General features: G+C 34.2%; 1 pseudogene; it reads left to right on the top strand.

Annotated features, from left to right (window-relative positions):
- The first annotated feature begins 27,079 nt into the window (after positions 1 to 27,079).
- Positions 27,080 to 67,321, top strand: LOC124082285 (UDP-glucuronosyltransferase 2B31-like; annotated as a pseudogene).
- The last annotated feature ends 4,768 nt before the right edge of the window (positions 67,322 to 72,089 follow it).

Here is a 72,089-nt window from a genome sequence, read left to right as displayed (position 1 = left end):
TCCATATGCCTTTCATGAAATGAATGAATTTGCTTTAAATTACAATAAAGCCTAACATCTCTAGACATAGTCTCCCATAACAAAGGAGAGATCCAAAAGATATACAAAACCAAAACAAATTTATAGGAGAAAACAGAAACACAGCAGTTAAACAGAGTTGGAAAGTAAAATGAGCACAATGAAAAAACAGGGGAAAAGGGATTGCAAACAATGCAGAACAGCTTAAATTTACAGGAGAACTTAGAGGCATCAGAAAAATGGTCAGATAAAGAACTCAAGGCATATCTGACTCAGATGGAATGGAATCTTAAAGAAGTCAATAGACAGCAAATCCAAACAATGAAAGAATATTTTGAAAATGAATTACATAAACAGATTCAAGAAGCAAAAAATCAACTCTACCAGTAAATAGAGATTTAAAAAAAAATCAAACAGTAATCCTAGAAATGCAGAAAACCATAAACCAAATCAAAAACTCAAATGAGAGTATTACAAGTAGACTAGATCAAGTAGAAGTCAGAACATCAGATAATAAAGACAAAGTATATCAACACAAAAAGAGTGTAGTCAATGCCGAAAGGCTGGTAAGAAACCACTAGCAAAACATCCAAGAGATATGGGATATCATAATATAAACCAAACTTAAGAGTCATTGGGATAGAGGAAGGCATTGAGGTCCAAATCAAAGGAATGAGCAATCTGTTGAATGAAATAATTTTAGAAAACTTTCAAGACATGAAAAATGGAATGGATTGCCAAATCCTGGAAGCCTACAGGACCCCAAACATACAAAACCATAATAGACCAACTCCAAGATACATTATTATGAAGTTATCCAACATACAGAAAAATGAGAGACTATTAAAAACTACAATAGAAAGGAGGCAGATGACATTCAGGGGTAAACCAATTAGGTTAATGGCTGATTTTTCATCACAAACATTGAAAGCGAGAAGATCCTGGAACAACCTATTTCAAACGCTGAAAAATAATGGATTCCAACCAAGAATATTGTATCCAGCAAAATTAAGCTTCAGGTTTGACAATGAAATTACAATCATTCATGATAAACAAAAGTTAAAAGAATTCGCAGCCAGAAAACCAGCACTGAAAGCATTTTGGGCAAAACACTACAAGAAGAGGAAATGAAAAACAATATCCAAAACCAACAGTGTGAAGTAACTCAGTAAAGGGGGGAAAATAATCAAAGAGGAAAAACAAGCCAAATTAAAATAAACAAACAAACATGTCTGGAAGTACAAAGCATATATCAATAGTAACCCTAAACGTTAATGGCTTAAACTCACCAATTAAGTGATATAGGCTAACAACCTGGATTAAGAAAACAGATCCAACAATATGCTGCCTTCAGGAGACTCATCCGATAGGAAAAGACATACATAGGCTGAAGGTGAAAGGTTGGGAAAAATCATACCACTCACATGGTCCTCAGAAGCAAGCTGGAGTGGCAATACTCATATCGAACATAATTAACTTCAAACCTAAGTTAATCAAAATGGATAAAGAAGGACACTATATACTATTAAAGGGAACAATTCACCAACAAGAAATAACAATTATCAACATTTATGCAGCAAACAATGGTGCAGCTATGTTCATAAAACAAACTCTCCTCAAGTTCAAGAGACAACACAATAATTCAACTCAAGTTCAACACAATAATTATGTTTGACTTCAACACACTTCACTCACCATTGGACAGATCTTCCAAACAAAATTTGAATAAAGAAACCATAGAACTCAATAACACAATCAATAACCTAGACTTAACTGATATATATATAGAGAGAATATATCAACCATCATCAAGTGAATATACTTTTTTCTCAGCAGCACGTGGATCCTTCTCAAAAATAAACCATATATTATGCCATTGGGCAACTCTCAGAAATTATAAAGGAGTGGAGATAATGCCATGCAGACTATCTGATCATAATGGAATGAAACAGGAAATCAATGATAAAAGAAGGAAGGAAAAATCCTGCATCACTTGGAGAATTAACAATATGTTACTGAATGATCAATGGGTTACAGAAGACATAAAGGAGGAAATAAAAAAAATTCTTAGAGATAAATGAAAACACAGACACAACATATTGGAATCTATGGGACACAATGAAAGCAGTTTTAAGAGGAAAATTTATTGCTTGGAGTTCATTCCACAAAAAAAGAAAAAAACAACAACAAATAGATGATCTCACACTTCATCTCAAAACCCTAGAAAAAGAAGAGCAAAACAACAGCAAATGTAGTAGAAGACAAGAAGTAATTAAAATCAGAGCTGAAATCAATGAAATTGAAACAAAAGAAATAATTGAAAAAATTGACAAAACTAAAAGTTGGTTCTTTGAAAAAATAAATAAGATAAACAGACCCTTAGCCAGGCTAAGGAAGAGAAGAAGAGAGAGAACTCAAATTACCAGCATACGGGATGAAAAAGGCAATATCACAACAGACACCACAGAAATACAGAAGATAATCAGAAATTATTTTGAAACCTTATATTCCAATAAAATAGAGGATAGTGAAGACATCGATAAATTTCTTAAGTCATATGATTTACCCAGATTGAGTCAAGAGAATACACACAACTTAAACAGACCAATGTCAAAGGAGGAAATAGAAGAAACCATCAAAAGACTACCAACCAAGAAAAGCCCAGGACCAGATGGGTATACAGCAGAGGTTTACAAAACCTTTAAAGAAGAACTAATATCAATACTTTTCAAGCTATTTCAGGAAATAGAAAAAGAGGGAGCTCTTCTGATTTCATTCTATGAGGCCAACATCATCCTGATTCCGAAACCAGACAAAGACACTTCAAAGAAAGAAAACTACAGACCAATATCTCTAATGAACATAGATGCAAATATCCTCAATAAAATTCTGGCAAATCGGATACAAAAGCATATCAAAAAGATTGTGCACCATGATCAAGTAGGATTCATACCTGGGATGCAAGGCTGGATCAACATATGGAAAATGAATAAATGTTATTCACCACATCAATAGACTTAAAGATAAGAACCATAAGATCATCTCCATAGACGCAGAGAAAGCATTTGACAAAGTATAGCATCCCTTTATGTTCAAAACACTAGAAAAATTAGGGATAACAGGAACCTATCTCAACATTGTAAAAGCTATCTATGCTAAGCCTCAGGCAAATATCATTCTAAACAGAGAAAAATTCAAGGCATTCCCTCTAAAATCTGGAACAAGACAGGGATGCCCTCTGTCACCATTTCTATTCAACATGGTTCTCAAAATACTGGCCAGAGCAATTAGACAGATGAAAGAAATTAAAGACATAGAGATAGGAAAAGAGGAACTTATATAAGCACTGTTGGAAAATGACATGATCCTATAACTAGCAGACCAAAATGTTCTACCCAGAAACTTCTAGAGCTAGTAAATGAATTCTGCAAAGTGGTAGGATATAAATTCATCATGCATAAATCAAAGGCATTCCTGTATATCAGTGCCAAATCCTCTGAAATCGAAATGAGGACAACCACCCCATTCACAATACCCTCCCCAAAAAATGAAATACTTGGGAATCAACCTAACAAAAGAGGTGAAGGACCTATACAATGAAAACTACAGAACCCTAAAGAGAGAAATAGAAGAAGACCTTAGAAGATGGAAAGATATATCTTGTTCATGGATAGGCAGAACTAACATCATTAAAATGGCGATATTACCAAAAGTACTCTACAGGTTTAATGCAATGCCAATCAAAATCCCAATGGTATTTCTCGCAGAAATAGAAAAAGCAATCATGAAATTCATCTGGAAAAATAGGATACCCAGAACAGCAAAAGCAATCCAAAGCAGGTACAGAATAGAGGTCACAGAAACCAATCCACAAAATTACAACTACCTTATATTAGACAAAGGTGATAAAAGCATGCAATGGAGAAAGGATAGCATCTTCAACAAATGGTGCTGAGAGAACAGGAAATCCATATTCAACAAAATGAAATTGAATCCGAGTCTCTCACCATGCACAAAAGTTAACTCAAAATGGATTAAGTAGGTAGGAATCAAACCAGAAACTCTACATCTAATAGAAGAAAAAGTTGGCTGTAATCTCCACCTCATGGGGTCGGGCTCCAAATTCCTTAATAGAGCAACTGTAGCTCAAGAGTTAAAATCAAGAATCAATAAATGGGACTTACTCAAACTAAAAAGTTTTTTTCTCAGCAAGAGAAACAATTAGAGAGGTAAATAGGGAGCCTACATCCTGGGAACAAATTTTTACCCCTCACACTTCAGATAGAGTCCTATCTCCAGAGTATACAAAGAACTCAAAAAAATAAACAATAAGAAAACAATTAATCCAATCAACAAATGGGCCGAGGATCTTAACAGACACTTCTCAGAGAAGGATATACAATCAATCAACAAATACATGAAAAAATGCTCACCATCTCTAGCAATCAGAGAAATGCAAATTACAACCACTTTAAGGTACCATCTCACCTCAGTAAGAAAGGCAGCAATTATGAAGTCAAACAACAACAAGTGCTGGCGAGGATGTGGGGAAAAGCCTACACTTGTGCATTGCTGGTGGGACTGAAAACTGGTGCGACCATTTTGGAAATCAGTATGGAGATTCCTTAGAAAGCTGGGAATGGAGCCACCATTCGACCCAGCAATTCCCCTTCTCGGAGTATTCCCAAAAGACCTAAAAAGAGCATACTACAGGGATACAGCGTCATCAATGTTCATAGAAGCACAATTCACAATAGCTAGACTGTGGAACCAAACTACATGCATTCAATAGATGAATGGATTAAAAAATGTGGCATATATACACAATGGAATATTACTCAGCACTAAAAACCCACAAAATCATGGCATTTGCAGGGAAATGGATGGCATTAGAGCAGATTATGTTAAGTGAAGACAGCAATACCTTAAAAAAATGCCAAATGTCTTCTTTGATATAAATAGAGTGACTCAAAAAAGAGCAGGGAGGAAGAGCATGAGAAGAAGATTATCATCAAATAGGGAAGAGAGGTGGGAGGGAATGGGAGAGAGAGGGGGAACTGCACAGAAGAGGGAAGGAGACCTTCATTGTTATACAAAAATACATATAAGAGAATGTGAGGCGAAGGGGAGGGAAAAAAATAAGAGAGAGTGCGAGAAATGAGTTATGGTAGATGGGGTAGAGTGAGGGGAGGGGAGGGGAAGGGAAGGGAGGGGGTTCAGAAGGGGATAGGAAGGGCAGCAGAATACAACAGACACTTGTTTGGCAGTATGTATAAACGTGGCTGTATAATCAACATGATCCTGCAATCTGTACATGGGGGAATAATAAGAATACATACCCCATTTGAAACAAAAGTATGATATATGATATTTCAAGACTAATGTAATGTTTTGAGAAACCAATAAATTTCTGATGTTTAAAATAAAAAAAAAAAGAATTATTAGGATAGAGGAAAGCATAGAGTTACAAACCAAAGGAGTGAGCAATCTATACAATGAAATAATATCAGAAAATTTTCCAAACATGAAAAATGAATTGAAAATCAAATACAAGAGACTTACAGGACACCAAATGTACAAAATCACAACAGATCCACATCAAGGCACTTTATAATGAAAATGCCTAGCATATAGAATAAGGAGAGAATTTTGAAAACCACAAGAGAAAGGAATCAGATTACATACAGGGGAAAAATCTCCAGATTTTTCAACCCAGACTCTGACAGCTAGACAATCCTGGAAGAGGATAAACCAAGCTCTGAAAGAAAATGGATGCCAACCATGATTCTTTTATCCAGCAAAAGTAAGCTTTAGATTTGATGATAAACAAAAGTTGAAAGAACTTACAACTAAAAATATGACACTACAGAACTTCTTCAAGAAAATATTCCATGAGGAGGAAATAAGAAACAACAATAAAATTCAGCAAAGGGAGAAACTATGTAAAAGGAAAAAACAATCAAAGGAGAAAACAAGTCAAGTTAAATACCAAAAATAAATAAAAATGGCTGGAAATACAAATCATGTCTCAATAATAACCCTGAATGTTAATGGCCTAAACTCAACAATCAAAAGACATAGATTTGTAGATTAGATTTGATTTTTAAAAAAGACCATATAATATGCTGCCTTAAAGAGTCTCATCTCATAGGAAAAGACATACACAGAATGAAGGTGAAGGTTAGGAAAAAACATACCACTCACATGGGCTCTGGAAGCAAAAAGATGTTTCCATTCTCATATCAAATAAAATAGACTTCAAGTCAAAGTTAATCAAAAGGAATAAAGAGTACACTTTATACTGCTTTAGGGAGACATACATCACCAAGACATAACAATTATAAATATATATGCCCCAAACAATGAGACATCTACATTCATCAAATTCTTCTCAAGTTCCAGAGTCAAGTAGACCATAACACAATAATTCTCTGTGACTCTAACACGTCTCTTTCACCAATTGATAAATCTTCCAAATAAAAGTTAAATAAGATATAGAATTCAATAATATGATCAATAACTTAGGCTTTATATATATTATACATATAAATATATAATATATAGTATTTTATATACAATATACATAATATATAGAGATATAATATTTTATTCATCAATGAGTGAAGACACTTTCTTCTCAGCAGCACATGGATCTTTCTCTAAAAAAAGATGATATATTATGCCACAAAGCAACTCTTAGCAAATACAAAAAAGTATGAATACTACCCTGCATTCTATAAGATCATAATGGAATGAAATAAGAAATCAATAAAAAATAAAAATAGAAGCTACTCCAACACCTGGAGAATAAATAATACGTTATTGAGTGAACAATGGGTTGCAAAAGATATCTACAAGGAGATTAAAAAATTCTTGAAAGTAAATGAGAACACTGATGCAACATATCAAAATCTCTGGGACACTATGAAGGCAGTTCTAAGAGGACTTCATTGCATAGAGTTCATTCCTTCAGGGAAAAAAAAGCCAATAAATAAATGACCTAACATTACATCTCAAAGCACTCGAAAAAGAAGAACAAATCAAAACCAAAAGCAGCAGAAGTGAGAAAATAATTAAAATCGGAGCTGAAATCAATGAAATTGAAACAAAAGAAACAAAATTGAAAAAAATTGACAAAACAAAAAGTTTGTTCTTTGAAAAAATAAACAAAATTGAACAAAATTCTTAGTTATGCTAATGAAGAGAAGGACAGAGAAAACTCAAACTAGTAACATCTATGATGAAAAATTAAATATCATGACAGACACTACAGAAATACAGAAGATAATTAGAATTTTTTTGAAAATTTATACTCCAATAAAATCGAGAATATCAAAAGCATTGACAAATTTCTAGAGACATATTTGCTCAAACTGAATCAGGATGATATTCAGAAGTTAAACAGATCAACTTCAAGCAATGAAATAGAAGACACTATTAGAAGCATACCAATCAAGAAAAGCCCAGGACCAGACAGATACACAGCTGAGTTCTATGAGACCTTCAAAAAACAACTAATACCAAATACTCCTCAAATTATTTCATAAAATACTAAAAGAGGGAGCCCTTCAAAACTCAATCTATGAGGCCAAAACCAGACAAAGGCACATCAAAGGAAGAAAACTTCAGAGCAGTATCTCTAATGGGCATGAATGCAAAAGCTCTCAATAAAATTTTGGCAAATTGAATACAAAAACATATTTAAGATAGTATACCTCAATCAAGTGAGTTTCATCCCAGGAATGCAAGGCTTGTTTAACATATGGAAATCAAAAATAGAATTAATCACATCAATTGACTTAAAGATAAGAATAATATGATCATCTTAACAGATGCAGAGAAAGCATTTGACAAAATATAGCACTCCTTCATGTTCAAAACACTAGAAAAACTAGAGATAACAAGACTATATCTCAAAATTGTAAAAGCTATCTATGCAAAGCCCCAGGCGAACATCATGCTAAATGGAGAAAAATTGAAAGCATTCTCTCTAAAAACTGGAACAAAATAGAGATACCATATTTCTCTATGTTTATTTAGCATAGTTCTTGAAACAGTAGGCAGAGCAATTGGACAGACAAACGAAATTAAAAGGATTACAGATACAAAATAAGAGTTCAAACTATCATCATTTACTAATGACATGACTCTATACCTAGAGGATCCAAAAAATGCCACCAGAAAACTTCTAGAATAATAAAATGAATTTAGCAAACTAGAAGGATATAAAATCAACACCTATAAATCAAAGACATTTCTGTACATTAGTGACAAGTCCTCTGAAGGGGAAACTAGGTAAACTATCCCATTTACAATAACCTAAAACAACAATAACAATAACTTGTGAATCAATTTAACAAAAGAGGTAAAAGACCCCTACAAAGAAAATTACAGATCATTAAAGAAAGAAACTAAATAAGACCTTAGAAAATGGAAAGCTCTCCATTATTCTTGGGTAGGCAGAATTAACATTGTCAAAATGACCACACAACAAAAGCACTATATATATTTAATGCAGTTACAATCAAAATCCCAAATGACATTTCTCATAGAAATAGAAAAAGCAGTAATTAAATTCTTGTGGAAAAATAAGAGACCCAGAATAGCTAAAGCAATCCTTAGCAAAACAAAAGTGAAGCAGGTGGCATCACAATACCAGATTTTAAACTATAGTACAGAGCAATAGTGAGAAAAAGAACATGGTTTGGGCACCAAAATATACTTGTAGACCAATAGTACACAATAGAGGACACAGTGACAAACCCATATAAATACCATTATCTCATATTAGACAAAGATGCCAAAAACATAAATTGGAGAAAGGATAGCCTCTGCAACGAATAGTGCTGAGAAAACTGTAAATCCATATGCAACAAAATGAAATTAAGCTCCTATCTCCCACCATGCACAAAACTCAAGTCAAAATGAATGAAGGACCTAGGAATCAAATCAGAGACCCTACACTTGATAGAAGAAAAAGTAGGTGTAAATCTTCATTATGACAGATTCAGTCCCCAATTCCTTAATCAAACCCTTATAACACAATTAATGGGATGAATTCAAACTTAAAAGCTTTTTCTCAGCAAAAGAAACAATCAGTGAGGTGAAGAGAGATCCTACATATTGGGAGCAAATTTTTACCATACAAACATCTAATGGAGCACTAATCTCTAGTATATATAAAGAACTCAAAAATCTTAACACTAAAAAAACCAAATAACCCAATCAGTAAATGGGTCAAGAAACTGAACAAACACTTCTCATAAGAGGATATACAATCAATCAACAAATATATATAAAAATGTTTAACATCTTTGCAATTAGAGAAGTGCAAATCAAAACTACTGTAAGATTTTATGTCACTCTAGTCAGAATGGTAGCTATTATGAATACAAACAATAAGTTCTGGTAGGAATGTGAGAAAAAAGGTACACTCATACATTGTTAGTGGAACTGCAAATTGATACAGCCAATATTGAAAGCAATATGTAGATTCCTTGGAAAATTGGGAATGGGACCATCATTTGAGTCAGCTATCCTCACTTCAGTCTATACTCAAAGGACTTAAAAACAGCATACTACAGGGACACAGCCACATCAATGTTTAGTAGCACAATTCACAATAGCTAAATTGTGGAACCAAACTAGATGCCCTTCTGTCAATAATTGGATAAAGAAAATATCGCATATATACACAATTTTTTTATTACTTAGCAATAAAAGAGAATAAAATCATGGCATTCATAGGTAAATGGATGAAGTTGGAAGATATTATGCTAAGTGAAGTGAACCAATACCCAAAGAAAACCAAATGCTGAATGTTTTCTCTGATGTGTGTATGCTGATCCATAACGGGGATGGGGGGGTGTATGGAAGGAATGGAGAAACTTTAGATATGGAAAAGGGGAGGGAGGAAAAGAAAGGGATTGTGGAGGGTAGAAAAGATGGTGGAATGAGATAGACATCATTACCCTATGTATATGTTTGAAGAAACGAATGGCATGACTCTACTTTGTGTACAACCAGAGACACGAAAAAATTATACTCTATATGTATACTATGAGTTGAAATGCATTTCACTGTCATGTATGATAAATTAGAATAAATATATAAATTTAAAACATAGAAATACTTTGTATATCTGTGCAAGCAGGATGGAATCCTCTGATTCTTGTCTACTTTCTCATACAACAATTTCTTGTGTTTATTAACAAAACTTTACACATTAAATTAAAGTCCAATGCCAAAATTACATAAATGCCTGGTTCCATTCTTTAATTAGTATTTCAGTGGTTAATTTTAGTTTGAAATGAGCTAGATATCTAATTAATATATATTACATAACAGTATATACTAAGTTATCAAGTTAAGACAAAGATTTTAAAACACGCTTTTTGGGAAGATGTACTGTGTCATCAGCAAAACTAGATATCATCTCAAGGTATTTCCTTATTAACCCTTTGTGTCTGTGTAATACATACAGAATGAAAATATAAGCTCATAATATGCTTAATGCTGATTGTTCAGAAACACACCTTTTTTTTATTGTGAAACCAGTCTCAAACTAATTTTTTTTTTTTCCCAAGGATTTATTCAAGTCATGTGAACAAGAAGCCTGTTGGGCTTTCTTTCTTTTTTTTTTTTCTCTATATTCCAGGTATTTGGTTAGGTCTAGTTTCTACATGTACTGGTTTAACTCTATGTCAATGTGAAAAGAAATCTGCACATGAATTATTATGAGTGGAATAAGATACCTTTCCTGATGACTATCATTCTGACTGGTATGAGATGAAATTTCAGTCTAGTTTTGAGTTGCATTTTCATGAAGATTAACAAAGTCAAAAATTTTTTAAAAATATTTATTTATTTATTTTTAATTGTAGTTGAACACAATCCTTTATTTATCTATCTATCTATCTATCTATCTATCTATCTATCTATCTATCTATCTATTTATTTATTTATAGGTGGTGCTGAGGATCAGACCCAGAGCTAGGCAAATGCTCTACCGCTGAGCCACAACCCCAGCCCCAACAAAGTCAAATATTTATTTTCATATTGCTGTTGGCCATTTGTATTTCTTTTTAAAAAATTTCTTTTAGTTGTCAATGGACTTTTAATTTATTTATTTTTATGTGGTGCTGAGGATTGAACAACTCAGTGCCCTACACATGCTAGGCAAGTCCTCTACTACTGAGCCACAACCCCAGCTCCTGTGTCTTCTTTTGAGAAGTATCTATTTAATTCATGGCCGATTTAATAATCTGGTGGTTTGAATGGTGAAAAGTTTTTGTTTTTAAAACCTCTATGTATTCTAGATATTAATCTTCTTTCAGAAGGTAAGTAGAAAAGATTTTCTCCCAAAGTGTAGATTCTTTATTAACAATTTTAACTGTTAACTTTCTGTGCAGAGGGTATTTAATTTGATGCCTTCCCATTGATTAACTATTGGAATTATTTCCTGACCTTTAGGAGTTCGACTGAGAAAGTTGTTGTTTGTGTCTGTAATTCTGGAGTGTTGACTCTTCATTTTATTATAGGAGTTGTATAATTCTGGCCTAATTCCTAGGTCTTTGATCCATTTTTGGGTTGATTTTTGTGCAGGGTGAGAGATACAGGTATATTTCTTTTTCTACACTTGGATAACCATTGTTCCCATAATCATTTGTGAAAAAAACAATCTTTTCTCCAATGTATGCTTTTGGCACCTTTGTCAAGGATCAGATGACTGTAGATGTGTGGGGTTTTCTCTGTGTCTTCTATTCTGTACCAATGGTGTATGTGTCTGTTTTATTCTGATACCATACAGTTTTTGTTACTATAGCCCTGTAGTATAATTAGAAGTTAATATTAGTACGCCTCCAACATTGCTTTCTTGGTTTAGAATTGATTTGGCTATTCTGCCCTTTTATTCTTCCAAATAAATTTTAGCAATTATTTTTTCTAGTTCTTTGAAAAATGTCATTGGTATTTTCATGGGGATTTCACTGAATCTATATATTGGTTTTGGTTATATGGCCATTTTAACACTATTTATTCTGCCTATCCATGTACAGGGGAGGTTTTCCATCTTTTGAGATTCACTTCAATTTCATTCTTCAATGTTCTCTGGTTTTCATTGTACAGGTCTTTCACCTCATTGGAAAACTTATGTTTAGTAGTCAGTGGAATTAAAAAAAAAAGGCTTTGAAAGAATTCTTGGTACACCTAGTCTAATAATTTATGCATATTAAAGACAAATAGAGCTAATACTGTCAGTTATTAAAAATATTGTTAAACCATGAAAACTTAATTAGTTCTCATGAAGCTATCATGCAACTCATGTATGAACAAAACATAAGTATTCATCCAATAGTGAGAAATATTACAAATCATCAAACAAAAATATAAATGGCCATGTATACAAATAGATGAAGGAGATGGATAAGCAATTCACACAAATGAAAATGCCTAATAACAAGTAAAAGTAGACAAGTCACAAATGGAAATTAAACTTATTAAATAAAATTGAATAAATTTCAATAAATCCTGTCAGCAAGTTACAAATAGAAGGAACACACCTCAACACAATTAAAGTCACAAATATCAGACACACAAATAATATGATATTGAATAGAAAATGTTGAATTTTTTTTTAAGTTTGGGAGCCGGGGAAGAATGTTAACTTTCATCATTTTTATTCAATATAATATTGGAAGTCCCACTCAGAACAATTAACCAAAGAAAGAAGGAAAGTTCATCAGACACAGGAAGGAAGAAGTCAAACTATCACTGTTTTAATTCCACATGATCTTATATAGTGAAACGATATTCACTCTACCAGAAACCTTTTGGATAAAAAATAACAGATGAAAAATTCTTGATAAGTTACTGCATAAAAGATCAACATGCACAAGTGACAAGTCTGTTTATAAACACCAACGAGGAACTACCTGAAAAATTAAGTAGTCAATCCCCTTTATAATAGTTATGAAAAAATAATTAGCTAAGAATAAATTTAACATGAAAAGCAATAGGATTCTAAAGTATAAATTCTGAAACACTAATGACAGATATTGAATAAGACATACACAAAAAATGGAGAGATAGCTCATTTTTATGAGAAGAATTCGATTTGGTAGTATGTCCACAAATTATAATGCAATCTACAGTCACAAAGCAAAACTTAACAAAACAAGGAGGACCTTCTTTACAGAAATAATTTAATATATTTAATTCAATAATTTTTGTAATATTTTAAAATATGACAAAACCTACAAGGAACGTGACTTTTTAAATAAATACTTAAAACTGAATAAAATCCTAAGTATATGTGTGTGTGTATATATATATATATATATATATATATATATATATATAAAATATATGTATATATAATATATATATAAAATTGTATCTCTATATAACATATATATAATTATATAGATACAATTATATATATAATTGTATCTATAAATAGCATATATATATATACATGTATAGCTATATATAACTATAATAATATAACTATATAACTCTCTCTTTCTCTCTCTCTCTCTCTCTCTCTCTCTCTCTCTCTCTATATATATATATATATATATATATATATATATATATATATAACCATTGTTTCCATAATCATTTGTGAAAAAAGCAATCTTTTCTCCAACGTATGCTTTTGGCACCTTTGTTTGATATATATCATTATTATTATTATCATTATATTATCATTATTCCTTCATCTGTTAATGGGAACCTATGCTGATTCTATAGTTTGGCTGTTGTGCACTCTAATATAATAAAGATAGGCATTCCAGAATCTCTTTTGTATAATGACTGAATCCTTTGGATATATGCCTAGGTGTGGTATCCCTGTAACATATGATAGTTACATTTTTAGTTTTTTGAAGGAACTCCATACTGTTTTCCATAGGGGCTTTTGAAGGTTGCATTTCACCAAGAGCACATAAGAGTTCTTTCTCCTTTGGACCCTTGCCATCATTTGTTATTTTGTAGTTCTTGTCTTGATAGCAGCCATTCTTATAGAGTTACCTCAATGTACTATTTGCATATCTTTTATGACTAAAGATGTTCAGCACTTTTATTCATATATTTGTTGGTGATTTGAACTACTTTATAGAAGTGTCTATTCAGTTTTGTTACCCATTTGTTGTTTCTATGACTTGTTATTTTGTTGAACATTTTTTTTTACTTCTTTATATATTCTGGACATTAATTCTCTATTAGATAAATATGCAGTAAAGATTTTTGTCTTATTTAAAAGTTCTCATTTTTCTGTCAATTTCTTTGTCATGCAGAAGCTTTTAAATTTAATGTAATCCAATTTGCCATTTCTTAATTTACTCCCCAAGCTTTATAGTACTATGTCACAAAGTGTTTTTCCAGTGTTTTCCTCTAATCACCGAACATTGATATCCAACTTTAAATTATTTTATCCACTTTGAGATCATTTTGTACAGGGTGAGAGAAGGGAATACTTATTAAATCATCTCCAAGTATCTATCCAGGTTTCCTGGTTTCCAATTTATTGAGTCTATCTTTGCTCCAATGTATATTTTGGGACCTTTCTCAAGCATCAGTTACTGTAGACCTGCAGGTTTATGTCTGAATTTTCTAGTTTACTCCATTGTTACATTATGTTTTTATACCAATATCATGTTATTTTTGCTAATATGGCTCTGTAGTATATTTTGTGATACCTTCAGCATTGTTCTTTTGTCTTGGGATTTTTTTGTCCAGAGTATTTTATATTCCTTTTCTAGTTCTTTGAAGAATATCATTAGTGTGTTGATTGAATCATTGTGTGTCTTTTGGTTATATGGCCATTTTAGCAATATTAATTCTCCCAGTTCATTAACATGGGAAGTCTTTCCAACTTCCCACATCTTCAATTTCTCTCTTCAGTGTTTTACAATTTTCATTTCAGAGACTTTTCACCTTGTTTATTAGATAGTTCCTGAATTCAGCTTATTTTGAAGCTCTTATGAATATGACTGCTCTGATTTCTTTCTCAGTGAGTTCAACATGGATATATTCAAAAATTATTATTATTATTATTATATGTTCATTTTGTATCCACATACTCTGCTAAGTTTATTATTTGAGAGTCTTATTGAAGTCAGAAGTTTCTTCCAAGTATACAGTTATATCCTGTGCAAAAAGAAATAACTGATATCATACCATTCCTATTTATATAACCTCTCCTTTTCCTACTAGCCTGATTGATATGGCAAAATATTTAAGTACTACACTGAATGCGATGGTGACAGAGGAGAGCTTGATGTGTTCCTGATTTATAGAAAATACTTTTAGTTTTTCCTGGTTCTGTATCTTGTTGGCTATGGGTTTGCCATATATGGCTTTTTATTTGTTGAGATATAATTTATTTGTTGAGGTATAATCATTCTATGCCAAGCTTCTACTGGATTGTTTTCATGAACGAATATCTAATTATAAGAATTTTTTTCTGTTTCTGTTAAGATAATCAAATGATTTTCATCCTTGGTTGTACTTATGGGCTGTATTACTTTTATTGATTTGCATTTGTTGAATCATTCTTTCATTACTTGACATGAAGTCAACTTGATCATGGTATGTTGGTGTTTAAGTGTGCAGAGTTTAGCTCCCTCAGGCCTGACAGTTTGCAAGAGCTGTGGCTGTGATTTAGGTCAGCTGAGGCAAACCTCAGCTAGGAGGAGGAAAAGTTCTCTTCCCCTTATCGCAAGTCACAAGTTCTGCATGGTTTGGCCAAGAGGAAGAAGCTTCCTGCATACTTATCCTGGGAACAGTACATTCTAAAAGAAACAAATGCATCCTCAGGGGACTAGATAATGTCTACAAAGAACTTTAAGAGGGTACTTATCAAACAAACAGGAACAATTTGAATCTAGCTCTGTGTATCCACTGAGGCATGATATTTGGACAATGTGGGTAAAGTGTTATTGAAGAATTGCTTGCTTTGTTAGAAGAAGTGTATAAAAGGAACTTGCAAATAAACTTCAGCATGCAGAGTTGCATTTGCTGCCTTGGCTCTGCATCCCCTGTGTTCTGGTTATTTCGTGACCCTTACCCAGGGACCCGAACGCTCTAGACGTTCACAGTGGTATATGATCATTACTGTGTTATTATGGAATTTGATATTTGACCATTTTATTGAAAATCTTATAACTATGTTAAGGGAAGAATTTGCTTGGTAGTTTTATCATTTTCTTTGTATCCTTTTCAACTTGTGGAGGAAAGAAATACTGAATTTGCAGAATGAGTTTGGAAGTATTCCTTCCCTTTCTATTATATGGAATGTCTTTTAAAATCTGGAAAAAAAATATCAACAAATCTATTCATTTCTGGGAATTTCTTTGCTGGGAGATTTTGTAGCTATTTCAGTCTCATTACTTATTATTGACTGCACAGACTTTTATGCCTTTGGCTCAAGTCTCATAGTTCAGATGTGTCTCAATATGTCCACTTATTCTCCCATCTCAAATTTATTGGGATATAAGTTTTCAAAATATTTCCTAAAGCTCATCTGATTTTCAATTCTTTTTATGGTGTAATATTGACTTTTTGCATCTTATTATATTCATGGGGCTCTTTAATTTGATTTCTTATTCACTTACCTCAGCTCTTATCTTTTTTATTTATTTCCTTCTACTGGAATAAGGTTTGGATTGTTCTTACATTTCTAAATTTTTAAAATGTAACTAATTAGTTTTTTTTTTAAGAACTAATGTTTTAAACATTCTGTCATAGCAATGATAGAATAGCTTTTGCTTTTTTTTTCACAGAATGTGTAACAGTGTTCTTGCTTGCATTTAAATTGAAAATTTTAAAATATTCCCTTGATTTCTTAACCCTCAATTGTGCAAAACTATGTTATACAATCTCCATACATTTTTCACTCTTTTCATTTCTCTTGCTATTGATTTTTAGTTTCATTTAATTATGGTCTGATGAGAAGAAAGCTTTAAATTTTATTAGACTAGCAAAGAAATTCTTTATGACCTAAATGAAGTCAGTTTGGGGAAAAGTTTTATAAACTGGTACAAAGACTGTGTATTCTATAGCTAATGGATGGAATGCTCTATAGCTGTCTATAAAGTCTATTTGATCAATAGTATGAATTCATTCTAAATATTTTTGACTTTTTTATTGAAATGATTGGTCTATTGATGAAAGTGGGGATGTGCAGCAACCCACTAATATTGAATTGGGGAGTATTTCTCCCTTTTTACCCTGATGTGTTTGTTTAATAAAGTTCAGTACTACCACATCAATGTGTTCTCATGTGTGTGATTTTGTGTGTGTGTGTGTGTGTGTGTATGTGTGAATGCAATTGTTAAATGTTCTTGATAAATTGTTCTCTTTATCAATATGTAGTTACTTCTGCCTTTTCTGAGTGATTTGACTTGAAGAGTCCTTGGGCTTCAATTAGTAGACTCACTGTTGTTTACTTTTGGATTCCATTGGATTGGGATAAAACTCCAGATGATGTCACTTTGTGGGTGCCTTTGCCAGTGAGGTGAGTTTCTTCCAGGTACCTAATTGTTGGTTCCTATCTTTTAATCCAGTAGACCAGGGTGTGTCTTTTAATTTGAAAAAGAAAACCATTTATGTTAATGGTTTTTACTGAAATGTTTATACAATTGCCTGAATTTTTTTTCTTTTTCTTCTTATTCTTTCAGATAATATTTCTGTTTATTATTTTCTCTTATTCATTTTAGAGGAATAATGTTTACTGAATTAGTAGAGATTTTTATTTAATTTTATTTTTTTCCAATAATTTTTTCATTCATTTTTCCAGATTCACTCCTTAGTAAAATGCTGTTATATATACATTTTATTCTTTATTTCAGTAGTTAACTTGAAGAGAGTTTGAATTCATTCACATTTTCAATTTGACTGCTATAAATTTTTGTCCAAAAATTCATTTATTTCACCATTTCTGGAAAAGTAAATAGAAATTCATGATCTTTTGGAGGAGTTGTGTTGCCTTCTTTACATATTTTTTCTTTGTTTGTTTTTCTAGGTTGATATCTCTGCATCTCTTTGGATGTATGTCTTTTCCAGTTTTACATGAGCACATATTTGGCAATCACATTCTCTTTATTATATGTCCTTGGTCATTGATTTGTTGAATAATAATGACCTTTTATATCAAGTAGACTTAGTAGTAAAGTTTTCCTGTGGCATGTCTACAGTGATTGGCAGTCCTAACACAATGCATTCTGTTTGAAACTGAAGGACCAGCATTCCTTCAGTTCATCAATAGTATTGTCCTTTGGATGTTCAGGCATGGGTGGTTGAGAGAAGAATATGTAGAGTGCAAGTTCTATGTTTACCCATGTGGTCTTTTCAACAATATGCATTCTGAAAAAGATAAAAGTGACCCATACAGAGGTTCTTTGTAGATGAGGTATCCACAAAAAGTGTGTTATTTCCCTCTAAATTGCTATAGTGGTGACTGTCTTGGATTGCAACTTTGATCCCTCCCTACATTCTTCTGCTTGGGGATATGTCTAGAACTAGAGGCTTTTTATCTTCCTTCTTCCATAAGTGGAATTACCTGTCAGTGTTCCAGCTTGACTAGGATATGACTGGAATGGTGTAAATTTTTATCAACATGGCTATGTGTGCAGGTCCCAATGTCTAAATCCAATGAGCTCACTCTGCTTAAATTGAGCCTACACTCCACCAAAAAGGAAGAAAACTAACAACATTAACAATCACAAAATTAAAAAAAAACAGATATAGAAATACATTAGTAATACATTAATAAGGCAGTGAGAGTGAAAACAAGTCATGATGCCAAAAAAGGAGGGGACAGAAATATTATAGAAAAAGTTAAATGTTAAAAATTAAGAAAACCAAGTACATGAAAAAATGCTCACCATCTCTAGCAGTCAGAGAAATGCAAATCAAAACCACCCTAAGATACCATCTCACTCCAGTAAGATTGGCAGCCATTATGAAGTCAAACAACAACAAGTGCTGGCAAGGATATGGGGAAAAGGGTACTCTTGTACATTGCTGGTGGGACTGCAAATTGGTGACGCCAATTTGGAAAGCAGTATGGAGATTCTGGGAAAGCTGGGAATGGAACCACCATTTGACCCAGCTATTGCCCTTCTCGGACTATTCCCTGAAGACCTTAAAAGAGCGTACTACAGGGATACTGCCACATTGATGTTCATAGCAGCACAATTCACAATAGATAGACTGTGGAACCAACCCAGATGCCCTTCAATAGATGAATGGATAAAAAAATGTGGCATTTATACACCATGGAGTATTACACAACACTAAAAAATGACAAAATCATGGAATTTGCAGGGAAATGGATGGCGCTAGAGCAGATTATGCTAAGTGAAGATAGCCAATCCCTAAAAAACAAATGCCAAATGTCTTCTTTGATATAATGAGAGCAAATAAGAACAGAGCAGGGAGGAAGAGCAGGAGGAAATGATTAACATTAAACAGAGACATGGGGTGGGAGGGAAAGGGAGATAAAAGGGAAATTGCATGGAAATGGAAGGAGACCCTCATTGTTATACAAAATTACATATAAAAGGTTGTGAGGGGAATGGGAAAATGAACAAGGAGAGAAATGAATTACAGTAGATGGGGTAGAGAGAGAAGATGGGAGGGGAGGGGAGGGGGGATAGTAGAGGATAGGAAAGGTAGCAGAATACAACAGTTACTAATATGGCATTATGTAAAAATGTGGATGTGTAACCAATGTGATTCTGCAATCTATATTTGGGGTAAAAATGGGAGTTCATAACCCACTTGAATCTAATGTATGAAATATGATATGTCAAGAGCTTTGTAATGTTTTGAACAACCAATAAAAAAATGAAAAAAAAAAGAAAACCAAAACTAATAAAGAAAAAGATGGGCAAATAAAATATTAAAAGAGAATAGAGAATGAGTGAAAAGATCCTATAAATGTTTAATGAAAAACTGATAAAACTATGAAAAATTCATATAGTAAACACAAAAATTGGTGTAGGAAAAGAAAAGGGGAAAAAGGCGGTCAAGGAAAATATTCCTCCTGAGGTGCTTGAATTCAAGGACCTCTTTCTAAGCTCTCTGATATTGAAATTAACTAGTATAGTTAATGATAGTTTGAATCTTCTTTTTGTATTTGTATCCCTTTAATTTCATTCATCTTTTTAATTGTTCTGGCTAGAGTTTTTAGGACTACATTAAATGGAAATATTGAAAGAGGGAACCCATTTCTTGTTCTAGATTTTAGATGAAATGCTTTTAATATTTTTTCCATTAAGAATGATATTGTCCTTGGGTTTAGTATAGATAGTTTTTAAAATGTTTATGTATGTTCCTGCTATCATTAGTTATATTAGTGTTTTGAGCATGAACAGGTACTGTGTTGTGCCAAATGTTTTTTATGCATCTATTGAGATAATCATATGATTCTTCTCTGTAAGCCTATTGATGTGATGAATTGTGTTTATTGATTTCTGTATGTAGAACCAACCTTGATCCCTTGGATGAACCCCATTTGATTGTGATGCACTATCTTTTCAATATGTTTCGTATGTGACCTTCCAGACATTTTTGAGACATTTTGCAACTAAGTTCATTAAGGCTATTCATCTAAAGTTTTCTTTCCTTGATGTGTCTTTGTCTGGTTTTTATATCTGAGTGGTAGTAGACTCATATAATGAGTTTGGAAGGGTTCTCTCCTTATCTATTTTATGGAATAATTCGAAGAGCAAATATGTTCAATAGTGTGGGTAGTTTTGCACCTCAGATACAGCATTAATCTCCAGGATACATAAAGAACTCAAAAACCTTAACACCAAAAACAAAACAAAACAAAAACAATTAACCTAATAAATATATGGGATAAAAAAACTAAGATGATAAAAAAAACTAAGATGATTCTTGAAGAAGAAACACAATCAACCAGGAAATATGAAAAAATGCTCATCATCTCTGGCAATCAAAGAAATATGAATAAAAACTACTCTAATATTTAATCTTCCTCTAGTCAACATGGAACTTATTGAGAATATAAGCAACAATAAATGTTGGTGAGGATGTGGGGGAAAATGTACTTTCATATATTGCTGGTGGGACTGTCAGTTGGTGCAATCCCTCTGGAGAGCAATATGGAGATTCCTTAGAAAACTTGGAATGGAACTACCATTTCACCCATCTATCCCACTCCTCAGTCTATACTCAAAGGTCTTAAAAGCAGCATACTACAGTGATACCATCACATCAATATTTGTAGCAGCTCAATTCACAATAGCTAAACTGTGGAACCAACCTAGATGCTCATCTACAGATGAATGGATATAGAAAAGGTGGTACATATACACAAATGGACTATTACTCAGCATTGAAGAAGAATGAAATTAGAGCATTTACAGGTAAGTGGATAGATTATAGAATATCATGCTAAGCAATATAAGCCAATCACATACACACACACACACACACACAAACAGACAAACAAACAAAACAACCAAATGGGCAAATATTTTCTCTGATATATGAATGCTGTTCCATAATGGGAAATGAGACTAGGGAAGAATTGAAGAAACTTTAGAATGAGCTGAGTGGAGTGAGGGGAGGGGATATAGGTATACAAAAAATGGTAGAAAGAGACAGATGTTATTACCCTTTGTACATGCATGATTGCACAAATGGTGTGACTCTGAATCATGTACAACTAGAGAAATTAAAAGTTGTGCTCAATTTATATACAATTAGTCAAAAATTATTCTGGTGTCATATATAAATAATTAGAACAAATAAAAAATGAAAAAAAATAAAAAGTGAGGCTGTATAAAATATTTACAGTAATAATTTGTGAAAGAAACATTGAAACTTATTTAGATATACAACATGGAAGAATGATGTAAAACTTATACTTTGTTCATGTTATACTATTACAATCATTTTATCAAAGAATGCTCAACTATATTGTCAGCCATTATGCAAATATCTTTAGCAAAGTCAGGGGAAAATAATAAATAAAATCATTATTTTCTTGGCAGATGGAAAAGCATTTATAATAGAGTTGTTAGAGTTTTCTAAATATGTGCCATATGTATGCACTTAGTTATAGAAATAGAAAACAAATCAGAATGAAAACATAATATTTACATGTATTTGTTTTCTAGGGATGTAACCCAAGTCCTCATACATACTAAGTAAATGCTGGTACACTGAACTGTATCTGCATCTGTTACAAAACCAAAATAAATAAATAAATAAATAAATAACCTTAAAATTTAAACAACAAGGATATTTTAGTAAGATAATTTTTTCTCATACTATTCCAATTTTTATAATAAACTTTTAAATTTTAATTTAAAGGATGTTAAAGAATGAGAAGGACAAGTCTTCTCAGTGGCTAATCTGTAATATAAGCATATGTCAGTTAATCATATACATATGCACAAAATATAAAATGAATGAATGTATGTATGCATAGAAGAAAAGGGTAATATTTTCTACAACATGGATAAAGAAAATAACATTAGTGAGATTAAATAGCAAATAAAATTGCCTCCAGTACTAAAATTCATCTTAACATGTAAAATATCTAGAAACACATTGTGAGTCACAGCAATAATGCTTTCATCATGAAGCTTATGTCATCAAGTTAAAATTATGATTATGAACAATGCTGTAAACAATATGGGATCTGTAAGTCATGTATGAAGTTATTTCATTTTGTTTTTAAAATGTTTTTTCAAACAAAGCTTAATCAATGACTAGCAAATGAAATATACTACACAGTTTGGGAGAGTGTAGATATTATTTCACAGATGAAAACCGAAAACACTGAATTGAAAATGGAAATAGTAAGAAAAATATGGAAATTGAGTTTGACAAAATTTATTTAAAAACTTTAGATATCCATTTTATTTTTGAGTGAGTGAATTTATTGAACAAGGTATAATTATTCTTTTATATAATGTATAAGGAAAAGAATGAGAAATCACCTGTTGGGATCACTCTAAGAAAATTCCAAGAAGCATTTTTTAAAAAAATTTTAGGAACTTTCTAAAGATTGAAGTGAGTTATTCAATGACCAAATCTCTACCAGAGAAAGGCCTGGTGGAACTCTCCCACTGGTGTGAAAGTTTTTCCTGCCAGACACAGTGAGATGATAACAAGAAATCATTCACAGCAAGTTATACAGAGAAAATTCTACAGGGACCTCAATTCAATGTGATTTCATGTCATATATAGAAATATGTTCATCAAACATAGAGGTAAACATGTATATTATAAGAATAAATATGACTCTTAACAACTATTTCAGAGAAATTCTAAAGTAATATCTGACTCCTGAATTCTAGTAATTCTTAAACTCTTAACAATGAAGAATGATTTAAAGGTATAATTTGCAATATTCTGATTAAGTTATCTTATAAGTAATTTTAAAGCAAAGACAAAGATAAGTAATAATTTGCCTCAATTATATCTAAATTTTTCTTCATACTTACAGAGAAATAAAAAAAAACAATAAACATGCTATACTTTACCCTACCATGACACTGTTGTTTATTGCAAGTATTCTGTTCATCAGAATCTTTCATGAGTTTAGTAATAAATGATTTTAAGTTATATCAGAACAATTTTATAAAATGCATCACATGATGATAACACTCCACTTTTTACAAAATGTATTTGGCATATGATCTACAGTGATAATGCAGGGAAATTTGGCATATGTAATTTTGAGTCTTTAGTGATGGCATAGACATCAACATCACAAACAGAGTTTTACCTCAGAGAGAAGAAGAGAAGTATTCAGCTTTAGCTTGGGGGATTCATTAGAGAGTCATATAAGTATCTGGGAAGTCAGGATATTGTTCTCTATGGACAAAGTCAGGAGGACAGGAGCAAATATGGATATTTTTTTCTTGGTGATATGTAGCCACATATTGAGGAAAATAGAATTATGAATTGATGATGATGGACACATAAGCCACTCCAATTTACAAGTTAAAGTAACACACAGTGATGTGCTATGCAATTTATTAACCTCATTTTTTTTCTGAACATTGATAAATTAAATAATGTTATTCTTGACAAAATGTGCTTTGCTTCATTGGATTCATAGGATTATTTACATCAGTGCAGAAATAATGGAAATTGACCACATAGTACTTTGTGACTTTGCCTTGCTGTATTATTTTTCTAGGAGTATTAAATAGGAATTCTTATTACCATTCAAGTATGGGAAATCAAGTCAGGAGTCAGACTTCACCTTTAATAATCTTAAATTTGGGTAAATTCCTCTCTCATTGCAGCCTGAACATATTTTAAGGTTCCTGGACCTAACAATAAATACCTAGTTTATCAATGCAGACAGGATGGAATCCTGTAATCCATAGCTATTTTGTCAAAAAGCTATTTATTATCTTTACTAACAAAACCAAATACATTATGTTAAAGCCCCATGTTAAAATTGCATAAATGCATAATTCAATTTATTAATTAGTGTTTCAGTGGTTAACATCAGTTTTAAATGGGCTAGATATCTAATTAATATATGTTGACTAACAGTATATATCAAGTTATCAAGTTAAGACAAAGATTTGGAAACACTCTTTTTGGGAAGATATAATATGACATCAGCAGAACTAGATATAATATCAAGATATTTTTTTAATCCTATGTGACCATTTAACACATACAGAATGAAAATATAAGTTCAAAAAATACTTAATGCTGATTGTTCAGAAACAGCTTTTTCATTAAACCAATATCAAAGTAATTTTTTTTTTTTAACCAAAGACTTATTCAACTCATGTGCACATGAAGCCTGTTTGGTTTTCTTTTGTTTTTCTCTATATTGTAGATGTTTGGATACATCTAGGTTCTACATGTGCTGATTTAACTGAAAGTCAATATGAATGGAAATCTGCACACAAATTTTATAAATTTAATAAGTAATATCATCTTGAACTTAGGAAATATCATGTAAACATAACACATACTTGCATAGATAAATATACTCCATAAATATAAACACACCTAAAAAAACCCTATGAACTGAATTCTAAAATTTTAGCCACAAATATGGCAACAGAACAGTACAAAACTCAATGATTAAACTGTGGTTTTGATAAAATGCAAGAATTTTAAATGACTTGCACAATAGTCAGTAAAATGTTTTTTGACCTAATGCTTTTTTCAATTTTTAATTTTAATTTTTTTTTGCCAATAGATTTTCACTTTATTTATTTATGTGGTGCTGAGGATCAAACCCAGGGCCTCACACATGCCAGACAAGTGCTCTACCACTGAGCCATAACCCCAGTCCCTGAAATAATGTTTTTAAAGAAGCTCTTAACATTTTCTTTTCTCCTCACATGGCAGTGTTATCTTATGGAGGCTGAATAAGCTGAGGATACATATCATGTGGTGCTCTGAATGTCTTCTAAGTACATGTGAGTGGACAATAGATTTATTTTATTTCTTTTCTCTCTGTTTTAATTTGTTCCCATTCATTACACATGACATTAGAATGCATTTTGACATATCATATATAAATGAAGTATAACTTCTCATTCACACCTGTCATGTAATCACATACCACAAACATTATTAGGGTAATAATGCTTGAATCATTCTACTATTCTTCCTATCCACAGATGCTGTCCTTTGCTTTCACTCCGCTTTGCCTAATCCCAAGTAACTCTTATATTTCCCTAACACACAACTTCTACTGTGAATTGGTGACTGCATATAAAAGTAAGCATTCAGCCTATGGTTTTCTTTGTATTGATTTATTTCGCTTAGCATGATATGTTCCAGCTCCATCAAATTTACCCGAAAATACCATAATTTCATTCTTCCTTAAGACTGAGTAATATTCCATTGTGCGTATTTACTACATTTTCTTTATCAATTCTTCTATTAAAGAATATGTATGTTGGCTTCATAATTTAGCTATTATGAATTGAGCTGCTGTAAGTAATGACATGGCTGTGTCACTGTATTTTTCTGATTTTGAGTCCTTTGGGAATATGTCTAGGAGTGGGATAGCCGGGCAAAATTCCGGTTCTATTCCAAGTTTTCTGTGGAATCTCCTACTGATTTTCATAATGGTTGCATCAATTTGCATTCCCACCACCAATATATGAGTGTACTTTTCTTCCCATATCCTTGCCAACATTTATTGTTTCTAGTATTCTTGATAATTGCCATTCTGACTTGAATGAGATTAAATAATTGGATTTTCAAAAGATTTATTTCCCATCCAACCTCCAGTAATTGGCTCTAGGGGTTCCTGAGTCTCTTGAGAGCTCTCAGTTCTGGCAAAAGAACAAGTGACTGGAGGAACCTTTAGGTTAGAGGCAGAATTAAAAACTGTGACTGTGGGAGCACAGAGGGAGAGAAGTAGTAGGACTTTGAAGTGCAGCATATCAAAGGTTGTGAAGGAGATGAAGGGAACAATGAAGGTTTTAAAAACAGCAAGAGGAGGGAGTAGTGAGGGAAAGAATAGGTCTTAGGGAAACCAGTTTGGGTGATCATAAGTTTTGAAGAGAAATTTGCGAGTGCAGGACACAGCATAAAGAGTGCGTCTTGGAAGTGAAGTCTTCTAAGAAAGACAAAAGAAACCCCAAAGTGAAGTATTGGAAGCAAAGTAAATGTCCAAGAAAGATGAATGGATACGGTGTTTGTCATACATGATATCTTGAACTATGATACATAAAAAATGTTAATTTAACTATATGTGTACTTTAGCTCCAGCCAAAGAATCTATAGACACAAGTTACTTCACTTGACATTGTTCCTCACACTGTTCTAAAACTCTACACATGCAGGATCATAAATTCTTAAACTTAGGAGAACATTTATAGTCATGAAAGAGTCATTACACATACACAAACATGAAGACATGTAACCTTTAATTTCTCTACTAGGCATCCAGATATTCCAAATGTTCACCTGTGTATTTACTTTGATGTGTACAAGTTATATTTTAACCAACTAATTATTTTTTCTTGATGTCGGCAAGAACAGAGGAAATTCAATGTGAAAGGAAGCCTTGCATTTCACCAGGATGTCTGTGAAAATTACTGCAGTTCTGTTGCTGCTACATCTGAGTAGTCACTTTGGTTCTGGAAGATGTGGAAATGTGCTGCTGTGGGCAATGGAATATTGCCATTGGATCAACTTAAAGACAATACTGGAGGAGTTCACACAGAGGGGGCATGAGGTGACTGTTTTGAGACCTTCAGGTTCTGTTTTTGTGGATGGTGACAAATCATCTGCCATTAAATTTGAGAGCTATCCAGCATCATTATCAAGAGAAGATGTAGAGAATCTTTATAATCAGTGGATCAATGTACTGCTTTATGAGTTGCCAAAAAACATTTTGGAAATATTATTCATTATTACAAGAATCTTCAAGTCAATTTTTTTTTATTATGTAGAGAATATATGTAGAGATGCAGTTTTGAACAAGAAATTTATGGCAAAACTACAAGAATCAAGTTTTTATATATTATTCTTTCAGACACCATTTGTCCCTGTGGGGAGCTTCTGGCTGAAATTCTTAAAAAAAACATTTGTATATACAGTCTGCTTCTCTTTTGGTTACACATTCGAAAAGTATAGTGGGGAAATTCTCTTTCCTCCTTCCTAAGTTCTTTTTATATGGACAAAACTAAGCGATCAAATGACATTCATTGAGCGGGTAAAAAATATGCTATACATGCTATATTTTGACTTTTGGTTTGAATCATTTAATGAGAAAAGATGGAATCAGTTTTACAGTGAGATACTAGGTGAATCACTTATACTACAAAATCCTAACTTTCCTGGGCCTTTCTTCTAACTTTATATTTACAAGAATATAAAGTTAGAGAAAAAAATATTAATACTATCATGTAATAAAAGAAAATCATCCATCAAAATCAAGAATACTACAGAAAAATGGACATTGATGTGTCAGAAACCTTTGGCCATCACTTGTATAAGACACACCAGAAATGCATGCACCCACCACATAGAGCCCAGAGGACTTCTCTAGGCAACTGCATACAATTTACCATTGTACTACTCATTTTATTTATCTTTGAAATTAATTTTAAACTTTATATAAATATCTTGATAAACATAGACACAGAGATTCAGGGGTTACATGTGTATCTAAAGTACAACAATCTATGTAGCACTCAGAATTTTTTTTTCTCTTTACTTCATTAGATTCTTCATTTAGAAACTACTTTGTCATTTAACCTTAGAAATTCCTTCTCACTTGGGTGACTGTGTTTTCATCCCAGACCAGGAGGCCTTTCGTTATGGTTTCTAGCATTTGTAAATTTTTTTTTACTAAAGCTTTGCAATTCATTCTCTTTAAGGTCTATAATTTTGAAGCATACAAATGTAATTTATTAGTCTTTTGTTTTAAACTATCTGTCATTTAAAGAAAACAAAAATTGTATAAAAAGAATTCTATTTATATTCTTAACTATTTACAACTATTTTTCCTAAATATTTCTATATAATAAATATTTGCAAGCTCCTAACATGAACTCCAACCATTAGTAGATATCACAAACAGAAACATACTCAATTTCCTTTCAGTTCACCTGCAGAAACAACAATCATATTTCTTCCTCCAAACTGTATAAATAGATAAAAGAATGCTGTAAATTTCCTTTCCTTAATGAGGTACAGTTAATGGATTATGTAATTCAAATATTTGTTTACATTTGTGTTTGTTACCTTTATAACTTTAGATAAAAAAATACATATTTACCTCTATAAAATCATTACCTTACTTTGATGATATTTAAGTTTGTAAATGAATAGTTTACACTATTGTCTGCTCCAAAATTCCATATATGTACATATATATATATATACATATACATATATGTATATACATATATATATATATAAATATATGTATGAGAATCCTATATACATAATAAATACAGACAAATGTATATATATTTTCGATGTACTCATAGTATCTTTATCAAATTACACACACTTAAACATATTTGTCTTTGTAATGAAAGTTCTTTCAGACACTAGGCATATGCATATTTATATGACAATTTCACAATTCCTTATAACTTTTATCTTCTTTTTCCTGTTCAGGACAACCCACTACATTGTCAGAGACAATGGCAAAAGCAGATATCTGGCTCATTCACACCTACAGGGACTTGGAATTTCCTCGCCGGACCCTACCAAATGTCGTTTTTGTTGGAGGACTCCACTGCAGACCAGCCAAACCTCTGCCTAAGGTAAACCTTCTTCCATTTATTCGTTTCTGTCATCTTTGCAATTTTTACCAGGAATTATTCTCTTTTTCACTCAGAATAGCTCACTCACAGTGACATAATTATAGGAAATTGAGCAAAAATCCCTATAAATTGAAATTAGTGCGTGTTTTACCACAAGAAGTATGTGAATCTCATTTGTATTACAGAAGAAAAGGGACTTTTGAGGATAGAGTGAGTTAAATGAAAATCTTCATTATTCAACACATAAGAAAATGCCTGTCATTCTCTGAAAAAGTATTGACAAATAACAATCATGTACCACAGAAAATCACTGAATATGTGGAGAAACACAGTAGCACAAACATCTTTAATTCGGCTTACAAGGTAGACTGTGAGCATGAAAGATATTGTATGGGAAATGTTATAATAAGGAAAACACAGGTGTTTCTTGGCTATCCCAAGGTTATAGGAGACTTCATGAAAACTCCCTGGGGGATAAAGGTCTTCATACCAAGCTGCCTGACAGAAAGGTAATAGAAAAAATTGTATGTAACATATAACATGGAGTACAAATTGTTTAGTTTCAATGAGGATCTATTGATTCATATCACTTGTATGTGTAGGTTTTCCTGAGTTTATAATTATGAAACAATCAATAAGCACATAGAATTATATTTCTTAAAGTTAACCTGTTTTAGGAACAGACAAGACATATCACTGAAATGGAAAACTGTAGGCAGGTTTATTTACTTATTAGTTGAGGGAAAAGCTTTTGCTGTAATCAATCAGTCCCCCTGAACCTGAGTTCGGGAAGTTTAGAACTTTATACCCAGTTCATAGGGGGAGGGACTCAGAGGTACACAATCTACAGAAGTTCCCATGACAACAGGTTTTTGTTTTATTGTTCTGGGTAATTTAACCTCTCAATTATAACCCCTAAAAGACAGTTTTTGTAAGAATCAGTGTCTGAGAAAGGGAGAGCTTCTCTCACCACCCCCACCCAGCTGTTTTCATGGAACCCAAATAGTGACCTCTCCTCTTATCATTGAAAAGTAAATATCCCAGGGAACCTTGCTGTCCCAAGGCCAGAGACTTTGTTAAAAGAAACTTTCTTACCACACTTTACATTTGTAAACACATTTCCAATTTGTAAACCTTTAAAAACTCTTATATATCATTTTTTTTTTATTTTGCAGAGATTCTTTTGCTGATAGCCTAGGATTTTTGCAGAAGTTTAATAATAATTTTTGGTGTGAGTGAGGTACCACTACAAACAAAAGAACTAATGTATTTTTAGTGAATATTACACATTTATGACACAATTGGGAAGCAAGCATTTTTTACTACATCATTACTTGATCTTTTAATAGATCCTCTTTGGCTACATCTTTAGTATCAACATAAAATCTGATCTTATTCAAAGTTTAAAATACAATACGGTAACTTTCCATCCAGAAGCAGTGAAATGAACATTCTGGGCAGTCCAGAAATATTGTACCTTTATGTAAAATATTTCTCCATTCATAATAAGGGATAAAGACTTTGTCAATAGAAATGTTAAGAGAAGAGGAAAAAGAGGAAAAGAAAAAGGATGATTAGCAGACTGATCATACAAATTCAAGAAAGTTGTAGTGGTAATGAAGTTTAATAAACAAGATTCGTATCCATATTTGTGATTGTCAGATCTATATGAATTTGTGTGGCTCCAAAGTGCTTCCTTGCCATTCACCATAAGAGTCTCAGAAATTTCTATATATTTGGAGGTATCAAATATTTGGAAAATACAGAAAAAATCTGAAAAAAAATGCACATTTTTAAATTTATTGAATATTTTTAAAATGCTAGTGGAAAGTGTTTGTAATGTGCCCAGCATCAGAATTGATAAATGCTAAGGAGACTGAAGTGCTAATTGCCATGATGTGATCAGAAAACATTATATGCATGTGTTGAAGTATCACACAAATTTCCAAAAGGTACAGAAATAAGGGTAAAATAAAAATTTCCTCAAAGGATAATTAAAAAAGAACATAAAATGCTGAGTTTTACATGCTTCACCATTGGAAATTATACAGATCAAAAATGTTAGGCTGTATATAATATTTATAGTACTTTTTCATAAAAGAACCATTTGAAATTATTTCTATGTACAGCATGGAGGAATGATGTAAAACTTATGCTTTGTTCTTGTTGTACTATTGTAATGATTTTATTAAAAAAATACTCAACTCTATTGTCAGCCATTATGAAAATATATTTGGAAAATGAAGTGTATTTGATATGTAAGATTTTTATTTTCTTGGCATATGTAAAAGCACATATAATAGGATTAGAGTTATCTAAATAGGTGACATATATATGCACTTAGTTGTATGAATAGAAAAGAACACAGAATAAAAACATACATATTTATATGTATTTGCCATCTAGAGATAGCATCCATGCCCTCATACATACTGAGCATATGCTGGGACACTGAACTCTATCTCCAGCTCTTAACACACAAAACTTAAATCAATTTAAATTTTAAACAAGTAGGAGATTATTAATAATACAGTGAAGTTAGCCAATCCCCCCAAAACAAATTCGGAATGTTTTCTCTGATATAAGGAGGCTGATTCTTAGTGGTTCGGGGAGTGGAGAGCATGGGAGGAATAGATGAACTGTAGATAAGGTTGAGGGGTGGGAGGAGAAAGGAGGGGTGAGGGAGTTAGCAAGGATGGTGGAATGAGATAGATATCATTATCCAAAGTACATGTATGAAGACACGAATTGGTGGGAACATACTTTATGTATAAACAGAGATATAAAAAATTGTGCTATATATGTGGAATAAGAATTGTAATGCATTCTGCTGTGATTTATTTTTTAAATAAATTAAAATTTAAAAAAATAATAATAATAAGGAAAAAATAAAGAAAAAAAGAAATGTTTCCCACAACATAGATGAAGAAGGATATAACCTGAGAAACAGTGAGATTAAATAGCAAATAAAATTGCCTACAGCAGTATAAGTCATGTGAATACATAAAATATCTAGATGTATCATGTGAGTCACAGGAAAAATGTATTCATTAAGAAGCAGAGGTCATCAAGATAAAACAATAATTTTGAACAATGCTGTAGGCAACCTATAAGTCAAGTATGGAGTTATTTCATCTTGTTCTTTAAAATTTCTTCTTCTTCTTCTTCTTCTTCTTCTTCTTCTTCTTCTTCTTCTTCTTCTTCTTCTTCTTCTTCTTCTCCTCCTCCTTCTCCTTCTCCTTCTCCTTCTCCTTCTCCTTCTCCTTCTCCTTCTCCTTCTTCTTATTTTTCAAACAAACCTTAACCAATGGCTAGCAAGTGAAATATAGTAGTTGTTTGGGGAGACTATGGACTTTATGTCAGAAATCAAAAGTGAAAACAGAAACAATAAGAAAAGTGAGGAAATAATTTTGAAAAGATTTCAAATAAATTTTTTATTTCCATTTTATTTTTGGGTGAGGAACTTTATTGAACAAAGTAGAATTATTCTTGTATGGAATACATAATGCAAATGATCAGAAACCAACTCTTAGGATAATGCTAATACAATTTAGTAATATTTTTTTTCCTTCAGAAACAGTCTAAAGACAGAAGTGACTTACTCAATAGCTTGACAAAATCTGTAGTGGAAAAAAGTCTGGTGAAACTCTCCCAATGCTATGAAAATTTTTCTGGGTCAGACACAGTGAGATGATAACAAAAATCTGTTACAGCCAGTTATACACAGCACATTCTACTAGGAAGTCAATTTTACAATGTAATTTTATGTAATATTTAATATGTACAGAATATGTCCATCAAACATGGAACTAAACATATATACTATTATAAGTTAATATGAATATTAACAATTATTTCACAGAAATTCTAACCCAATATCAGACACCTGAATTCCAGTGATTCTTAAAAATCTTAATAATTAAGAATGATGTAGAAGAAGAATTTGCAATATTCTATTAAATTTAAGTTATAAGGAATTTTAGAGCAAAGATAAAGGTAAGTAAGGATTTTCCTCAATTATATCTAAATTTGTCTTCATAGTTACAGTGAAATAAAAGAGCAATGAACACACAATGTTTAACCAAATATTCACCAGTGCATTGCTGTGTATTGAAAGTATTCTGTGCATCAGAATCTCATACCAGAAAGTATAGTAATAAATAATTTTTAAGTTATATAAGGACAGTTTCTTAAAAAAAGCCTCACATAAGGGCCACACTCCACTTTCTAAAAAAAATTTATTTGATAGATGATCTGCAATGATTATGCAGGTAAATTTGGCTTTCACAATTGTGAGTCTTTAGTGATGGCATAGATATCAACATCACAATCATAGTTGTTTCTCACAGAGAATAGTTTTGGTATGTGGGGATTTTTTAGAGAGTCACTGAAGTATCTGAGAGGGCATGATATTGTTCTCTATGGAATAAGTCAGGAGGATAAGAGCAAGTATGGGTAGTTTTGTTTGGTGAGATGTAGCCACATATTGAAGGAAACTAGAATTAAAAATTCATTGAGGATAGACACAAGAACCAATGAAATTTACATATTAAAACATCACAAAGGGAGGGATCCAACATGGCGGCGGGAGTGGAGAGATCAAGTCTCTGACCTCTCCAGTTGCGCGGGCATAGGGAGTCGTAAATTGTCTAAATGCTGTTTGCTCAGGATCACTAGGCAATGCTGAGCTGACGTGGATCTGGGGCGAACAGTCTGGGCCCCTCAGAACACACACACCAAGCCCTGATCGGCTGCATTCAAACTCCGGTTTGCCTGCTTCTCGTGACTCAGCACTAATGATCCCCCTGAAATAGCTGGTCAGCCCATCTGAACCTACAGAGGTAAAAGCCAACTGAGCCTTCATAGGCAGTGGCCACAGGATTGAAACGGGGCTTGGGAGAGACAGTCAGGACCCACCCGTTGTATTGGTCACCTGGCAAAGGGAACGAACGGTCACCATTTGCACGGGATACCACCATGGCAGAGAACTGACGTCACCGGCAGAGGAAATAATTTCATTTAAACCAGCGCAACAGGTGTGTAATCCCCTAGCCATCTCTCTCCACACAGCGGGGAAACCTTAAGGGCCCCTCCCAGCTCTCCCATAAGGGCCCCTCCCAGCTCTCCTTTGAGCGCGATAGCCAGACTGAGGGAATCAGGAGTGGCGCGGGACTTGCGGTGCGGAACTCCCGGCTACTGCTCCCACCAGTTCTGACAACTGAGGTCTCTTGCACCAGCTACCGGGGGCATGGCTACCGGGGGGCAAGCAAATTCGCTGGGGGTTCTCAGCACCAAGCTCTACAAACTTAGGGTCTGAGGGAGGCAAACAGGGAGAGTGTGCCCAGGCGTTCATGAAAACAGGGCTCCCAGGAGCAGCAGACCTGGCATGTAGCCAGTATTGTGGTGAGCTTCACAGGTGAGCGGGGCCTGGATTGAGGAAACAGAAGAGTAGGCCCCAGGCACTCAGGATTAGAGACCCGCCCAGTCTTGGACGAAGAGCTGCTGCAAAGTGAATGGTTCCCACCTATTGAGAGGAGAAGCTTGGCCCAGTGGGCACAGCTCCACCTACTGGAAGAGAAGTTAATAAAACTCTATGACTGCATTTATTTTATTTTTGTTTCTTTTTCTTTCATTTTCTTTTTTTGTTGGTGTTGTTGTTCTTTAACTTTTTTTAATGTTTTTAATTTTTTTATTTTATTATTATTATTTTGTTAAATTTTAATTTTCATTTTTTTATTATCATTATACTTTAAATTTTTTTTTCTTTCTTTCTTTATTTTCTATTTTTTTCTTTTGTCTTTTCATTTCTTTTCAATTTTCTTATTCCCCCTTCCTTGAATTCTACCTGCCTACTCTCATTCTCTTTAGTGACTTCTTCCCTTCCCTTCTAATATCTTTCCTCCCAAGCATCAAATAAATTTATAAGAGTAAACAGTAACTCAGCAGTCAAAAAGAACAAGAAGTAACATGAGCAGCATAAAAAAGCAAGGAAGAAAAGGAGTACAAAAAATGAAGGACAGCCTAAATATTCAGGAGGATCTAGAGTCATCAGAAAAATGTTCATATAAAGAACTCAAGAAATACCTTAGACAGATGGAATGGAACCTTAAAGAGGATATGAGACAGCAAATCCAAATAGTGAAAGAACACATTGAAAATGAATTACATAAACAGATAAAAGAAGAAGTTAAGCATCTTTATCAGGAGATAGAGATTATTAAAAAAATCAAACAATAATTCTAGAAATGAAGGAAATGATAAACCAAATTAAAAACTCAATTGTGAGTATCACTAACAGAGTGGAGCAAGTAGAAGCCAGAACATCAGATAATGAAGACAAAATATATCATCTTGAAAAGAGTCTAGCCAACTCAGAAAGGCTGGTAAAAAATCACAAGAAAAACATCCAAGAGATATGGGATAACATAAAAAAACCAAACTTATGAGTCATCGGGATAGAGGAAGGTACAGAGATTCAAACCACGGGAATGAGTAACCTGCTGAATGAAATAATTACAGAAAACTTTCCAGAAATAAAAAAGGAAATGGATATACAAATTGTAGATGCATACAGGACACCAAGCACACAAAATCACAGTAGACCAACGCCAAGACACATTGTTATGAAGATATCCAATATACAGAACAAAGAGAAAATATTAAAAGCTACAAGAGAAAGGAGGCAGATCACATTCAGGGGTAAACCGATAAGGTTAACAACGGATTTTTCATCACAGACGCAGAAAGCAAGAAGATGCTGGAACAACGTGTTTCAAACACTGAAAGACAATGGATGCCAACCAAGAATTCTGTATCCAGCAAAATTAAGCTTCAGGTATGACAATGAAATAAAAATCTTTCATGATAAACAAAAGCTAAAAGAATTTTCAGCCAGAAAACCAGCATTGCAAAGCATCTTGAGCAAAACACTACATGAGGAAGAAAAGAAAAACAATAACCAAAACCATCAGTGGGAAGTGCCTCTGTAAAGACAGAGGGCAGGGGGAAAGCTAATCATGGAGAAACAAACTAAATTTAAAAAAATTAAAAAAGAAGATAAATAATCAAACATGGCTGGAAGTACAAACCATACACCAATAGTAACTCTAAACGTTAAAGGCTTAAACTCTCCCATAAAGTGGCATAGGCTGGTAACATGGATTAAAAAAACAAATCCAACAATATGCTGCCTCCAGGAGACACATCTGATTGGAAAAGACATACACAGGCTGAAGGTGAAAGGTTGGGAAAAAAATATACCACACACACAGTCCTCGTAAGCAAGCAGGGGTGGCCATCCTCATATCGAATAAAACCAACTTCAAGACTAAGTTAATCAAAAGGGATAAGGAAGGACATTATATACTATTAAAAGGAACCATTCACCAAAAAGACATAACAATTTTCAATATTTATGCACCAAATAATGGTGCTGCGACGTTCAGTTCATAAAACAAATTCTCCTCAAGTTCAAGAATCAAATAGACCACAACACAATAATTATGGGTGACTTCAACACACCTCTCTAACCATTGGACAGACCCTCCAAACAAAAGTTGAATAAAGAAACTATAGAACTCAATATCAAAATCAATAAACTAGACTTAACTGTCATATATAGAATATATCAACCATCATCAAGTGGATATACTTTTTTCTTAGCAGCACATGGATCCTTCTCAAAAATAGACCATATATTATGCCATAGGGCAACCCTCAGTAAATATAAAGGGGTGGAGATAATACCATGCATTTTATCTGATCATAATGGAATGAAACTGGAAATCAGTGATAAAAGAAGGAAGGTAAAATCCTACATCATATGGAAAATGAACAATATGTTACTGAATGATCAATGGGTTACAGAAGACATAAAGGAGGAAATCAAAAAATTCTTAGAGATAAATGAAAATACAGACACAGCATATAGGAATGTATGGGACACAATGAAAGCAGTTTTAAGAGGGAAATTCATCGCCTGGATGTCATTCCTCAAAAAAAGGAAAAACCAACAAATAAATGAGCTCACACTTCATCTCAAAGCCCTAGAAAAGGAAGAGCAAAACAACAGAAAATGTAGCAGAAGGCAAGAAATAATTAAAATCAGAGCAGAAATCAACAAAATTGAAACAAAAGAAACTATTGAAAAAATGAACAAAACTTAAAGTTGGTTTTTCGAAAAAATAAATAAGATCGACAGACCCTTAGCCATGCTAACAAAGAGAAGAAGAGAAAGAATTCAAATTACTAACATACGGGATGAAAAAGGCAATATCACAACAGATGCTACAGAAATACAAAAGACAATCAGAAATTATTGTGAAAACCTATATTCCAATAAAATAGAAGATAGTGAAGACATCAATAAATTTCTTAAGTCATATGAGTTGCCGAGACTGAGACAGGAGGATACTCACAACTTAAACAGACCTATATCAATGGATGAAATAGAAGAAACAATCAAAAGACTTCCAACCAAGAAAAGCCCAGGACCGGATGGGTATACAGTGGAGTTTTACAAAACCTTTAAAGAAGAATTAATACCAATACTTTTCAAGTTATTTCAGGAAATAGAAAAAGAGGGAGCTCTGCCAAATCCATTCTATGAGGCCAACATCACCCTGATTCCAAAACCAGACAAAGACACCTCAAAGAAAGAAAACTACAGACCAATATCTCTGATGAACCTAGATGCAAAAATCCTCAATAAAATTCTGGTGAATCGGATACAAAGGCACATCAAAAAATTGTGCACCATGATCAAGTAGGATTCATACCTGGGATGCAAGGATGGTTCAATATACGGAAATCAATAAATGTTATTCACCACATCAATAGACTTAAAGATAAGAACCATATGATCATCTCGATAGACACAGAAAAAGCATTCGACAAAGTACAGCATCCCTTTATGTTCAAAACATTAGAAAAACTAGGGATAACAGGAACTTACCTCGACATATTAAAAGCTATCTATGCTAAGCCTCAGGCTAGCATCATTCTGAATGGAGAAAAATTGAAGGCATTCCCTCTAAAATCTGGAACAAGACAGGGATGCCCTCTATCACCACTTCTATTCAATATAGTTCTCGAAACACTGGCCAGAGCAATTAGACAGATGAAAGAAATTAAAGGCTAAAAAATAGGAAAAGAAGAACTTAAATTATCACTATTTGCGGGTGACATGATTCTATACCTAGAAGACCCAAAAGGGTCTACAAAAAAACTACTAGAACTAATAAATGAATTCAGCAAGGTGGCAGGATATAAAATCAACACGCATAAATCAAAGGCATTTCTGTATATCAGTGACAAAACTTCTGAAACGGAAATGAGGAAAAACACTCCATTCACAATATCCTCAAAAAAAATAAAATACTTGGGAATCAACCTAACAAAAGAGGTGAAAGATTTATACAATGAAAACTACAGAACCCTAAAAAGAGAAGTAGAAGAAGATCTTAGAAGATGGAAAAATATACCCTGTTCATGGATAGGCAGAACTAACATCATCAAAATGGCGATATTACCAAAAGTTCTTTATAGGTTTAATGCAATGCCAATCAAAATCCCAACGGCATTTCTTGTAGAAATAGATAAAGCAATCATGAAATTCATATGGAAAAATAAAAGACCCAGAATAGCAAAAGCAATTCTAAGCAGGAAGTGTGAATCAGGCGGTATAGCGATACCAGATTTCAAACCATATTACAGAGCAATAGTAACAAAAACAGCATGGTACTGGTACCAAAACAGGCGGGTGGACCAATGGTACAGAATAGAGGACACAGAGACTAATCCACAAAGCTACAACTATCTTATATTTGATAAAGGGGCTAAAAGCATGCAATGGAGGAAGGATAGCATCTTCAACAAATGGTGTTGGGAAAACTGGAAATTCATATGCAACAAAATGAAACTGAATCCCCTCCTCTCGCCATGCACAAAAGTTAACTCAAAATGGATCAAGGAGCTAGATATCAAATCAGAGACTCTGCATCTGATAGAAGAAAAAGTTGGCTCTGATCTACATATTGTGGGGGTCGGGCTCCAAATTCCTTAATAGGACACCCATAGCACAAGACTTAATAACAAGAATCAACAAATGGGACTTACTTCAACTGAAAAGTTTTTTTCTCAGCAAGAGAAACAATAAGAGAGGTAAATAGGGAGCCTACATCATGGAAACAAATTTTTACTCCTCACACTTCATATAGAGCTCTAATATCCAGAGTATACAAAGAACTCAAAAAATTAGACAATAAGATAACAAATAACCCAATCAACAAATGGTCCAAGGACCTGAACAGACAATTCTTAGAAGAGGACATACAATCAATCAACAAGTACATAAAAAAAATGCTCACCATCTCTAGCAGTCAGAGAAATGCAAATCAAAACCACCCTAAGATACCATCTCACTCCAGTAAGATTGGCAGCCATTATGAAGTCAAACAACAACAAGTGCTGGAGAGGATGTGGGGAAAAGGGTACTCTTGTACATTGCTGGTAGGACTGCAAACTGGTGCGGCCAATTTGGAAAGCAGTATGGAGATTCCTGGGAAAGCTGGGAATGGAACCACCATTTGACCCAGCTATTGCCCTTCTTGGACTATTCCCTGAAGACCTTAAAAGAGCGTACTACAGGGATACTGCCAAATCGATGTTCATAGCAGCACAATTCACAATTGCTAGACTGTAGAACCAACCCAGATTCCCTTCAATAGATGAATGGATAAAAAAAATGTGGCATTTATACACCATGGAGTATTGTGAAGCACTTAAAAACGACAAAATCATGGAATTTGCAGGGAAATGGATGGCACTAGAGCAGATTATGCTTAGTGAAGCTAGCCAATAACTAAAAAACAAATACCAAATGTCTTCTTTGATATAGTGAGAGCAACTAAGAACAGAGCAGGGAGGAAGAGCAGGAAGAAAAGGTTAACATTAAACAGAGACATGAGGTGGGAGGGAAAGGGAGAGAAAAGGGAAATTGCATGGTAATGGAGGGAGACCCTCATTGTTATACAAAATTACATATAAGATGTTGTGAGGGGAATGGGAAAATAAACATGGAGAGAAATGAATTACAGTAGATGGGGTAGAGAGAGAAGATGGGAGGGGAGGGGAGGGGGGATAGTAGAGGATAGGAAAGGTAGCAGAATACAACAGTTACTAATAAGGCATTATGTAAAAATGTGGATGTGTAACTGATGTGATTCTGCAATCTGTATTTGGGGTAAAATTGGGAGTTCATAACCCAGTTGATTCTAATGAATGAAATATGATATGTCAAGAACTTTGTAATGTTTTGAACAACCAATAAAAAAAAACCTCAAAAATAACTGAGAGGTAGCTTGTTTGGAAAGTATCCTTCAAGGAAGCTTCTAATGGAATATAATATTTAAGATGCACACAGGAAAGAATGAAGAAAAAAAAAACATCACAAAGGGATATGTTATAACATTCTTTTGTAACAAAATATGTTTCACCCATTGGATACATAGGATTATTTACATCAGTACAGGAAGAATGGAAACTGACTACGTAGCACATTTTTACTAGGATTGTCAGATAAGAATTCTAATCTCCTCTCAAGGCTGGGAAATCGAGTCAGGCATCAGACTTCACCTTAAACACTTTAGATTTGGATAATTTTCTCTCTTCTTGCAGTCCCAAATATAATTTAAGGATCCTGAACCTGATGATAAATATCTTGTGTATCAATGCAGACAAAAGGGAACTCTATAATTCAAGACTATATTGTCATCTAACAATTTCATATGTGTATTTTATTTTTCAAATCTTTATTTTTTGGTTATAGGTGGTCACAACATCTTTAGGTGGTGCTGAGTGCTACAGTATGGCTGGGCACGAATAAACAAGCTGCCACAAAGCCTTGTAGGTTCAAACAGCAACTACTTTATTTCAACTCTCACCAGCACTGCATGCACGCTTTTCCACCAATGCCACACATGTGGCCTTCTCCTGGAACACACAACAAACCAACTGGAAATCCCTCCTCTGGAAATCTCTCCTCCAGCACTTCCCCAACCAATGGGAACTCTCTGGGAATCCCCGCGAGAATTCCAAATAGCATGAGAACTCCAAAGTAGCAGGCGCCTGAGGCAGCAAGAGCCACCCCATTGCCCTACAGTAAAGGTCAAATATACAATACAATCAATCCAGCATCACAGCAATTATATATAGCTGAACTCAAATCATCATCTCAATGGTTCACTGGCTTCACCTTTCAAACATTCCCTCTGGCAAATGCTAGGCATCATTCTGACCGGCTGTGGCTCTCAACATCTCCCCCCTTCTGTTAAATTAAAAAACGAGCAATGTGGCTTAGGGACTGTGCCTGTTAGGTTGTCCAATACTACATATGGTCCTTACTCGTCATTGGATGAGCTGACCTCAAGGAGTCATCCTCCTGTCTTAGGTTGGTACCACTGCAATTGGGTTTTACCCGTCACTGACTACTGGTCCAGCATACAGCCATACTTGTGGATAGGCCTTTGCACCAATGTGTGGGGGGCTGAGGTTCTTTGCCTCACCTCTATTGGCCCCCAAATTTGGCCTTTGCTCCAGTGGGGGGTGGGGTTCGTTGCCTCACCTCTGTTGGCCCCCAAATTTGGCCTTGGTGCCATTGGGGGGGTGAAGTTCTTTACCTCACCTTTGTTGGCCCCCAAATTTTAGACCATCACTAGAAGAAGGGTGGAGGACAGAGAAATGCCATGACACCAAGCCAATTTACGGCTCCTTTGAAAAAATTGTACCACCGGTGACACCATCAGCAAAGATACTCCAGCACTACCACAATTTGCTGCACCAACAGATAGTTCACCATGTATACAAGTGATACGTACTCCAGGCAAGTTCTGCAAGCAGTTCAAAGCAGAGGAATCTATCAATATGCCCATTTCCTCCCAAAGTAAATTGACTCCTTGATTGAGCATTATTTGTTGAGTTATTATTCATTGATGCATCAGCTTATACAGTTTACTGTGATAGCTATCGAAGAAGCTGTAGTTTGGTTTTATCTTTGTCTTCACAGGCACTGGGATGAAGATAGGAATTCTGGCAATTATGGCTAAAAAAAAATATACGTAACATTCCAACAGGCACTAAAAGAAAGCAATTTTCTAAACAATTTAGTATCCTGAATAGAATTAGATATAATGAAAAGGAAAGGTGAAAGTAAACAAACAGATCTGTTAACTTCCTTTTTTGTTCACATATTAAAACAATCCTCAACAGCTGTTAATCCAATTTAAATTAAACCATTTAAATCATGTGAATAAAAAAATTTGGATCCTTTTTTCCATGAGCGCTCCTCATATATGATATATGGACATACACACATACAGACATACAACACAAAACACAAGTGTGCCCACATAACATACAACATATAAGACAATAGTAAAGGCCTTGTAGCTTTACACAGGTGAAATATCCATTGCAATGTTTAAAAAGTCCACAGTCAAAAAATAAAACTGATCAGAAAAACATTAACCTAGGTCTGTATGAGCTCAAAAAATAAAATAGAACTTTATGATGTGGGAAAGGGCAATAATAAAATAGATATTGAAAAAAGACATCCTGGTTACCACATGGGTTTGACTCTTATTTGGATATCCCATCCTTTTTCCTGTATCTTGCATAATGGGTCTGAAGGTATTCCCACAAGCAAGCCTCAAGGTTTTTTACATTTGAAATAGGCATTAATGGTGTTCATTATTCATTAGCCTCCAGATGTGGGAGAATCACTGTCACAGATATAAGAATAGCCAAGCTGGAGCTCTGGATATCAGCTGTTATGGATTTGAGTCAAATCATCCTCTTTTTGTCCTGTAGAAATCTCTTTGGTTAGTCTCTCTTGTTTCCAAATCAGCTGCTATTCTCCCTGTGGAAACACACAAAGAGAACCCTGACTCCAGACAATCACTGGGTCAGGACTTTCCATTGTCCTATTAGAATATCCTTCCAAAGTACCTTAGACTTATGTACATTTTTTGGATACATATGTCTTTCTGCAGCACTACGCCCTGATGAATCCAAATTAAAAAGTTTAGAATAAAAAGGGTTATTTTAAGATTATCTTTGGGGGATATATACCCCTTTCCAGTTCCCTCTTTTTGCTTTAATAAGTACATTTTAATAGTTTGATGAGCTCTTTCAACTATGCCTTGTCCCTGTGTGCCGCAGTCTGGCTGGGCACAAATGCCGCAGTCTGGCTGGGCACACAATCACGAGCCACCACACAGCTTGTAGATTCAAACAGCAACTCTTTATTCCCGAACTCACACCAGCCATCTACAATCACGTTCTGGGGAAATCCACTTTCTCTGCCCAAATTCACCTCCACTGGGCTTCTATCTCCCAAAGAATACTGTCTAAATCCCGTGAGAACTCAAGGGGAACTCAGGCAGCAGGATACACCCTATTCCCAGCAGGAATAATCTTAAACCTTAAACCTGGAACTTAAACTGGGAACGCCCTAAACCCGATTATCTTAAACCGGGAACACCCTAATCCGCCCTGGTCCTTGAGCAAGGTCACCTACATTCAATGTCACTGCAAAATGTCAGCAACATGGGGTACGCTGGCAAGGAAATTGTCATACCTACTTGGATAATGGCTCCCAGCACCTGTGGATTGTATGGGATTCCTTTTATGTGAGTAATGCCAAATGATGAGCAAAATTGTTTAAAAGAGGTAGAAGTATAGCCAGGGGCATTATCTGTTTTTAACTGTTTTGGAACGTCCACAGTGGCAAAATTTTGTAAACAAAGAGCTATAATATCTTTAGATTTTTCTCCACCATGAAGGTAGCTCATCAAAAATCAGGAAGAAGTATCAACTGTAACATGCTAATATTTTAATTTTCCAAATTCTGGCAAGTGTGTGATGTCCATCTGCCAGATATGGTTAGGTATCAGTCCTCTAGGATTGACTCCAAGATTAACTTGTGATAAAAAGGTCACACAATATTGACATTCTTTTCTTATTTGTCTAGCTTGTTCCTTAATTATTTTAAAATGCTTTTGTAAAGTATTAGCATTGACATGGAAACTTTTATGAAAATTTATAGCTTCTTCTATTGTGGAGAAAATATGTATGTCATGTGTAGTTTTATCTGCTAAATCATTGCCCAAACTAAGGGCTTCAGGCAATCCTGTATGTGCCCTGAAATGTCCTATAAAGAATGGATCTTTTCTGTCCCATATTAGACTTTGTATAGTGGAAAACAAAGAGAAATCAGCAGAGGAAGGGGAAATCCTACCAGCATCTTCAAGGGTTACTATAGCATTAACTATATACTGACTATCAGAAAATAAATTAAATACAGAATATTTAAACATCACAAAAGCTTGTAAAACTGCATTAAGCTGTACCTTTTGAGCTGATTTTTTTTGGTACTAAAAATGTAAAAGTTTGATCAGGGGTAACTACTGCTGCTGTACCATTATTTGACCCATCAGTGAATACATTTGGAGCATCCATGCTAGGTGTTTTTCTTGTTATTTTTGGAAAAACTACAGGATGTGAAGATCAAAAAGACAACAAAGGATTAGATGGCAAGTGGTTATCAAATGAAACATTAGATTTGCACATGATTATTGCCCAAGTATTTAACTCATTAGCTAACTCATCAATTTGATCCATAGTATATGGAGTAATAATTTTATTGGGAGAAATCCCAAACACTCCCTTTGCTGCTTTTATTCCTTTGAGTATTAATTGTCCTACAGCCTCAGGATATCTAGTAAGAATAGTGTTAGGAGAATAAGATAAATGTATCCACAATAATGGACCTTCTTGCCAAAATACTCCTGTAAGAATATTTTTTGTTGGCAGTACAATAAATAATAAAGGCAAACTTATATCAATTCTATCCAAATGCATATTTTCCATATATGTTTCAATGATTTTCAATGCCTTTCTTGCTTCAGGCGTCACCATGTGGGGTGAATTTGGATCTGATGGACCTTTTAGAATATCAAATAAAGGTCCCAACTCTCCTGTTGGTATGCCTAGATAAGGCCTTATCCAATTTATGTCTCCCAATAACTTTTGAAAGTTGTTAAGTGATTTGAGTTGATCTACTCGTATTTGAATTTTTGGTGGACGGACCATGGTTGAGGATAATAGAACTCCTAAATAATTAATTGGAAGATTTAATTGTACTTTATCTATTGTTATCTCTAGATTACAATTTTTTAATAAATTTATAAGTGTGGCATAACATTCTAGCAATGTGTTTTTATCTTTATGTGCCAATAACATATCATCCATATAGTGAAATATTTGTAGTTCAGGATTTTGATTTCTAAGTGGCTGGATTGCTTTGTTAATATAAATTTGACATGTAGTTGGACTATTAGCCATCCCTTGAAGGAGTTCTTTCCATTCATATCTCTGATCAGGACCTTCATGATTTAGTGCAGGGATAGTAAATGCAAAATGTGGACTATCCTCGGGATGAATTGGAATTTAAAAAAAAAAACAATCTTTAATATCTATAGCTAAAACATACCAGGTTTTTGGTAAAGCAGACAATTGGGGAATCCCTGATTGAGCAGGTTCCATAATAACCATCTCATTATTAATGGCTCTTTAATCTTGCAATAATCTCCATTTACCAGATTTCTTTTTAATGACAAAAATGGGAGTATTATGGGGAGATATGGAAGGTTGTATATGTCCCTCCACTAATTGTTGTTTGACCAGGTCAGTCATGGGCTACTTGTATCTTTTCTTTAGTCAGGGGCACTGAGGAACCCAAACTGGTCTTTCTGATTTCCAAGTAATTTTGATTGTCTCAGTGGCCCTTTCTGAAAACCCAATCCATGTCTATTTATTTCTTGATATACTTGAATTGGTGCTGTTATACCTTATTCTTGTTCTCTTAATCTTTTTTTTCTTTTCTAAATCCTTGTCCAGCCCTAGTAGTGGGCGCGTTAGGATTGATGTTATTTGTTAATGTCAAACCTAATTGATCTAGGACATATCGTCCCCATAAATTTATAGGAAGATGATCCAATATATAGGGCTGTATAGTTCCTTCACATCCTTCAGGATCCTTCCAATCTAATACAATTGCACTTCTATGGGGATTAGTTGCCACTCCTAGGCCTTGAAGCGTTTGAGTGGCTTGTTGTAATGGCCAATGTTTTGGCCATTTTTGATGAGATATGATGCTAAGGTCAGCACCTGTGTTCAGTAGCCCAGTAAAGTCATGTCCTTGAATATTTAGTTTTAGCATGGGGCGAGAATCTAAATTTAAAGACAGCATAGCCCAATCTATACCTGTGGAGCCTAATCCCCTGGAACCTCTTTCTACAGTACGACTGGAAAATTTATCATGCAGGCTGGGTATTATTAATAACTGTGCTATTCTATCTCCTGGTGAAATTACTGATATACCTCTTGGAGAACTAGCTATAATTTTTATTTCACCCTAATAATTGGGATCAATTACCCCAGGACTTATCATAAGTCCTTTTAGTGTAGAAGAACTGTATCCCAATAATAAGCCTACTGTTCCTTGGGGAAGAGGTCCTTTTACTCCTGTGGGAATGATTTGAACTCCCATCTCTGGACTTAGTAGTGCTCTGGCGGAGGCACAGATGTCCAACCCTGCGCTCCCTCTGGTTTGTCTGATGAGGGATCTAATGAATAATGTGTCCTGGGCACTACCCTGATGGTGTTGCTGGGTTCCTCCATTGCCCCGTATGTTTGTCACTGTGGGCCCCGGAGCATTGGGCCCCCCTGTCCATTTTTTGGCAATGGAGGCCGATGCTTTTATCCACGATATCATGGGTAAACACCTGGTCCTTGTCAGTTTTTTGATAATGGAGTACCCTCAATGGTGGTTTGAGAACGGCATTCATTAGCCCAATATCTCCCTCTATGGCATCATGGGCAAATACCCGGTATTCTACTCCTTTGATACCTAGCTTTGTTAAAACCTCCTCCTATGGGGCAACTCCTTTTAAAATGTCCTGTTTGTTCACAATTGTAGCATGTTTTGGGCCTGGCATCTAAAGCCTGTTCTACTGAAGCTTCCAGGACTTGCCCTTGTTCATTAATGTCTCTACATAATTTAATATATGTGTTTAAATCTTCATGTTTCCATGGTCTAATGACCTCTCTGCACCAACGATTTCCTTGCTCAAAGGCTAGCTGTTTAATTAATGGCATTGCTTGTTCTGTATTCCCAAAAACTCTGGTAGTTGTTTGAATAAGCCTATCTACAAATTCAGCGTACGGTTCATTAGCTCCCTGTATTACCTTAGATAATTGACCTTGTAAATCTCCATGTATTTGTAAAGTCTTCCATGCCCTAACAGCATCTGCAGCAATTTGTGAGTATATAGCAGGATCATATCTAATTTGTTGCTGCTGATCCTCATAAGGTCTTTTCCTAACAACATATCTAGATTTCTCTGAGGATAACCGGCTGCTGCATATCGCCTAGCCATCTCCTTGCAAAATTCCTCATTGGCTACCTTTCATAACAAATATTGTCCTCCATTTAGCACAGCTTTACACATGCTAGCCCAGTCTGCTGGTTTCATGTCCAAGTTGGTAATGGATTCAACCATGCTTACAGTGAAGGGTGCTTGAGGACCACAGGTTGTTACAGCCTCCTTTAACTGCTTCATTTTTTTGAAATCTAAAGCATGGTGAATTCACTGCCCTCCTTCTTTCTCAAGTACAAGGCATGCTAATCTTTGAGATCCTGTCTCAGGATCCCATCTATCAACTACAGGGGTTGAGGGCCACTCAGCTATCTCCATAGATGGAACTGTTGGTTGAATTATGCACTTTGGTGATAGAATGGTGTTAGTAGCAGCCTCCTGTTGTAGCTTCCCCTCTAATAGCTGTTTCTCCTCTAAGCTTTCTTCCTTTAAATTTTCTTCCTCTGTCTGACTAGCTCGAGAGACCTTCTCTTTTGCTTGATCTAACATGTTTTCTACCATAGTCTGGACCTCTAACAATTTACTTAACAGTCTTTCAGATTGTTTTTTACTAATTTCTAATCTAATATAAAGATAATGCAACCCAAAAAGATAACACAAAACAAAACCCAAACAGAATGAAACAAAAACGGAACAAAAAAATCTTTGTATCAATTTTCCTATTTTCTTGACATGTGCATTTGTGGTATATTTCTATCTCTTCCTCAGGGGCAAACAACTTCAGACCTTGAGCCAACCATTTTTCCCGGTTTGCCTGAGAAAGTTCTAGGGATAGGCAGCTTGAAACAAAAACAAAACAAATCAAAACAAGAACACATTGTTTTTTGAAATGGTCACTCATTCTCTCGCCTTCCTCAGGGGCAAACAATTTCACTTACCTCCAAGCTTCAGGCGTTCCCCACACAGGCTGCCAAATGCCGCAGTCTGGCTGGCACAAATCACGAGCAACTGAAGCAGGAACGAACTTTATTCTGAACTCCACCAGCACACTCCACACAGGCTCCCTGGAACTCCCCTGAACGCCATGTGGCTCCTCCAGGAGCCAGCAACTGGAAATATCCATCCTCTGGCACTTCCCCAACCAGTGGGAACTCTCCAGGAATCCCTGTGAGATCTCAAGCCGAACTCAACAGGAACTCCGCCAGAACTCAAAAGTCATCATCTTAATGGCTCGCTAGCGTCACCTCTCAACCACTACATCTGGCAAAAATGCCATGCGTCATCCCGACTCGGCTGTGGCCCTCAGCAAATTGGTATAACAAGGAAAGGCTAGAAGTGTTTCCTGTCTAACCCAATGGTATAGGTGTTCTCAGAGGTGAGAGGACAGAATCTCCATACCACAGCTGCTTGAAAGAAAGAACAGAAAAAAAAATGTATGTTGCACACGTATCAAGGAATACAAATTGCACATTTTTAATGAGTACCTATTAATTTGTACCACTTGTATTAGTAGGCTGTCCTGAGTTTCTAATTATAAACAGATCTATAAGCATATTCTTTAAAATAATCAAAGAATTGATGTATATTTATATTTAATGAATATCACATCTTCATGACACAATTTGAAAGCAAGCATTTTCTACTACATCATTATTTGAACTTTCAAAACATAATTTTCCCCAAAGTAAACCTGTCTTAGTAAACAGAAAATCTGATTTTATACAATGTTTAGAACCAAATATGATCATTCTCCATTCCACAAGCAGAGAAATGAATATTCTGCAAAGTCCAATCCTTGGCTAAATGATTTCTTCATTCACAATAAGGGATAATGACAGTGTAAATGGAAAAGTTAAGAGAATAGGTAAAAGAAGAAAAGAAAAAGGATGATTAGCAGGCTAATCATGACCAATAAGAAAGGCTATTATGGTAGTGAAGTTTTGGAAAAAAGATTCACATCCACATTATCAGATCTATGTGAATTCTAATTGCTCCAAGGAGCTTCCTTGCCATTCGCTATTAGATTCCCAGAAATTTCTGTAATTTACAGGGATCAGATACTTGGAAAATATAGCAAAAATCTGAAAAATACACATTACCTTATTTATGGTATATTTTAAAATAGGTAGATGTAAGGTTTTGGAAAGTTCCCAACATGAAGAATTCATAAATACCTGGGATGATACAGGCATTATCATTACACATTATATACATGTATTGTACTATCACACAAATCTCCTTAAATTATATAATTGTTATGAGAAAATCAAAATTTTAAAAATTGTAGTAAAGGAGAAAAAATAAAAGTGCATTCTTGCCATTTACTTTACAATAAAATTGATAAATAATGTAGAGACAAATAATTAAGGTGTACATAATATTTATAATAGTTATTGATAAGACAAACACTGAAAGATAATTACATACATAATATGGAAGAGTGATGTTAAAGCTTGTACTTCTTTCATGTTATTACAATCATTTTATCAAAGAATACTGAATTCCACTGTCAGCCATTATGCAAATATATTTGGAAAATGAGGGAAAATTGTAAGTAATATTATTTTATAGGAGGATGAAAAAGTATATATAATAGGATTAGAGTTCTCTAAATATGTGCCTTATATATGCACCTAGTTGTATGAATAGAAAACAAAACAGAATGAAAACTCTCATATTTATATGTCTTTGTTATCTAGGATGGAACCCAGGTCCTCATGCATATTAAGCAAATGTTGAGACACTGAGCTGTATCTCCAGCCCTTAAAAATTAATTAAATCAATTTACATTTTGAAAAATAAGGAGATTGTTAGTCACTAATTTCTTTTTTCATATTATTTCATTATTTATAATAAACTTTTAAATTTTACAACAGTGTTACAGAATGAGGATGTCTTGTCATTATCAGTGGTTAATCAATAATAGAAATATTTGTTACTTAATCATGTAAGTAATACACAAATTAAATAAATAAATTAATTAAATAATAAGAAAATATTTTCTACAACCTGGATGTAGGAGGAATTAAGCAGAGCATCAGTGAGATTAAATAGTGAATAAAATTGCCTACAGTACTAAAGGTCTTCTGAATCACATAGAATATCTGATGTACTGCATGAGTCACAGGAATACTGCATTCATCAAGAGCAGATGCCATCAAGGTAACATTATAATTTTGGACAATGCTCTATAGATAATATAGGGCCTATAAGTCAAATAGTAAATTATTTTAAACTTTTCCTTTAAATCTTTTTTTTTCAAACAAAGTTTAACCTATAGTTAGTGAGCAAAATATACAACTTGGTTTGGGAGTATGTAGACATTATTTCACAGGTAAAAACAGAAAACAATAAATTGAAAACAAAAACAATAAGAAGCATAAGAAAATAATTTTGACAAATTTCCAATAAGTTTTGGATCTCCATTTCATATTTTGGAGGGAGATTTTATTGAATAAGCAGAATTATTCTTATATAGAATATAAATATAACAAGAATCAGAACCAACTCTTAGGATAATTCTAAGACAATTCCAGGAAGCATTTTCTTTTTCTTCAGGACTTTTCTAAAGATTAAAGTGAATTAATGATTTGTGTGCCTAGATCTCTACTGGAGAAAAGCCTGGTGGAGCTCCCACCAGTGTGCAAGTTTTTCCTGGCAGACACAGTAAGATGATAACAAGAATCTGTCACAGCCAAGTCTACGCAGCACAGTCTACTGAAATCTCAGTTTTACAATGTGAATTCAAGGCAAACATGCCATAAATAAACAAGTAAAGAAATATGTTCATCAAACATGTAGCCACAAATTTGTATGAAGAATCAATAGACCTATAACTATTTCTTAGAAATTCTAAATCGTAATGCCAGAATCCTAAACTCCAGTGATTCTTTTTTTTTATTTTTTTATTATTAGTTGTTCAAAACATTACAAAGCTCTTGACATATCATATGTCATACATTTGATTCAAGTGGGTTATGAACTCCCAATTTCCCCCCTTATAGATTGCAGAATCACATCAGTTACACATCCACATTTTTACATACTGCCTTACTAGTGTCTGTTGTATTCTGCTGCCCTTCCTATACTCTACTATCCCCCCTCCCCTTCTCATCCCTCCAATCTTCTCTCTCTACCCCATCAACTGTAATTCATTTCTCTCTCTTGTTTTTTCCCCTTCCCCTCACTTCCTCTTATATGTAATTTTGTATAACAATGAGGGTCTCTTTCCAGTTCCATGCAATTTCCCTTCTCTCTCCCTTTCCTTTCCAACTCTCATCCCTGTTTAATGTTAATCTTCTTCTCATGCTCTTCCTCCCTGCTCTGTTCTTAGTTGCTCTCCTTATATCAAAGATGACATTTGGCATTTGTTTTTTTAGGAATTGGCTAGCTTCACTTAGCATAATCTGCTCTAGTGCCATCCATTTCCCTGCAAATGCCATGATTTTGTCATTTTTTAGTGCAGAGTAATACTCCATTGTGTATAAATGCCACATTTTTTTATCCATTCATCTACTGAAGGGCATCTAGGTTGGTTCCACAGTATAGCTATTGTGAATTGTGCTGCTATGGACATCAATGTAGCAGTATGCCTATAGTACGCTCTTTTAAGGTCTTTAGGGAATAGTCCAAGAAGGGGGATAGCTGGGTCAAATGGTGGTTCCATTCCCAGCTTTCCAAGGAATTTCCATACTGCTTTCCAAATTGGCTGCACCAATCTGCAGTCCCACCAGCAATGAACAAGTGTACCCTTTTCCCCACATTCTCACCAGCACTTGTGGTTATTTGACTTCATAATGTCTGCCAATCTTACTGGAGTGAGATGGTATCTTAGGGTGGTTTTGATTTGCATTTCTCTGACTGCTAGAGATGGTGAGCATTTTTTCAAGTATTTGTTGATTGTTTGTATGTTCTCCTTTGAGAAGTGTCTGTTCAGGTCCTTGGCCCATTTATTGATTGTCTTATTTGTTTTCTTATTGTTTAATTTTTGAGTTCTTTGTATACTCTGGAGATTAGGGCTCTATCTGAAGTGTGAGGAGTAAAAATTTGTTCCCAGGATGTAGGCTCCCTATTCACCTCACTTATTGTTTCTCTTGCTGAGAAAAAACTTTTTAGTTTGAGTGAGTCCCATTTGTTGATTCTTGTTTTTAACTCTTGTGCTATGGGTGTCCTATTAAGGAATTTGGAGCACGACCCCACAGTATGTAGATCGGAGCTAACTTTTTCTTCTATCAGACGCAGAGTCTCTGTTTTGATATCTAGCTCCTTGATCCATTTTGAGTTAACTTTTGTGCATGGCAAGAGAAAGGGATTCAGATTCATTTTGTTGCATATGGATTTCCAGTTTTCCCAGCACCATTTGTTGAAGATGCTCTTTTCTCCATTGCATGCTTTTAGCACCTTTGTCAAATATAAGATAGTTGTAATTTTGTGGATTGGTCTCTGTGTCCTCTATTCTGTACCATTGGTCCACCTGCCTGTTTTGGTACCAGTACCATGCTGTTTTTGTTACTATTGCTTTGTAGTACAGTTTGAAGACTGGTATAACTATACCGCCTGATTCACTCTTCCTGCTTAGAATTACTTTTGCTATTCTGGGTCTCTTATTTTTCCATCTGAATTTTATGATTGCTTTATCTATTTCTACAAGAAATGCCATTGGGATTTTGATTGGCATTGCGTTAAACCTATAGAGAACTTTCGGTAATATTGCCATTTTGATGATGTTAGTTCTGCCTATCCATGAACAGGGTATATTTTTCCATCTTCTAACATCTTCTTCAATTTCTCTCTTTAGGGTTCCGTAGTTTTCATTGTATAAATCTTTCACCTCTTTTGTTAGGTTGATTCCCAAGTTTTTTTTTTTTTTTTGAGGATATTGTGAATGGGGTGGTTGTCCTCATTTCCATTTCAGAAGATTTGTCGCTGATATACAGGAATGCCTTTGATTTATACGTGTTGATTTTATATCCTGCCACTTTGCTGAATTCATTTATTAGGTCTAGTATTTTCTTTGTAGACCCTTTTGGGTCTGCTAGGTATAGAATCATGTCCCCGCAAATACTGATAATTTAAGTTCTTTTCCTATTTTTATGCCTTTAATTTCTTTTGTCTGTCTAATTGCTCTGGCCAGTATTTCGAGAACTATATTGAATAGAAGTGGTGAGAGAGGGCATCCCTGTCTTGTTCCAGATTTTAGAGGGAATGCCTTCAGTTTTTCTCCATTTAGAATGATGCTAGCCTGAGGCTTAGCATAGATAGCTTTTACAATGTTGAGGTAAATTCCTGTTATCCCTAGTTTTTTCTAGAGTTTTGAACATAAAGGGATACTGTTCTTTGTCAAATCCTTTTTCTGCGTCCTTCAAGATGATCATATGGTTCTTATCTTTAAGTCTATTGATGTGGTGAATAACGCTAATTGATCTCCGTATATTGAACCATCCTTGCATCCCAGGGATGAATCCTACTTGATCATGCTGTACAATTTTTTGATATGCTTTTGTATCCAATTCACCAGAATTTTATTAAGGATTTTTGCATCTAGTTTCATTAGATATTTATCTGTAGTTTCCTTTCTTTGAAGTGTCTTTGTCTGGTTTCAGGATCAGGGTGATGTTGGCCTCATAGAATGAATTTGGAAGAGCTCCTTTTTCTATTAACTCTTCTTTAAAGGTTTTGTAAAACTCCGGTGTATACCCATCCGGTCCAGGGCTTTTCTTGGTTTGAAGTCTTTTGATGGTTTCTTCTATTTCCTCCTTTGTTATTGGTCTGTTTAAATTGTGTGTATCTTCCTGACTCAATCTGGGCAAATCATATGACTTAAGAAATTCATAGATATCTTCACTATCTTCTATTTTGTTGGAATATAGGGTTTCAAAATAATTTCTAATTATCTTCTGCATTTCTGTAGTGTCTGTTGTGATATTGCCTTTTTCATCCCATATGTTAGTAATTTGAGTTCTCTCTCTTCTCTTCATTAGCATGGCTAAGGGTCTGTTGATCTTATTTATTTTTTCAAAGAACTAACTTTTAGTTTTGTCAATTTTTTCCATGGTTTCTTTTGTTTCAGTTTCGTTGATTTCTGCTCTGATTTTAACTTTTTTCTTGCCTTCTGCTACATTTGCTGTTGTTTTGCTCTTTCTTTTCCAGGGTTTTGAGATAAAGTGTGAGCTCATTTATATGTTGTTTTTTTCCTTTTTTTGAGGAATGAACTCCAGGCAATGAATTTCCCTCTTAAAACTGCTTTCATTGTGTCCCATAGATTCTGATATGTTGTGTCTGTATTTTCATTTATCTCTAAGAATTTTTGATTTCCTCCTTTATGTCTTCTGTAACCCATTGATCATTCAGTAACATATTGTTCATTTTCCAGGTGATGCAGGATTTTTCCTTCCTTCTTTTATCATTGATTTCCAGTTTCATTCCATTATGATCAGATAACATGCATGGTATTATCTCCACACCTTTATATTTACTAAGAGTTGCCCTATGGCATAATATATGGTCTATCATTGAGAAGGATCCATGTGCTGCTGAGAAGAACGTATATCCACTTGATGATGGTTGATATATTCTATATATGACAGTTAAGTCTAGGTTATTGATTGTTTTATTGAGTTCTATAGTTTCTTTATTCAACTTTTGTTTGGAGAATCTGTCCAATGGTGAGAGTGGTGTGTTGAAGTCACCTTAATTGTTGTGTTGTGGTCTATTTGATTCTTGAACTTGAGGAGAGTTTGTTTTATGAATGTTTCAGCACCATTATTTGGTGCATACATATTGATAATTGTTATGTCTTGCTGGTGAATGGTTCCTTTTAACAGTATATAGTGTCCTTCTTTATCCCTTTTGGTTAACTTAGGTTTGAAGTTGATTTTATTCGATATGAGTGTGGTCACTCCTGCTTGCTTCTGAGGACCATATGAGTGGTATGATTTTTCCCAACCTTTCACCTTCAGCCTGTGTATGTCTTTTCCTGTCAGATGAGTCTCTCCTGAAGGCAGCATATTGTTGGATCTGTTTTTTTTAATCCATGTTTCTAGCCTATGTCGCTTGATTGGTGAGTTTAAGCCATTAACGTTTAGGGTTACTATTGATATATGATTTGTACTTCCCGTCATGTTTATTTATTTATTTATTTTAATTTGGCTTGTTTTTCCTCTTTGGTTATTTCCCCCCCGCCCTTTACTGAGTTACCTCCCACTGTTAGTTTTGGCTGCTGTTTTTCATTTCCTCTTCTTGTAGTGTTTTGCTCAAAATGCTTTGCAGTGCTGGTTTTCTGGCTGTGAATTCTTTTAACTTTCATTTATCGTGAAATATTTCAATTTCATTGTCAAACCTGAAGCTTAATTTTGCTGGATACTATATTCTTGGTTGGAATCCATTATTTTTCAGTATTTGAAATACGTTGTTCCAGGATCTTCTTGCTTTCAACATCTGTGATGACAAATCAGCTGTTAATCTAATTGGTTTACGCCTGAATGTAATCTGCCTCCTTTCTCTTGTAGTTTTTAGTATTCTCTCTTTGTTCTGTATGTTGGATATCTTCATAATAATGTGTCTTGGAGTTGGTGTATTACAGTTTTGTATGTTTGGGTTCCTATAGGCTTCCAGAATTTGGCAATCCATTCCATTTTTCATTTCTGGAAAGTTTTCTAAGATTATATCATTCAACAGGTGCTCATTCCTTTGATTTGGACCTCTATACCTTCTTCTATCCCAATGACTCTTAAGTTTGGTTTTTTATGACATCCCATATCTCTTGGATGTTTTGCTCATGGTTTCTTACCAACCTTTCTGCGTTGGCTATATTCTTTTCGAGTTGATAAACTTTGTCATCATTATCTAACTTCTATTTGATCAAGTCTATTTGTAATATTCTCATTTGAGTTTTTGATTTGGTTTATGGTTTTCTGCATTTCTAGGATTACTGTTTGATGTTTTTAAAATCTCTATCTCCTGGTAGAGTTCATTTTTTGCTTCTTGAATCTGCTTATGTAATTCATTTTCAAAGTATTCTTTCACTGTTTGGATTTGCTGTCTAATGACTTCTTTAAGATTCCATTCCATTTGAGTCAGGTATGCCTTGAGTTCTTTTTCTGTCCATTTTTCTGATGCCTCTAGGTTCTTCAGTAAATTTAAGTTGTCCTGCATTGTTTGTAATCCTTTTTTCCCTTGTTTTTTTTCATGGTGTTCACATTACTTTCCAACTCTGTTTAACTGCTGTGTTTCTGTTTTCTCCTATAAATTCGTTTTGGTTTTGTATATCTCTGTGGTCTCTCCTTTGTGGTGGGAGACTATGTCTAGAGATGTTGGGCTTTATTGTAATTTAAAGCTGATTCATTCAATTCATAAAAGGCTTACAGATTCTTCAGGCATATAATTATCTGTTGTTTGGTCTTATGACTTTATGTTTAGGTTGGGTGCTATGATGGTATGAAGGTTAGTATGTCTAGGCTACTTTGGAAGATTGATCTACTGAAGGGGAATATTAACAGGTGAATGGATAAGCATATTTGGTAATAGCTAGGTACTTAGGAGCCCTATAGACAGCCTCGGAACATTCACCTATTTGCATTTAGAAAATTACACGTAATGAAAGTCGTAATGCTTGGGATGAAAGTTAGGGGGAAGGGGAAGGAAGGAGTCCTGCTAAAGCCAATTACGCTAGGAAGGGATCCTGTCCCCTGAACTCTGGTGATGTCAGCTCTCTGCTATGGCGGGCACCAGACTCCTTGCCGCAGTGTCCGATGGGAGGAGTGGGTCTTGCCTGTCTCTGGTCTGTCCCAGACTTGGTTTTCGTTCTGGTCCACTGTTTCATGAAGGCTTGGTTAGCAACCTTTTCATAGGGTCTCTCCACTGCACCCGGTATCCCGCAGTGCTGAAACGCCTCCGCGCCGGTCGCTAGGGGGTGGCGGCTCGGACCTCCGTGCAGGGTGGCTGACATTCACCTGTCCAGGGCATGCTGTCACCTCAAATAATCCCAAATTCCCCAGCTAGGTCTCACTTCAGTGGAATATTGCTGGGAGTTTCTTAGCAGGTGGAATCCGAACATTCTGATGTGTCTCTCTGTCTGAGTGGCTGAAGAGGTACTGAAAGCGCTGCCTCCCCGCCCGCTGCCGTGTTGAGTCCTTCTCCAGTGATTCTTAAACTCCCAAGTATAGCAAGGTTTTAAGATGGAATTTACTATATTATTATTAAATTTAAATTATAGGGAATTTTAGAGAACAGAGGAAGTTAAGTAAAAATTCATCTGAATTGTACCTAACTTTACATATACAGAAAGAAAGGACCAAGAAATGACCATATTGCATCATACAATCCTCACCATCATATTATTGTGTACAACAGAATCTTGCACCAAAAACAGGTTAGTAATAAATGTTTTTTAGTAAAACCAGCACAATTTTTAAAAAGGCTTCACATAATGGCCCTGTTTTTTTTGAAAAAAAAAATCCAAAAACCAAAAACACAAAAATACAAAAAACAAACCATAAGATCTGCAAAGAGTATTCAGTGAAATTTGGCTTTTTAAAAATTTCCAGATAATTTCCTTGAAATAAACACAAGTGATTTAGCAAAAGTATAAGCAAGTACAAATAAAGATGGAATAAGATCCTATAGCATACTATAATACAAGAATATATATTAATAATTTATGACAGGTGAGTAGAAACTATTTTAAGGCAATATCATCTACATACAAGGTATCCTAAATATCCACCTCACTACACTTACGTAAAAAGTTTTCATGACAATCTTATCAAGTTTAAAGGCAGTAAGGAAGAACAATTTTAGGATCATTTCAGTAGTTCTAAGAATCACTGTGATGGGGTTTTGCAAGAGAGGAAAGCATTGTGCTTGTCTCTGAAAACAGCAATAACAGAAAGGATTTATAATCAATATGCATGGTGGAGACCCATGGAAAAAAATATCAGTAAGAACAAACATTGGAGGTCAGGAGATTCTTATGAAAACAAAGTAACAATATTCTGCTTTTTAATTTTTTTTATTTATTCTTTTTAGTTATATATGACAGTAGAATCTATTTTGACATATCATGCAGACATGGAGTATAATTTTCCATTCTTGTGGTTGAACACAGAGCACATAGGGAAGATATGTCTGATTCATTCTACTATTTTCCCATTTCCCTCCCCACTCTATTTCCCCAAGATCACCCTGTCCAATCCAATAAACCCCACCTCTTCACCCCCCATCTGTAACCCCACCAACTGTGAGTTGCAACTGCATATCACAGAGAATATTGTGCCTTTGCTTTTGAGGGATTGGCTTATTTCACTTAGCATAATAGTCTCCAGTTGCATCCATATACCAGAAAATGACATAATTCTATTCTTCTTAATGACTGTGTAATATTCCGTTGTGTATATGTACCACATTTTCTTTATCCATTCATCTGTTGAAGGGCACATAGGTTGGTTTCATAATTAGCTATTGTGAATTGAGGTATTATAAACATTGATGTGGCTTCATAAATATAGCACGCTGATTTTAGGTCCTCTGAGTATATTCTGAAAAGTGGAAAAACTAGGTCAAATGGTGGTTCTATTCCAAGTTTTTTGAGCTCCATACTGCTTTCCATATTGGTTGTACCAATTTGCAGTTCCACCAGCAATGTATGAATGTACTTGTCTCCACACATCCTTGCCAACATTTCTTATTACTTGCATTCTTGATAATTGTCATTCTGACTGGAGTGAGATGAAATCTCACTCTAGTTTTAATTTGCAAATATCTAATTGCTAGTGATATTGAATATTTTTTCATATATTTGTTGAATGATCATATTTTTTGAATGTACTTTCTGGTCAGTTCCTTTGCCAATTTATTGATTGGGTTAGTTGTGTTTTTAGTGTTCCATTTTTTGAGTTCTTTCTATGTCCTGGAGATTAATGCTATATCTCAGGTACAAGTGGCAAAGATTTTTCCTCTTTCCTTAGGCTCTCTGTTCATGTTTTTCTTTCCTTTGCAGGGAAGACACTTTTTAATTTGATATTATCCCATTTACTGATTCTTGATTTTATTTCTTATGTTTTAAGAGTCTCATAACAAGTTTCCACTGAACACAGAACACTGCTCAGACGACACGTGCAAAATGGTAAAAGGTAAGGAAGATGATTCCATATCCATAGTTACCAGAGAGAAAAGGTTAAGAATTCTTGTTAGACTGATTTTTCAGGGTTCTAGCTAAAAGTGGACATTCCAAAAATTACCCAAGATTTAAACAGGATCTAGAAGAGAAAAGTGATCTAAAGATTCTGACCAGACTTTTTCAAGGACAGAATGTATATCAATCCTCCTTTTAGTCAATGAGGGAAAAATCATTTATTTCTCTTAACAATCTAAATTGATTTACTCATCTCATCACTCTCTGTTGACTTCTCAACCAGCTCTGTCCTAGACTGAGACTGGTAGCATAGAATATTTGCTGAATGATGTTAACAGTGAGATATTTAATGAAAAATTTTCCATTAAAACAAAATAAAAAGTTTAATCATTGGTTGTTTGGTGTCTCACTTGTGAGGGAAGTCAATTGAGATCACTAGTCTTCAGTCCAAATCACCATTAATTGATGGAGTGAGGATGGGAATGGCCATCTGACAAATTTTCTGGTGTACAATTTGAGTTTTTGGTGATGGTTTAGATATCAATGTCACAGTCACAGTCACAGTTATTTCTAAGAACAAAACATGAAAGCATTCAACTTAAGTAGATATCTTTAGAGAGCCCAATAAGTATCTGCAAAGTCAGGATATAGTTCTCTATGGACAAAGTCAGGAGGCCTGGAGCAAATATGGACAATTTTATTTGGTAGTTATACTCACATATGGAAAGGAATTAGAATTGAAAATTCATTGAGGGTGGACACATGAAACTGTTAAATTTACATGTTAAAGCAGCACAAAGTGATGTGCTATAACATTCCATTTTAGTAAAATGTACCTACAATCCTTAAGCTCATTTAAAATCAGTGATAATCTAAATAATGTTATTCTTGAAAAAAAGTTTCTCACTTCTTTGGATTTATAGGATGATTTGCATCAGTACATAAAGAATGGGAACTGACTACATAGGACTTTGTAAGTTTGCCTTGTTGAATCTTTTTTGCTAGTAATATAAGATGAAAATTCTAATCTCCTCTTAAGGCTGGGAAATCAAGTCAGTTGTCAGAGTTCACCTTTAATAGTTTCAGATTTGGGAAAATTTCTCTTCTGTTGCAGTCTCCAAAATATTTTTAGGTTCATGGACCTGGTGTGAAATACCTTGTGTATAAATGCAGACAGGAGAGAATCCTCATGGCTCTCTTGTCATAAAATAATTTCTTGGTTTATTAACAAAACCAAATACATTAAGTTAAACTCATGTCAAAATTGCATAAATTCTTACTTACATTTTTCAATTAGTGTTTCAGTGGTTAATTTTAGTTTAAATGGCTAGATATATAATTATCATATAGAAGGTAACAGTATGTATCATGTTTTCAAGTTGAGATGAAGATTTTCAAAAACTGGTTTGAGGAAGATATACTATGACATCTTCAAAACTAGATATCATCTCAAGATTCATCTTGTAAACCCTATGTAGCCAGTTAATACATACAGAACAAATTATAAGCTTGTAACATACTTAATACTGATTGTTAAGAAATGCAACTTTGTTTATTAAGCCAATGTCAAACTGATCTTTTTTACCAAATATTTTATTCAAATCATGTGCATGTGAATATGAAGTATATTTGGATTTCTTTTTTTCTTCTTTATTTTTAGATGTTTGTTTAATTCTAATATCTACATATGCTGATTTAACTCTAAGTCAATGTGAACAGAAATTTCATGAATTTCATAAATTTCATAAGAAGGGCACTTTAGCTTAGGAAATATCACACATACAAAATACATACTATTATGTATTATGTATAAATAAATACACTGCATAAATAAATACACTGCATAAACATGAACAGACACCTTCACAGATCCTATGGCTTTCATTCTAAAATTTCAGCCAGGGATTAGAAAACATGCTTTACTCCTGTAATGGTTAATTTGAATTGTCAATTTGATTGGATTAAGAGACACTGAGGATTAAGAGGCTAATGTGTGTATCAGGGTGTGTCTAGGAATGATTGGCATGTGGAATAGCCAATGGAAATGGAAACCCTTCCTAAGTATGGGCAGAACCATCTAATAGGATGATGGGTTGGATAGAATTAAAGTTAGAAGAACCAGGAAGCAGCAGCAAATGCAAGCTTGATTCTTCTTGAATGGGTTCTTGATTGCTCCTTCAATCATATGAGGATATCAGACTCTCACTTCTTCACTCTTCCAAAGCAGTATCTCCCAGTGGTTCTCCAGAAGCCTTCAGTCCTGGACTAGGGTAACACCATTGATCTCTTTTGTTCTGGGGCTTCAGTTTTTTGGACTGCACAGCTACTCCAGCCTGCAAATTGTAATTCTGTACTATTCAGCTTCTGGTCATGTAAGCTAACCTAATATGTCCCCTTCTTATAATTATACTTCCTGTTGATTTTGTTTCTCTAAAGAACCTGGACTAATAGAATCATCATATAATATTTTATCCAAACTGTGTTTTTGATAAAAATGTAACAAGATGAAATGACCTAGTCAATATGCAGTAAGATTTTGAACTAATATTTGTGAAGAAGGCTTTTAATGTTTTATTTTCTGTTTGCGTAAAGGGTCTATCTTATGGAGGCTGAATGTTAGGCTGAGGAGAGAGACATCTTTTGCCCGCTAGTGGATAACATATTTGTTTTATTTCTAATTAGCCTTTTTTCCCATTCAAACTCAAGTAGTTGCCTCTAGGGGATGCTGAGTCTCTTAAATGCTCTCAGTTGAGTCAAAGGAATAGTGACTGGAAGAACCTGGAAGCTGAAGAGGGAATTATAAAGGGTGTCCAGGGGCATAGAGTGAAAGAACTATTAGCCCTCGAAAGGTGACGTATCAAAGGGTGTGAAGGAGCTGAGAGGAACTATGAAGGTAGAAAAAGAGAAAGAGGAGGAAGTAGTGATGGAAAGGAAGAGGTTTTAGGGAAGCCAGTATTTGGTGATCATAGATTGTGAAGAGAAATTTGTACACATATGACAACATTCTCAGTAGTGAAGTGTTAGATAAAAACTAAGTATCCAATATGGACTTATAGATAGGCTGTTTTTCATATACATATATCTTCTATAACTTAAGTTCCTGGGACTTTGCTTACCTATTAATCTTAGGAAATAGTAGCACTGTATCTAAACCCAGATAAAATTTAAATATATTATACTGTAAAAATCCATTAAAAAGACAAAACATTCCATGTTTATTCAGTATCTAGATGACCAAAATTTAGAGAAACAGAAAGTAGAAATATGATAGTCAAGTCAGAGCCTGGAGAAAAGAGAATTGTGTCCAATTTACATAATTTCTTGGTTTTGCAAAGTAGTAGTGTTCTGGAATTGTTGGCATTAGGATGTAAATATATGTAACATTACTGAACTATGTACCTCAGAAAATTTTAAATTATATATTTATGTTATGTGTTTTTGAATTTAATTTTCAAAAGAGCCACTATTCTAGTATATCCTGAGAATATTTATTTTTTCTTTCCTTATGTGTTTAAACCAGTTATTAGTCTTTGCTCTGCTCTTGGATTTGTGATGGTACAAATTCTCTCCTTCATAGGAAATAGAAGACTCTGTCTAGAGCTAGGAGAGATTGAGTTGTGGTGTTTTCACTGGGGTCAATGGTTGGAAACATGACCAAAGAAAAAGCCAATGTGATTGCATGAGACTTTGCCTAGATTCCACAAAGGTTAGATAAGATGACCTAATGGTACAGAACTATGGAAAGAGTCTATTGAACTGTCTATAGGGTCTGATAACAGAAATTTCCTTGCAAAAGGGAAATTCTTGTGATATCTTTAATTTGTCTCAGTATTCACTTTCACTGTCAGGTAAATATGAATGCGGCTAAAATAATGCAGAATTTATTTGTGATTTAAAAAAATTGGCATTAACACTGTGCTAAGAAAGAAATATATTTAACAAATTCAGTGTGAAATTGATATTGTATTGGTATGCCATATACACAGGAAATTCCCAAATTATGCCCTGCTATGTCCTTTTGTACCATGCAGGACACCTGAGGACAGTGTACATATGAATGAAGTTACATTTTAATAAGCACTAGCATAGTGATGACAAGTAAGTATTAAACAGAAATCACATCCCACATATTGTTATGGCTGTTTACCAGTGAAGAGTCCTTGCTTCCCAGAATGCTGAAGTATAACACCAGAGAAGCAGATGGAGGCAAGGTTAGAGTCCATAGTAGAAGCTTTATTAAAGGACAGTAGAAAAGACTTCTTCCTGGAGGAAGAGGAAGACCCAAGAGGTGGAATCAGTGGAAGGGGGAGGTCTTCCTTCTTTTATAGCTAAAGTCTTCTTTCAGCTTTCCCACATTCCTGTCACATTCCTGTCCTTTGTTCTCAGTTATCTTGCAGTGATGGAATGTAGGTGGGAAGGACCAAAGGGTGGAGACAGGTGGGCTGAAAGAGTGATCTGGGCAGGAAGGGCTTTTGGATTAGCATCTCCATGGCTCTGGGCCTTGGGGACATTTTCAATTCCCCCAAGTGCTACCCTGGTTTCCTGGATTCCATTCTCAATAATGGCCTCCATTTTATTCATATATTTACCTAACTACACTAACTACCTATTCCATTCATCTCCTAAATGATGAAAGAGATCTATTCCTGGTGTTGTCTATTTGCCATTCAAAGATGGAAAGGCTGGGTAACTACCAAACCAACTAGACTTGGAGAAAAAGAAGAATTATCCTGCCCTGGTGACTGGCTATGCTATTTTCTCAAGATTGAAGATCACTGAGTTAGGTTGGAGATAGAAACCTGCCCTTACCATGGACTCTGTGGCTTAGAAAAAAATGTGATTCCACAGGGAAAAACAATATAATAATTTATTTTAAGAAAGGAAATCTGAGTAAACTTTCTCAAATATCACTCAAAAGGAAAAAAGTGAAATATTCAGTTAAAAATTTTACTACTGTAAAATTCAGATTTGTAAAGAATAACAAATGTGGGAGGTCATTAGAAATGTTTATGTAGCTTATTGTCCTAAAATTATATATATATATATATATATATATATATATATATATGTATCACATTGATAAAAAAATTAAACATAGCATACCAGACATTGCTAAATATAAATATTCTTACATAAAACACTCTCCTCTATTTAATTACTATTTCAGTTGTTCACATTATTATTCTTTATTATTTCTTGTTTTCATATCTCATTTCATTATCTGTCATATGAGTAGCATTCAGCTATAGAATTTCTTAATCTCTTCCAAACATTAATATTCTATATTTGAAATTGTCTTAAGGAATGAGAGGTCTGCTTTACCCTAACAGGTTTTATGTGGATTTAATGGCAAGAAACTAGATCTATTAGGACCCAATACTCAACTGTATAAGTGGATTCCTCAAGGTGACCTTCTTGGTAAGAGTGAGAAAATGAATCATGAAAATATGAAGAAAAGTCAATCTGAAACATAATAGTTAAGTGTATTTTTTAATCCCTAAGTTTTATGTATTTTTCTCTTGTCAAAGAAAAACAGATACTGAACAACTATTTGCATTTTATTATATATGGCATAATAAATTATCTCTATTTCAGTTGTAATTCTCTTTCATAGTTTTTTAGTAAATTCCTGCATTGTCTCTGTCTCCAATTTCTCCAATTTTAGACTTATCCTTTGACCTACTGCAGGACTATTTGAAATGCCATAAAAATAAGATCCTGTTCCTTTACTAAATGTTCTCTGCATTTGCACATTCTTAATCATGAACTGTACTTCATTTCATGATGAAGTGTAGTCAGTCCTATCTCTGATTCCAGCACCACAACCACCTTGCTCCCTGCTGCCTTGGACAATGCATAGTGCTATGCTCGAATTCGGGGACCCCCGAAGACTACCAGAGACCCAAGATCGATGTAAGCAGCAAAGAGGTGTTTATTGTGAGCTAGCTCGGTCCTCCGCACGCACACACAGCAACTGGTGAAGCAGAGAGGCCCCCAGCCCAGGGTTTGCAGCATTTTTATACATTCTTTGGAGAGGGCAGGGACTTCACATACATCATAGCAAATCATCACACACCACAGGAAAATCAAATAACAACTCTAAAACATGATTAGCACATTCACTGGCGGGAACAAGTTGGATAGGGGTGATTGGTCAGTACAAAAGGGGTATTCTTTTGAACTGATTGCTTTAAGCCAAGAGGGGTGTACATGCTGAACTACATGGTTTCCCAACAGGTTATCAACTACCATAAACTACTGGGAGGGTCATCTGGCATCCCAGGTATTTCCCTGTCTCATGCTGATTGGTGGCTGCTAGGGGGTTGTTATGGATCTCCACCTAGCCTGACTGAGTCAGGGACACCTGGCGCAGCAGATCTCTCCTGTTATTTGTAGATAAACAACTTAGCAGGGTGGGAATGTGCCTAGGAGTGCTCTGTGGGTTTTTCCAAGGACAAAGGTCATGTCCCTTCCTTGGACAGGCTTTGCTCTGAGGTAGAGGCTGGTTTTTCACATAGCAGACTCAAATTGTCATTATTCCTTTAATAGGACACATTCACATCCCTCAGTCCCAATGACTACACTTGGTGTTATTACTATCAGAATGTGCTCTTTCTTTTTCTCCACATGGCAGCCTTTCTTCATCTTTCAAGTCTCAAGTCACACACTTCCATGTAGACTTCGCTTATCTCATCAATGGACTTAGGTGCTTCTTGCTCTGAGATTTAAAAGCAAGAGCAGAGGCTAAGCTTTCTCCCCACAGAATGCTCATGCTTGCTACAAGTAAGTCTTGCTACAAGTAAGTCTTGCTACAAGAAAGTCTCTTCTAGAACTCTGGAAACCCATTCTTGAACGCAGACCAACATGAATCATCTCAGAGAACGCAGAACAGACTTGTCAGGTGCAGGCACAGGAAGAGCCCATGACATGACTGGGGTACAGGTACCAGAGACAGACCACTTGGTCTTTCCCAGCTGTGTACAACTGCTCTAGTTATTTAACTTCTCTGCACCTCATGTTCTTTATTTCTAAAGCCAAGTCACCATAGTATCAATCTTTTATGGTCATTGTGGAGTTCAAATAATAAATTGTTTAAATATTCTAAAAAAAATAAAAATAAAAGCAATTTTAGTACATTTTTCATGGTTATAATACTCTGCTATCTAAAAATAATTAATTTTCCATGGTTTATGTTCTCATCTTATTTCTGACTTAAAATTGATAGTTTGCTTTAATTTATTCTAATCCTAGGTCATCCCCAAACCAAAGCTTTTATAACTCATGGTGGAACTAATGGCATCTCTGAGGCGATCTATCATGGGATCCCTATGGTTGGTATTCCATTGTTTGGGGATCAAACTGATAATATTTCTCATGTGAAGATCAAAGCAGCAGCTGTTACATTGGATTTTCACACAGTAACAAGTACTGATTTGTTTGAAGCATTAAATATAGTCATCAAAGACCCATCGTGATTACACCAAATTTTTTCATTTAGGTGTATGTATAGATAGACTCCCTTGATAGTGAAGATAATTTTTTTCTTATTTTTAGTCCATTTTTCAATAATTAAAATAATTTAGACAATGTGATATGTGCTTTTGCTAAATCAGTTCTTTTAAATTTTAAAATCAAACTGATAACATTGACTGCATGACTAGTTATCATAAAATCCATGTGATGCTAAAAAAATTTCCTGTGTAGCTAAATGTAAACAATTTTTTTAGAAATACAACAAATACACAGAAAAGCTAAATGAATTTAAGGGAATTTTAAATAATATTTCAAAACTTCAATTTTTAAATTAATAATCTTTTATATATTGTATACACTATTATGAAGTGTGAAATGATTTGATAATATATGTAATAGCCAATCCAGTTAATTTTTATTTCTATCCTTTAAATAGTAATACTTTCTATTTCAATGAAACTTTAAACTCTTCTTTTCTACTTTTTTGTAAGATATATATGAAGAGTTGTACCCTATAGTCACCTGACTGAGCACTTCCAGAACTTATTTCTTCTATCTATCTGCGATTTGGTACCTGTTGCCCATCATCACTAAATGCTGTCTGTTTTGTTGCCAGAAGTTTGCTAAAACAGGAATGAAGAAAAAAGGGGAGAAGTTTATTAGATCTGACCTGGGAGTCCTGAATATGGTATTCTTCCAGTTTAATCCAACAATAAGTGGATTCAATACAAGATTCCGTGTTGTCTGTGAGAAAGGAAATTTTTGAAACATAATTGAATATTAAAGTTTCTTTTCCACAGATTTCATTCCTGAAAAAGGGGTATAAACATTTTAGGTTAAAGAAAAATCAAACATTGTTGAAGATTAAACTATATGAATCCATGTAGAATTTTAACATACTGATTTATTAATCATACCAAAAAAACACTTGATTACCTTAATTTTGATTATGCATTGAGACAAAATCAGTCATGGTACCAATATGGTTTCTCAAATTCTCAGCCTGCTTTAACTCATTTTGGTGCATAATTTTGTACATTTAACTTTCTTAAAGAAAGCATTCAATAATTACAATTGTGTAAAAAGTCTACTCTTCCCTTTGGGCTTAAGAGACCAGTATTGCTGGTGTCTTTTATTATAATCCAGTCTCACCATCAATTCTCTCCTGAAGTATGCAGAAAGTCATTTCCCTTCTTCCACTTAAATCACTTCCCAAAAATTAAAAACATAATGATTCCTATCTGCTTTTCACAGTACAATTGAGCTATTAAAGAAAATATTTGGTTTCATTAGCTCATTATTATTTAATCTTAATTCTTCAAATAAAATGTTCTGGTTTCCCACTCTCATAATAATACTTTGAAAACAAATGCTAATTTTCAATTTTAGGTTTGATAATATGGAACAGAAACAGAAAGAAACTTGCTGAATTTGGCTCTCTCCTCAAATAGAACACAATGGTATCTATATTTGTTTCAGTTATGTAGTAAACTGTAATGAATTTTTGTAGACCGTTTGCAATTGTGTTTACTGTCCTATAATTTGTAATTATGAAGAGCTTGTATAATTTTTCTCTTTCCTCAGTTGCTTATTGTCTCATCCCACCCATACACTAGAAGAGATCTAAATCATTTGGAATGACTTAAAGTAAAATCATCATATTTTTCCTTCAAAACTCAGCATGTTATCTATTATCAGTAACAGTGAAAGCAATACAAATTATATAAATTGTGTGGGAAATAGGTAAATCAAACTATAATTACTACAAAACCTGTCCTTAAAGAAAACATCACAGAAATTTTTCATGCTCAACATGGCCCCAAAAGCAGAAATAGTCTGCTTTTTGGCTGCTGCGATTAAAGACCCACCAGAACAATTGTAGAAGGTGAAAAGTTTATTTGAGGGTCTAGAGCTTCAGAAACTTTAGTCAATAGAAGGCCTGCTCATTTCCTTGGGTGCCCAGGTGAGACAGAACATCATGGTGGGAGAGTGTGGTGGAGAGAAGCAGCTCATATGATGATTAGAAAGCAGAGAGAGAGACTCCACTTGCCAGATACAAAATATATCCCCCAAAGCCATGCTCCCAATGACCCACCTTCTCCAGCCACACCCTAAGTCCCTCCAATTACTACTCAATTTATCCTATCAGGTCATTAAGTCACTGATTGGTTTTGGGTTCCCATAATCCTATCACTTCCCCTCTGCACCACCTCACATTGTTCCACATGTGAGCTTTTCAAGGACACCTCACATCCAAACTCTAACAGTTAATTAACAGTTTTTGTTATCCAAGCCTGACAAGAGACATTATCCAACTCAAGGTATCAATTCAAAATAAATATTAATTTTTTTCATATTTTTTCCACTTCTTTATTGGTGTATTATAGTCATACAAACTGATTGGATTTGGTGTGATATATTTGTACATGTGCACAAACACACAATGTAACAACATAATTTGGCCAATATCACTCACCAGCACTTTCCCTCTCCCTCCCAACCTCCCATCCTTTGGTCCCATTCCTCTCCTAGTCTCCCACTGATTTTCATGATATTCACACTCATCTTTCCTTTTCCTCATATGAGAGACAGCATAAAACCCTTGGTCTTCTAAGATTGAAATATTTTGTTTACCATAATTATCTCCAGTTCCATCCGGTTTCATGCAAATGACAAAATTTTATTGTTCTTTATGGCTGAATAAAACATTGTATGTAATGTTTTATTTTATATATATTTTTTTGTTAGCCATTTGTATCTATTCTTTTGAGAAGAATCTGTTTAATTTATTTGCTTATTTAATAATTTGGCTTGTTTTTAGTATAAGGTTTTTTAATTCTTTATATACTCTAGATATTAATACTTTTTGAGAAGAAAGCTAGCAAAGATTTTCTTCTATTCCATATATATGTATATATATAAAATCATATATTTTCTATTCCATATTATACATAATATAATAATATATCTTCTAATATATATATATATATATATATATATATATATATATATATATATAAGATCATATATACTTTATCCATTCATCCATTGGCAGACACCAAAGCTGCTTCCATATTTTTGGATATTTTGAATTTTGCTGCTATAAACATGAGAATGCAGTTATCTTTGTAATAAGATGACTTTAATTCTTCATGGTAAATACTGAGAAGTGGTATAGCTGGGTCATTTGATGTTTCCATTCCTAGAATTTTGAGGAACGACCATACTCATATCCATCATGGTTGTACTAGTTGACAATACCACCAACGGTGTAAGATTTTTCATTTTTCTCCACATTATCTTCTGCATTTATTATTCTTTTTATTCTTGGTGACTACCATTCTGACTAGTATGAGATGAAATATCACTGTAATTTTGATTTTCACTTCCATGAAGGTTAAAGATGTGGAATTTTTTTCCATATTTTTGTTGGCCATTTGTATGTCTTTTTTGAGAAGTATCTGTTTAATTCATTTGATTATTTAATAATTTGGTTGGTTGCTTGGTATAAAGTTTTTTTTAATTCTTTATATATCCTAGATATTAATCCTCTTTCAGAAGATATCCAGCAAAGATTTTCTCCTATTCCACAAGTTCTTTCTTTACAATTCTAATTTTTTCCTTTGTGAGCAAAAGCTATTTAATTTGATGCCTTTCAATTTTTGTTTTACTCTTGGCATTATTTCCTGACCTTTAGGGGTTCTGTTGAAAAAGTCATTGCCTGTGCCAATATGCAGGATTGTTGACCCTTTCTTTTCTTCTAGGAGTTGCATGCTTCTTGTGTAATTCCTATGTGTTTGATCTACTTTGGGTGGATTTTTTTTTTTTGGTAGGGTGAGAGATAGGGGTCTAGTTTTATTCTTCTACACGTGGATAACCAGTTTTCCCAGAACCATTTCCTAAAATCAATCTTTCTTCAATGTATATTTTTGGCACCTTTGTTAAGGATCAGGTGACTGTAGATATGTGGGATTTTCTCTGTATCTTCTATTCCATATCAATGGTGTATGTGTCTATTTTACACTAGTACCATGCAGTTTTTGTTGCTATAGTTCTATAGTATAATTTGAAGTACAATTAGGAGGAAGTACCTCAATACAATTAAAGCCATGTAAGTGAAACTCACAGGTAACATGATATTGAATAGGGAAAAATTGTAATATTTTCTTTAAGTTTGGGATCCAAAGAAGGATGTTCACTTTTATAATTCTTATTCAATATAATATTGAAGATCCAATCCAGAGAATTAACCAAAGAAAGAAAGAAAGTTCATCAGATTTGGAAAGGAAGAAGTCAAACTGTGTTTTGATTCCACATCATTGTATATACAGAAAACCCTACTTACTTCACCAGAGAGGTTTTGAATGAAAAATTACAGGTGCAGCATTCTTGATAATGATACTGGATACAAGATCAATTAACAAAAATGACTAGTCCATCTAAACAGCAATAAGAAAGTACCTGAAAAATCAAGACTCAATCCAACATACAATAGTTATAAAAACATAGTAAGCTAGGAATAAATTAACATGAAAGGCAAAATAATTATAAATTTTGAAACACTGATGAAATAATTTGAATGACACACACAAACAAACAAATCAAAAGAGAGCAAGAGCCATGAAAGACACAAGGAGAGAGTCCTTCTGAACAAAAACAACACAGTATACTTGGAGACAAAGTATTATAATATCTCTCACTGTGTTGTTTTGTTATAAAACTGAACAGAAAAGGATTAGCATAAAATCTGATACATGGACCAATGTAACA

This window comes from Marmota monax, unplaced genomic scaffold (genome assembly GCF_021218885.2).
Source record: "Marmota monax isolate L192 unplaced genomic scaffold, Marmota_monax_Labrador192_F-V1.1 WCK01_AAM20220418_F8-fsc00132, whole genome shotgun sequence".
Classification (NCBI taxonomy): domain Eukaryota; kingdom Metazoa; phylum Chordata; class Mammalia; order Rodentia; family Sciuridae; genus Marmota; species Marmota monax.
This window is presented reverse-complemented; position numbering and strand designations above follow the sequence as displayed.